Source organism: Mus caroli, unplaced genomic scaffold, assembly GCF_978045245.1.
Source record: "Mus caroli unplaced genomic scaffold, Mus_caroli_1 scaffold_6, whole genome shotgun sequence".
NCBI classification, from domain to species: Eukaryota; Metazoa; Chordata; class Mammalia; order Rodentia; family Muridae; genus Mus; species Mus caroli.
In genome coordinates, this window is record NW_028227261.1 from 74,569,955 (window position 1) to 74,642,043 (window position 72,089).

Genomic DNA, 72,089 nt, shown 5'->3' on the forward strand with positions numbered 1-72,089 from the left:
GGTGAAGATGCTCAATATCTTCTTTGTACCAACAAGGGGGTGCTATCAGTAGTAGATATGTCTCACTGTCAAATGATTAAATAACATTAAATGTCACATTCTGTGGATATCTGATGGTTTTGAAGAAATGTGTATATATATACCCTTTTATAACTAAATCAGAATCTAACACAACCATGCTATCTGTCCCTTAACTTTCATTGCTCAATCATTTAAAAACAGTTTGTAATAGCAGTTCTAGAATTATAGAATGGCTGGATCTAAGCTTTGTGTTTTTAAATGAGTTGCTTAGGCACAATGCCTATCTAAGTTTAATAATATTAATCCCTACAGGCAACAGCTTGCTGTTCACTTACACAGTGCAGAGAGTTAGTAAAGAACTGGACAAACCTATATCAAAACTTGAGCAAAACCTAACCCTGAAAGCCTTTCCTGCAGCAGATGAGTTTAGACCAGGTGACTGTCAAGTGGCAGAATGCAGATACCATGATAATTGGAGAGGCCAAAGAAAGCAGGCCAAAGCTGGTTGATATGCTAAAAATATAAAGGAGATTTTAAAAATTCCACAGGAATGGTATGTCCCCAGTATAGAATAAATTTCTGCCCAAGTCCCTGAATACCTGTAATCCTGAAACTGCTGAAACACAAATTTGAAGAGAGACTGCAAATAAACACAATAGGAGAAGTGTGATATGCAGTTTGTACTAGGCAAGATAACTCTGCTGGATAAAAATATGACCCAAAAGAATACCGAGTTTCCACTCCACCTTTTATCTACCATGTCCAATTCCAATTATACATCACTGGACTTACATAGAAACAGGAAGCTTTGAGTCAACTCAAAAACTAAAAAGGAGTAAATGGAAAGTGATTCAGGGTCAACAAACTTTGTTTAGTAGAAATTTCCCAATAAAATGAAAAATGTTCATAGATATATTGAAAGAATTAAAAATGTGTACTAACAGAAGTGGCTTTTAAGGATAAACTCTACTGAAATCATTTGAGTTACATTTTGTTTTAGTTCTTTTTCTGCTAGTGTAGTTGGAAAAAGCAATTTAAGGAGGAAGGGGCTTATTTGGCTCACAATTTCAAGTTACAAAGCTGTTATTTTGAGTGAGTCAGGGTGGCAAAAATGAAGCTGCTAGTTACATATGTATAGGAGTTCTAATTCAGCAACATGGCTGCTCTGAGAAGACATCACATCCAAAGACCTTTTAGGTATGTGTTACAGCTGAACTCACACCAAGATTGTGATTGTGTGTTGAAGGATATACCTTTAACCTCTTGGCTTGAATACAGACACACCCTTAATCCCAAACAATGAAAGTAAGGTTAGTTTATAGGAGGAAACAGCCATGTTTGAAAGTGATGTCTAGTTGAGAAAGTGACATTTGAGGGGTAGAGAAAGTGACAAATCAGAGGAAGGTTTGACAAAATGAGTCAGAGATAGGATATGCCCAACTCTCAGAAGAAGAGACAAGAAAGAGAGGCTACTTAAGAGAACAGCAGAGAGAGAGAGAGAGAGAGAGAGAGAGAGACTTTTACCTGGACACTTTTACAGAGACAGGTTTCAGGTGAAGACAGAATGATCCAGAGAATTACAAGGAGCCAGAAGATTAGAACAGACTACCAGGGTTAGTTTGAGGCCAAGCAGAGCAATTCATTCAGAAGTCAAGAGAAGCCAATTTGAATCTGTCAGCATTTGTGCCAGAACAGCTGAGTTGAACCAGCAGGCCAGAGTTCAGAAAGAGCTGGAAAGGGTGAGATCATTCAGCATTAAGCATCAGAGACAACAATTTCACCTGAGGAATAAATGTTGCTTTTGTACACATCCACAGTGATCATCAGAGAGAGAATGTATGTATGCATTGAACTCAGTTCACTTTTTCCACTCTTATACAGGTCAGGATGACTTTCTTAGGGAATGGTACCATCCACAGTTGGAAGGTCTTCACACATCAATCAACTTACACGCCCACATACCAACCTGATCTGGAAAGGATCACAGCATTGAGAACCACTGTCTTAATTTGATGAAAGCCTGCATCCAATTGCTGGTAGATTTTTTTTTAAGTCATTTGGTGAATATTTAAAGAACAGAAATGATCCCCATGATAAAAAGTAAGTATGCCTATAAATATTACCAGCCCTTATTTTCCTTTGCCTGTAATTTTCTCATGGATTCACTTTATAAAACTGATAGGAAAAAGAACTCCAATCATGACATCATGTAGGAGCTCCAGCGGTGTAACTCGGCCTTCCACTGGCGCTCCGCCTCATCCAGCGTATCTGCGGCCAGGGCACCCGGCAAGAGTGGGAGAAACGGAACAGGTCGGGTAGTGGAGATCGGTTGTGAGAGCGCTGGCACACACGCATTGTCGGAGGCCGAGAGGGTTGGTGGAAAGAGAACAGTGGATGATCCGGAGAATGAAGGTAGAGGTGGAGAGGTATAGCAGGAAGGAGAGGAAGAGAAAGAAATCACCAGAAGATGGAGGGGAGGGACAGGATCAGAGTGGGAGAAGGGTAGGGAAAAGAGAGAAGATATAGAAATAGTTGGCGAATATAAGGCCCTTTGGCTGACGCCAACTAGTCTTGAATCCTTCTCCCCTCAACACCAGGCTCAAGCTCCAAAGGATAATTTTTTACATTAAAAAAAAAAATCCTGTTTTTTTGAATTTTTGTTTGACAAAAAAAAAAGGAACTCCAATCATATTGAATTGACTTTGTTTTTAATCTATATAAATCTAAAAAAAAAAATCATCATTTGTTTATTGCTATCTGTAAGAAATCTAAAAAAGTTGATACATAAATGTGTATCTATTTTTCAAACATAAGTTAATGTAAAATTTGTTACAGCAAGTAGACAATACTTCATAAAGTAGTGACTTCTAAATAATTTACTTTCTTCTTTTGTTTGCTTTTAGAAAAGAAATTCAGGGAAGTGGATTCTAAATCCAGTGCCTTCTTGCCATTCTGAAGATTGACTACTCTGAAGCATGTACAGTAAAAAAACAAAAAAACAAAAAAACCTTTGTTTTTAAGCTCAGTTATATTAGCTTCATTATGGTGATTTTGAGGACACAATAAAAACAACTACATTTGGGTCTTTTTAATTCACTACTGGCACTGTCTTCAAGAGTTTTACAACTCCCATATCAAGTTAGGATATGAAAACCACAAAATATTAAGTTCAAGAATAGTTTATATAAACAGCTCAGAGACAAGAAGAGGTTTTCCAGAGGCTTTTGTCTCATGTCTGCCCACAGCTTGCTGGCCATATCTTGGTCCCATGGTCATGACTAGCTACAAAGGAAACTACAAGTAGAATTTACTCCTGTGTTGTCTGCAGAAGATGCAGAGAACTTGGTTAAATGTGTATGTGACTGAAGCATTTATGATATATGTTGTTAAAGTGTATACACTATGATGACCCATCAGCAATGATTTCTTAGATGTAAAATCTTCCTTGACTTATTTATCATAAATGATAGTCGCATCATTCATTAATTATGCCTTTGTGTGTACCAGGAGATATAGTGAGCAGATTATTAACTGTTCAACAACTCTGAGTCAGGTTTGATTGCACTCATTTTACAGAAAAGAAAGCTGACATACAAAATTACCTTCCTTTCTCCTCAAGTTCACAGTCTAGGATACCAAAATCAGAGACAATTTTTGTTTTATACTACCCTTACTTCTAAGTTATTCTGTTAGTTAACCCTTTAAACATACTTTTTTATATTTCATTATTTGAATGGTAAGTGGATTCCATTTATTTATTTGTTAACTTTGCATTACTCTTTAAGTCATTCATACTTTGCCCTAAGTGTGGATCAGGCCACTTTCGGAGGAGTAATCTAGGAAGACTACTTAGCATGTATCCATTGCATGGTACTAGTTGCTCTTAAATGTTTCATACTTCATGGTTTTCAATGGGGTATTATTGCATGTCCTTTAGCAACCTTCTCTGACATAACACTACATAGATTCAGAATTTTTTAAAGGGTTTTGTCATTACTTCTATCTTTTTCTTTTTACAATATCAACAACTTTCAGAGACCTTTTAAAATAATATATGATAATATTTTTCATATTATATTTAATAAAAATCACAGTGAACCTCATTTGGAGGAAAACAAACAAGTGACAGCTGCCTGGACAATGACATTGTATAGGATTCATGGTGAAGGAAGAGGGTCTTCTAACTCTTTATACCCTTCTCTGTACACGAGGGAAAGTGCAGAGCTCAGCACCACAAGTCTATGTAGATTATAGGTGGATTTGGTTATTGTAAAAGTAATTATAGTAAATTACTCTGAGAACAATGTAAGAATATCGAGAATATGCGCATTTACAGAGTAGTGCAGGCCCCTCTTGAGTAAATCATGAAAGAGCAGACCTCAGACAAAGTTCCTCCTACACAGGATAAACAGAATCTGCACATACTTTTAAGGATTTAAAAGTAAGTAGGTCTCATCTTTGGACAATGTTTAGTCAAATGTGATTCCCGTGTTGGCTTTGGTTTGACCCAACTATACCTTGAGCTAACCATGTTACACAAAATAACCCATGATGATAGATGAGAATATTGAAATGTTGGTTAGAATTTAATGGAAATGATCTTCTAAACATTTAAACAGTGATAACAATGATTACATAAAGATACTGTGAGATTAGATGTACCAATCAACCAATCAATAAAACTTACACTGCAGGAAAACCAAACTGTTCTTTGTGGCACATTCTTTGATTCATGGCCACTTTTGGCCTAACAGAAAGCAGTATAAATTTTAAAAATATTTTTTAATCATTCTTTCATTTATACTCCATTTTCTTAAAATGCCATTTAGATCACTGAGAATCACCACTCATTTCAAGGTCTTTAACTTCATAGCATCTTCAAAGTTCCTTTGGCATTCAAGGTCATCCATTCAGAGATGAAGATATAAATATTTTTAGGGTTTGAGGAAGAACATTTTTCTTCAGAGAAATGTACTAGACAGGTGGTTTAATTGATGGCAAGATTATACCTTGCTCATTATTGCATTCTTCTGATTTAGCACAGCCACTGTGTGGTGTTTCTTGAACACACAAAGCATACATGTAAAAGTGCTTCCATAAAAGTATTTACTGGGTATCTACTGTGTGAAAGATACTCTTGAAGATGGTTGAAAATAATGGTGAATAAAACAATATTCCTGTTCTCTTAATTCTTAGCTTTGGTTTAGAAAAGCAAAGGATGCACACAAAAATTAGAATTGGATGACAGTAACAGCTATGAGTATAAATATAGAGTGTTCTGGACAGCTATGGGGCACATTTTATTAGATGTGTCCTGTGAATGGAAACCTCAGGTAACTGTAGAAGTAGAAGAAGATGCCCACAAAGAACTATTCTGAAAGAAGAAGTAAGAAGTGTAAAGATTCTGAGGTTGGAATATGTTTTGAAACTCAATAGAGAAGAAAAGTGATGCCCATGCAATTTGCAGTGAAAAATAAAGTCTGTGGTAGAAGATGATATCAGGGAATGGAGGAGTGACAGAGTGCACAGTGTTTTGCAGTGATTGGTAAGGATTTAGATAAGACACCAGGTATCTAGATGGAGCTGCTATATAATTTGGACCCTGTGTGAGGAAAGAGAATGACTACATTGGCTAGAGGGTTGGGACCGACAAGAAGGAAGTACCACTTACTTGAGATGATTGGAAACAATTCTAGAAATGTTCAGAATAAGCTACCTGTCAGAAAGTAAGTATAGAACCTATGCAGGGATATGGACATGGGAGAGTGGAGTTGTAGAGACCACAAAATGTGGTGTTATATTTAGAAAACTCAGCAAATGGAGGTTATGTAAAACTGTAGCATTGAAAAAACCCCCCAGAATGAACTTTTAGAATTGAACAGTCAGCACACTGGGGTTTGGAGACCAGGATAAGAGAAGAAGGGATGGATGCAACGGAGCCTGAACAAACAGGCAGCATGGAAAGAGAAGAAAATGGTATTCTAGGTCCAGATGAAGAAAGACATTCAAGAGGAGTGACCAAATATGCCAACAATCGCTGATATGGTAGTAAGGTTCATTGTTTCCAATTTGTCATCTGTTTTATCATCACCGATTTGACTGTCTTTCATGGAGTTGGGTGAAAAAGTGCTTTAATTGGAGTCATTTGTGCTTATCCAAGTGCCTTATAATCTACCCAACTGCAAGGAATCTCTGAAAATTGTAGAACTCTAAACTCTGACTCCAGGTAGTAGCGAATAGTGCCAAAAGTACATTAGCTTTGGCTTGCCTGAATTCCTTTTGTTCTGTTACTTCTTCAGTTTTATTACAAAACTAGCAAATTCATAAAATACAGTAACTTGACCCAGGCACATTCCAATTTCTATGGCAAATTCAGTATAGGCAGAGAAGTTCGGAAAACTCTCTTGCTTTAATTTCTTAGCCCACTTCCTTATGGTGCTAATAAAGGAAAAATATCAAAAGCTCAAGATCAGAGGTTGGGAACAGAAATTCCTTTTTGAAAATGAGACACTTCTATGCATTCATTCTCTTGAGATCAATGAACATTAACTAGTCTTGTTTAAATGCACACTCCCCTTAGTGAAATGGGATTGCAAATGCCATTTTATAACTGACTCTAGTATCTAAACCATAAAATATTTGTTAGTTTTTGGGGGGCAGCAGGGAAGAAGCTGAATGTGGTAGTGGTAGTGTATGACTCTAAAGAACTTGGGGGTCAGGGATAGAGGTATAAAGATTGCTGAGTTCAAGGCTATGACAGACAGGGTTGCAAAAAAGTACCATTTCTAAAAAACATGGAATAAGTCCTAACATTATAAATATTGAAACTTATTTCTCATGGAGCACAAACCAATCTAAACTGCTCCTACAGGTTTCTTATAAAATAGAATGTCTAAATAAAAACTATTCCACATATTTCTCTCACAATGTGCCCGTAGGATTTTCTCATATCCTTGGTAAAAAAGTGATATTCATGGATACTATGGGCAAATAGCTAGGGAAGTTGGTTTGAAAAGGAACATATAAGAAAAATTTGCCAGAATGAGTTCAAGTCTGAAGCTATAATCTGAGAACAGCAACTTGCTCATTGTAGACAACTCTTGGGACTTAAAAGATGTTAGACTTTGCTCTTGTTGTCTCTTCTATTACTATATGCCCACCTCATTCTTATTCATGATGGGCTCTTCATCATGTTGTAAACACATGCTTCTGTAGCACATTTCCTTCGGCTTGACATGCACCAGGCTTGTTTTGAAGGATGTACTCTATGTGTGCTCTTGAGTTTTCATATGATACACAATCCATGCTAAGAATTTCTTGGCTTGATTCCAGATTGAAACAGCCTTAACTAAATTAAAAGTAAAAGCCTACAGAAAGGGGGGGGGCATATGTGAGGTAGAGTTGGCAAATGGCCAACACCTGACTGCCTTACTCTGGATATGTGATTTAAAGAAAGAGCTTGGTAGTTCAAACAATGAAACCTGGAGACATTGTTGACCTGGAAAACTGTTGGTTGCATTTTACAATTGTGGGCTTATATTTGCTCCTTTGTCTGCACTTTATTATTTAATGCCAACAAAGAGTAGAAAGGGATAGTGAGTACAGTTTTAAGAGCAACAGAGATCTCAGTTCAATCCAAGGCCTGAGTTTGACACTGGGGAAATTTGATCCCATCACTTAGGTTCCATACTTCAATTTCCTTAAACATAAACTGGTGTCAGTTCCACTATCGTGAGACTGCTGTGATGCTACTACAAGCATTTTATGTTAAAAGGGGAGTGCAAAATATAACACCAGACAGGTTTTAATTGGAAATTGAGTGATATGTATTTTAGAAACAAACAAAAAATGACAATTATACAATGAGCAAATAAAAAATATAGAAAATATTCTTTGACTAGGGACATTTCTTGATAGCAATACAGGTTCTTGTTGACTTATCAAATTTTTTAGTGCATAGACATGTATTATTCTTTAGAATATGTTCAAATCTTAATTAATCTTTCTCACTAGAAAAAAATAATGAACAGAAATAATAACACCACATCAAAATTAAATGGTTCTGAAGATGGCCCAGCTGTTAAGAGCTTGTGCTTCTCCTTCAGCGGACCAGAGTTTGATCCCCAGCACCCATGCTGGCTGGCTTACAACTGTCCACAATCCCAGCTCCAAAGAATCTAATGCCTCTGGCCGCCACAGTCCTAGGTATCCATTACACATCTCCACCAAACACACACATATAAAATAAAACAAAAGAAATACCAAAAGAAAAACTAAGTGTTTTGACTCACTATACATATGAAAACATATTCAGGTATCAATCCAGAAAACTAAGAACTTTTCTTTTAGGATGAAAAAATAACATATTGGTATTTATAGTTATAATGGTTCTGCTCTTACCTTACTGTACACGTTTATGCCTTCTACTATGTCAAAATACATATAAGAAAATATCTGTAAATCTCAAACTATCTTTAAACTTAGTATTTCAAAATAGATTCCTGCTGAAATATTACACTTCCCAGATTCCCTGGGACCAGGAAAGACAATTCCTGAAGGGAGGCACTACGAGAGGGACCATAACATACATGTGGTCGTCATTTCTGCCATCTTCTTCCTGTGGAAAGTTTCTCATCTGCCTGCCTGGCTCAGAGATCCACGTGGCTGACATGGTGACCCTTCTCTGTGGATTCACCAATCTTCGCCGTCCTGCTTCAGATCTGACACACCATTCTTTCAATTTCTCCTTTATGCCTCCCACAGAAATCCAAGGGTCATTGCCTGTACTCACCTTGAAAACTACTGTCCATTTTCCTTTGAAATCTAGTAGTATAATACATATTGTAAAACAAATAAACTCAAGATTTGTGTTAAATGCGTTGATTCTAAAATTCTAATCTATAATGTGGACACCAGAGTAGGCTAAATCGAGCCTATGCAGTGTGGGTCTTCCAAATGTCAGTGATGTGGATACATGTATCTAAGAGTACAGCTCATTATGTATCAATGCATTCTGGGTTTGAAATAATGTCTACCTTTGTCCAAATAGCTGATTTGATTTAATGTACAAACAGTAAACTATCTTCATATCTTCTGGCACAGAGAAATCTCAAATCATTCAACACCACAAACCACAGTATGAAGGAAGTGATCAGACTTTGGTTTATTGTAAAATTTAGCAAAGTGTTCATATAATCCCTGACCCCTTACTCTGAAATCAAAAGCAGAAACAATTATTGCTTATTTTTCCCCTCTACTTTGTCTGTGCTACTTTAAGAGAAGGGAGAGAGATTATCACAATAAATAAAAATAGAGATGTAACAGAGAAAAATAAATCAGTCTAGATGAGAAATATTAGGAGCAACAGAAATATCATTAAGCAGTTTAAAAATAAGCTTCTTTAAAAAGGTTGCCTTATTAAAATAAATCACACCAAAAATATAGCAGCAGAGAAGAAGGATACATACAAGTTTAATTGCACACCAGTCCCATGCAAAAATGTGGATCATTAGCCAAAGCAGTAGTACTCAGAATCCAACTTGGGATGCTTGTGCAGAGCCTGTGAGTCCTCTATGATGGAGCTGTCACTGAACTGATCCAAGTCTGAAGGGGTCTGATGACCTGGTACATCATCTGCCAAAGTGTCCAGGTAGCTCCCTACTGAGATGCCATCCAGCCCATCACTGCCATCATGGAGGCTGTTGTAGCTGCCACGTAAGGAGGTACTCTGACTCTCCAGCAAACTGCACAGGCTGCCACTGAGACTGCTGCCTCGGCTGGTAATGGTGGCTTTTTCCTCGATCATCCACTTGATGGACTCGATGCTCTCATTGATGAGGAGCAATTGACGCATGAGCCTTACATCAGTGGCTCTGAGGTTAACCTAGGATGGAGAAGAAGAGAAGAAAAACATGCTAGTTATTCAATGTTCAAGAAAAATCTCAAATTTGCTCATATCACTACAGTCCACAATTTTAAATTTACTACACACACACACTTGTCTTACCCACTCTGGAAATTATTGACTCCTAGTAGAAGTCAGAATCAAGAACTCACTTCCTGACATATGCATCAGGCTCCTAAACAGCCAAAAACATCCCCATTGTATTTCTGACCCCAATGAAGCTCCTTGAACACACCCATCAAATGCCAAGTTGTCTATTAAGAAATGCATTCTTTTTCTGGATTAACTTATCAATACTAATACGGAACTGGGTGGGACAACCAAGAAAGTGAAGAAATCAGGGAGTCCTCATTAGTTTTATAGATACCTCTGCTTATTAAATGATAACATCCAACGTTGTGGAACAAAAAAAAAAAAAAAAAACAACAACATTCATTACAAAAATCTAATTACCCTGTCCTGTAGGAATTATTGCTTTCATCTTTCAAAAAGAACTGAAAACTGCAGGCAAAAAAAAAAAAAAAAAAAAAGTTAAGAAAAAGTAGAAACTGGCAACCCTTCTGACTGCATCTACATAAAGAACACTAGGATAATTCATTTGCTTTTAAGGTTAAACAAACTGGGTGGCCGGGACCTGGCTGGCCACAAGAGGGCCTACTCACATTCATTACAGTTTTGAAAATAAATCCCATCCTTCCACTTGGGATAGTAACCCCAAAGACTGGCCATGCCAACTCTCTCTTTAAGACATAGAGCGAATTCAGATATGTAGGTCTCTAGAATTATCAAAGGCATTCATTCTTGAGTGACTCAAACCACAAACAGAAACCTATTGTCATCAGAAATATGCTTTCATGCAAAAGGACTTCCTGCTGAGGAGTGAATTCATAACTGAAGGTGAACAGTGAATGTGTGAACAAACAGGGATGGATAAAATCTCCTCCACCAGAGAGCCGCTGGGAACAGTGTTAGGTGTATAGAGTGCTTGCCCATAGTGTTCTGGGTTCAGCACTAATAGATAGGCTGAGTTACAGAGAGAAGAGACAGACAGGGAGATAGACAGACGGATAGACAGACAGAGAAAAAAGAAAAACTTCCACTCTAGAGTACAATTTTCAAAAAATAACAAAAACACAAATGGAAAACTAAGAAGTACAAGGCACACTTTTAAAATTCTCTAAGACTGAGTAGGACCACAGGCCTCATCCGGCTGGATCAGCGCCGGGGTAGCGGGAGCGCAGGGTTGCCTGACACCCGCCAGCTACCCACGACCCCCGCCGCAGGATTTTGGGACTGCTGGTGAGTGGAACACAGCTTCTGCTCCAATCCAATTGCGCGGGACCTGAGACTGCATTAGTTAGGGAAGCAGAAAACCGGCCTGAGTAGGACCACAGGCCTCATCCGGCCGGATCAGCTCCAGGGTAGCGGGAGCGCAGGGTTGCCTGACACCCGCCAGCTACCCACGACCCCCGCCGCAGGATTTTGGGACTGCTGGTGAGTGGAACACAGCTTCTGCTCCAGTCCAATCACGCGGGACCTGAGACTGCTCGGGTTGGGGAGAGAGAAATCCGGCCTACATAGGGCCACAACCCTCTTCCGGTCAGAAAAGCACCAGGGCAGCTGGGGCGCAGGGTCTGCTGACACTCGCCAGCTACCCACAACACCCGCCACAGGATCTTAAGACTTCTGGTGAGTGGAGCACAGCTTCTGCTCCAATCCAATTGCGCGGGACCTGAGACTGCATTAGTTAGGGAAGCAGAAACCGGCCTGAGTAGGACCACAGGCCTCATCCGGCTGGATCAGCGCCGGGGTAGCAGGAGCGCAGGGTTGCCTGACACCCGCCAGCTACCCACGACCCCCGCCGCAGGATTTTGGGACTGCTGGTGAGTGGAACACAGCTTCTGCTCCAATCCAATTGCGCGGGACCTGAGACTGCATTAGTTAGGGAAGCAGAAACCGGCCTGAGTAGGGCCACAGGCCTCACCCGGCCGGATCAGCGCCAGGGTAGCGGGAGCGCAGGGTTGCCTGACACCCGCCAGCTACCCAAGACCCCCCGCCGCAGGATTTTGGGACTGCTGGTGAGTGGAACACAGCTTCTGTTCCAGTCCAATCACGCGGGACCTGAGACTGCTCTGGTTGGGGAGAGAGAAATCCGGCCTACATAGGGCCACAACCCTCTTCCGGTCAGAAAAGCACCTGGGCAGCTGGGGCGCAGGGTCAGCTGACACTCATCAGCTACCCACAACACCCACCACAGGATCTTAAGACTTCTGGAGAGTGGAACACAGCTTCTGCTCCAATCCAATTGCACGCGGGACCAGAGACTGCATTAGTTAGGGAAGCAGAAAAACGGCCTGAGTAGGACCACAGGCCTCTTCCGGCTGGACCAGCACCGGGGTACCGTCAGCTACCCACGACCCCCTCCGCAGGATTTAGAGACTGCTGGTGAGTGGAACACAGCTTCTGCTCCAATCTTTAAATAGTGACAATGATAACAACTAACCCCAGAGATTACCAGATGGCGAAAGGTAAACATAATAATCTTACTAACAGGAACCAAGACAACTCACCATCATCAGAACCCAGCACCCCCACTTCGCCCAGTCCAGGGCACCCCAACACACCGGAAAAGCTAGACACGGATTTAAAAGCATATCTCCTGATGATGATAGAGGACTTCAAGAAGGACTTTAATAACACACTTAAAGAAATGCAGGAGAACACTGATAAAAAGGCAGAAGACAATAAAGAGGAAGCACAAAAATCCCTTAAAGAATTGCAGGAGAACACTGCTAAAGAGTTACAAATCCTTAAAGAAAAACATGATAACATAATCAAACAGGTAGAAGTCCTTACAGAAAAACAGGAAAACACATCCAAACAGATGATGGAAATGAACAAAACCATACTAGACCTAAAAAGGGAAGTAGACGCAATAAAGAAAACCCAAAATGAGGCAACACTGGAGATAGAAACCCTAGGAAAGAAATCTGGAACCATAGATACGAGCATCAGCAACAGAATACAAGAGATGGAAGAGAGAATCTCAGGTGCAGAAGATTCCATAGAGAACATCGGCACAACAATCAAGGAAAATGTAAAATGCAAAAAGATCCTAACTCAAAACATCCAAGAAATACAGGACATAATGAGAAGACCAAACCTACGGATAATAGGAGTGGATGAGAATGAAGATTTTCAACTCAAAGGACCAGCAAACATCTTCAACAAAATTATAGAAGAAAACTTCCCAAATCTAAAGAAAGAGATGCCCATGAACATACAAGAAGCCTACAGAACTCCAAATAGACTGGACCAGAAAAGAAATACCTCCCGACACATAATAATCAGAGCAACAAATGCTCTAAATAAAGATAGAATACTAAAAGCAGTAAGAGAAAAAGGCCAAGTAACATATAAAGGCAAGCCTATCAGAATTACACCAGACTTTTCACCAGAGACTATGAAAGCCAGAAGATCCTGGACGGATGTTATACAGACACTAAAAGAACACAAATTCCAGCCCAGGCTACTATACCCAGCCAAACTCTCAATTAACATAGATGGAGAAACCAAAGTATTCCACGACAAAACCAAATTCACACATTATCTCTCCACGAATCCAGCCCTTCAAAGGATAATAACAGAAAAAAACCAATACAAGGACAGGAACCACGCCCTAGAAACAACAAGAAGGTAATCCCTCAACAAACCTAAAAGAAGACAGCCACAAGAACAGAATGCCAACTTTAACATCAAAAATAACAGGAAACAACAATAACTTTTCCTTAATATCTCTTAATATCAATGGACTCAACTCCCCGATAAAAAGACATAGACTAACAAACTGGCTACACAAACAAGACCCAACATTTTGCTGCTTACAGGAAACTCATCTCAGAGAAAAGGATAGACACTACCTCAGAATGAAAGGCTGGAAAACAATTTTCCAAGCAAATGGCATGAAGAAACAAGCTGGAGTAGCCATTCTAATATCTGATAAGATTGACTTCCAACCCAAAGTCATTAAAAAAGACAGGGAGGGACACTTCATACTCATCAAAGGTAAAATCCTCCAAGAGGAACTATCAATCCTGAATATCTATGCTCCAAATACAAAGGCAGCCACATTCATTAAAGAAACTTTAGTAAAGCTCAAAGCACACATTGCACCTCATACAATAATAGTGGGAGACTTCAACACACCACTTTCACCAATGGACAGATCATGGAAACAGAAACTAAACAGGGACACAGTGAAACTAACAGAAATTATGAATCAAATGGATCTGGCCGATATCTACAGAACATTCTATCCTAAAACAAAAGGATATACCTTCTTCTCAGCACCTCATGGTACCTTCTCCAAAATTGACCACATAATTGGTCACAAAACAGGCCTCAACAGATATAAAAATATTGAAATTGTCCCATGCATCCTATCAGATCACCATGGACTAAGGCTGATCTTCAATAACAAAATAAATAATAGAAAGCCAACCTTCACGTGGAAACTGAACAACACTCTTCTCAATGATACCTTGGTCAAGGAAGGAATAAAGAAAGAAATTAAGGACTTTTTAGAGTTCAATGAAAATGAAGCCACAACATACCCAAACTTATGGGACGCAATGAAAGCATTTTTAAGAGGAAAACTCATAGCTCTGAGTGCCTCCAAAAGGAAACTAGAGAGAGCACACATTAGCAGCTTGACAACACACCTAAAAGCACTAGAACAAAAGGAAGCAAATTCACCCAAGAGGAGTAGAAGGCAGGAAATAATCAAACTCAGGGGTGAAATCAACCAAGTGGAAACAAGAAAAACTATTCAAAGAATCAACCAATCAAGGAGCTGGTTCTTTGAGAAAATCAACAAGATAGATAAACCCTTAGCCAGACTCACTAGAGGGCACAGGGAAAGCATCCTAATTAACAAAATCAGAAATGAAAAAGGAGACATAACAACAGATCCTGAAGACATCCAAAACACCATCAGATCCTTCTACCAAAGGCTATACTCAAGAAAACTGGAGAACCTGGATGAAATGGACAAGTTCCTAGACAGATACCAGGTACCAAAGCTGAATCAAGATCAGGTTAATGATCTAAACAGCCCTATATCCCCCAAAGAAATAGAAGCAGTCATTAATAGTCTCCCAACTAAAAAAAGCCCAGGACCAGATGGGTTTAGTGCAGAGTTCTATCAGACCTTCAAAGAAGATCTAATCCCAGTTCTTCACAAACTATTCCACAAAATAGAAACAGAAGGTACTCTACCCAACTCATTCTATGAAGCCACAATTACTCTGATACCTAAACCACAAAAAGACCCAACAAAGATAGAAAACTTCAGACCAATATCCCTTATGAATATTGATGCAAAAATCCTCAATAAAGTTCTTGCTAACCGAATCCAAGAACACATCAAAACAATCATCCATCCTGACCAAGTAGGTTTCATCCCAGGGATGCAGGGATGGTTCAATATACGGAAATCCATCAACGTAATCCAGTATATAAACAAACTCAAAGACAAAAACCACATGGTCATCTCGTTAGATGCAGAAAAAGCATTTGACAAGATCCAACACCCATTCATGATAAAAGTCTTGGAAAGATCAGGAATTCAAGGCCCATACCTAAACATGATAAAAGCAATCTACAGCAAACCAGTAGCCAACATCAAAGTAAATGGTGAGAAGCTTGAAGCAATCCCTCTAAAATCAGGGACTAGACAAGGCTGTCCACTTTCTCCATACCTATTCAACATTGTACTTGAAGTCCTAGCCAGAGCAATTCGACAACAAAAGGAGATCAAAGGGATACAAATTGGAAAAGATGAAGTCAAAATATCACTTTTTGCAGATGATATGATAGTATATATAAGTGACCCTAAAAATTCCACCAGAGAACTCCCAAGCCTGATAAACAGCTTCGGTGAAGTAGCTGGATATAAAATTAACTCAAACAAATCAATGGCCTTTCTCTACACAAAGAATAAACAGGCTGAGAAAGAAATTAGGGAAACAACACCCTTCTCAATAGTCACAAATAATATAAAATATCTTGGCGTGACTCTAACTAAGGAAGTGAAAGATCTGTATAATAAAAACTTCAAGTCTCTGAAGAAAGAAATTATAGAAGATCTCAGAAGATGGAAAGATCTCCCATGCTCATGGATTGGCAGGATCAACATTGTAAAAATGGCTATCTTGCCAAAAGCAATCTACAGATTCAATGCAATCCCCATCAAAATTCCAAATCAATTCTTCAACGAATTAGAAAGTGCAATCTGCAAATTCATCTGGAATAACAAAAAACCTAGGATAGCAAAAACCCTCCTCAAGGATAAAAGAACCTCTGGTGGAATCACCATGCCGGACCTAAAGCTCTACTACAGAGCAATTGTGATAAAAACTGCATGGTACTGGTATAGTGACAGACAAATAGACCAATGGAATAGAATTGAAGACCCAGAAATGAATCCACACACCTATGGTCACTTGATCTTCGACAAGGGAGCTAAAAACATCCAGTGGAAGAAAGACAGCATTTTCAACAAATGGTGCTGGCACAACTGGTTGTTAACATGTAGAAGAATGCGAATCGATCCATTCCTATCTCCTTGTACTAAGGTCAAGTCTAAGTGGATCAAGGAACTTCACATAAAACCAGAGACACTGAAACTTATAGAGGAGAAAGTGGGGAAAAGCCTTGAAGATATGGGCACAGGGGAAAAATTCCTGAATAGAACAGTAATGGCTTGTGCTGTAAGATCGAGAATTGACAAGTGGGACCTCATGAAACTACAAAGCTTCTGCAAGGCTAAAGACACCATCAATAAGACAAAAAAACCACCAACAGATTGGGAAAGGATCTTCACCTATCCTAAATCAGATAAGGGACTAATATCCAATATATATAAAGAACTCAAGAAGGTGGACTCCAGAAAGTCAAATAACCCCATTAAAAAATGGGGCTCAGAACTGAACAAAGAATTCTCACCTGAGGAATACCGAATGGCAGAGAAGCACCTGAAAAAATGTTCAACATCCTTAATCATCAGGGAAATGCAAATCAAAACAACCCTGAGATTCCACCTCACACCAGTCAGAATGGCTAAGATCAAAAATTCAGGTGACAGCAGATGCTGGCGAGGATGTGGAGAATGTGGAACACTCCTCCATTGTTGGTGGGATTGCAAGCTAGTACAACCACTCTGGAAATCAGTCTGGCGGTTCCTCAGAAAATTGGATATAGTACTACCGGAGGATCCAGCAATACCTCTCCTGGGCATATATCCAGAAGATGTCCCAACCGGTAAAAAGGACACATGCTCCACTATGTTCATAGCAGCCCTATTTATAATAGCCAGAAGCTGGAAAGAACCCAGATGTCCCTCAACAGAGGAATGGATACAGAAATTATGGTACATTTACACAATGGAGTACTACTCAGCTATTAAAAAGAATGAATTTATTAAATTCCTAGCCAAATGGATGGACCTGGAGGGCATCATCTTGAGTGAAGTAACACAATCACAAAAGAACTCACACAATATGTATTCATTGATAAGTGGATATTAGCCCAAAACTTAGGATACCCAAGATATAAGATACAATTTGATAAACGCATGAAACTCAAGAAGAATGAAGACCAAAGTGTGGACATTGTGCACCTTCTTAGAATTGGGAACAAAACACCCAGGGAAGGAGTTACAGAGACAAAGTTCGTAGCTGTGATGAAAGGATGGACCATTTAGAGACTGCTGTATCCAGGGATCCGTCCCATAATCAGCTTCTAAACGCTGACACCATTGCATACACTAGTAAGATCTTGCTGAAAGGACCCAAATATAGCTGTCTCTTGTGAGACGATGCCGGGGCCTAGCAAACACAGGAGTGGAGGATGTTCACAGTCAGCTATTGGATGTATCACAGGGCTCCCAATGGAGAAGCTAGAGAAAGTACCCAAGGAGCTAAAGGGATCTGCAACCCTATTGTTGGAACAACATGATGTACTAACCAGAACCCTGGAGCTCTTGTCTCTAGCTGCATATGTATCGAAAGATGGCCTAGTCGGCCATCAATGGAAAGAGAGGCCCATTGGACTTGCAAACTTTATATGCCCCAATATAGGGGAATGCCAGGGCCAAAAGAATGGGAATGGGTGGGTAGGGAAGTGGGGGGCGCTATGGGGGACTTTTGGGATAGTATTGGAAATGTAATTGAGGAAAATATGTAATAAAAATATTAAAAAAAAAATAAAATTCTCTAAGATATTAAAGCAACTTCTACATCTTCTTAGTAATAAGCATAATTATACAGGCAGTAACAGGTTAAAATTATTACTTTTTATGGTGTTCCAAACAGAAGGGTATGAACTCAGCAAGTCTCAAACTTTATTTTTTAATTATTATTATGCTGCTTCAATAACCTTGCAATGACTATGACCAAGACAGAGACTTTCTGAAAGTCTTTGTGTTCAAATTTACCCACAGACCTTATAGGTCATCAAGACAGAGTTCAAATCACAAATACCAGTATCTACAAATATCAACAATGTCCATGGATCCACTGATCAGCAACGAAAACCATTGGGTCACACTCGTATTCTTCAGTCAGCCTCTGAAGCTGAAGGACCTTCCCATGCCATTACACGCATGGAGCAAGATCAGCAGGATCTTTTCCCAGCAACTTTCCAAATGGAAAACAGATGCCTGCTCTCAAATGCCTGCTTCACCCATAAAAACATCCCACCTGGGTTGAGCTCTGAGCATGCATTTATCATCATTTACCATTTCTCCCAAGCCTACTCGTTTTTCTTGGTGGACTTTTCCCAGCTTACTGACTCTAGTCCCCCATGTTGATCCATGAAGCTTCTGTAACATTTATGTTTCTATCTTACGACATTGCTGAATTTTGTGCCATTGCATAGTAGACTGATTTGTGATATATATTACAAATATGTGTGTGTGTGTGTATATATATATATATATATATATATATATATATGTGTGTGTGTGTGTGTGTGTGTGTGTGTGTGTGTGTGTGTGTGTATGTATGTCTCAGTTAGGCAAATAAGCCCCTTAGGAAAGCCATTCTTTTTTTTTTATTTTTCCAATTTTTTATTAGGTATTTTCTTCATTTACATTTCAAATGATATCCAGAAAGTCCCCCATACCCTCCCCCACCCTGCTCCCCTACCCACTTCTTGGCCCTGGTGTTCCCCTGTACTGGGGCATATAAAGTTTACAAGACCAAGGGGCCTCTCTTCTTAATGATGGGCGACTAGGCCATCTTCTGCTACATATGCAGCTAGAGACACGAGCTCTGGGGGTATTGGTTAGTTCATATTGTTATTAGGAAAGCCATTCTTACTGCTCTACTAAATTGCAAAGTCTTTCCTAAACACTTTTGAAATTTTTAGTCATATTTTAAGATCTTTGACATATCAGCTCTTAATAAATTAATAAACTCAGGCTTTCAGAAATAACATGAGTCAAGGGTTAATTTTCTGTCAGCAATTTTGGGCTTGTATAGTGGTAGCATCTAATATATATATATATCTTTTTTCAATTTAATTGATCAATAAGGAGAAAAAGAAAGCAGACTATGAGGGAACAAAAGCTTCCTTTGACCATGAAATGATTCAAGTAAGGAAATCTTTTGCTGCTAAAAGCAAAACATTCATAGTCTATTGAGTCACTGTTGGGGAGGGCGGGGGGAAGTATCATGGTTAAAAACCTGTTCACATAAATAATGATTATAGATGTGTGTCTATCCCTTTGTCCCCCAGGACAGTAAACAGTCTCTTCCAGATTGCTGGGTGTGCTGATTTCTGTGGTTGGCTGCTGGTTTGTTCCAGGAGTTCTTGTCTGTTACTCGTGGCTTTCTTCCAGAACTAAGGTATTGTTACAGTATTGATGAACCTTGGGAGAATTAGTAATCCACCAAAAACTGAATCACAGTGCTACTCCAATGACTGCCTGACCCTTTTCATGCGATGATTCATCTCAGTCCTTGCCATAACTGCACCAAAAACAGAGTAGCTTTACATAGTGGCAGGAGCCTGTGCTTCTCTCATCTAGGCTGTTCGAGTCCTGTGACTTTATTCTGAGCATATTGCCAGTTGGGGCCCTCCTCAAGCTCAGAGCTTCCATGTTATCAGCATGTCAAACACATTCCTGATTAATCATGCCCAGTCATCAAGCCCAGTTAAACCGAATTTCATGACTATTGTTTCCTGCCTAATATTTATGACTTGTTGAAATCAATTTATTACTTGTGTGTAAAGGAGTTTCTGAGTACTAGGAACTTGGTCTGCCTAATTACCACTGCTTGCTAAGTCCTAGAGGAGTACTTGGCACATAGTATCTACTTGGTCAAAATATGTCCAATAATTGGACACCAGCTATGCACCAGATTGGACCCCTTCACAACACTGGGGCTTTGTGTGGGCTGGTGGTATAGGACTTGAAAAGAAAAAAGTCATCAGGAATAAACAACCATAGGGTTGAAGCATTCCCCAGCAGATAATCCTGTGTCTATTCACTCACATGACTCTGGCACTGAGTAACTGGTATAGACTCTCCCTACCTTAAATTTACAGAGTATAAGATAGCATTAAGGGGAAGTGGACTTCAAGCTCTGAGTCACAGTGCACACATGATTCTGTTTGCTCAGGGGTGATAACTTGTCCTAGCACAGCACAGGTGTTCTGCAAACACTCAGTGAAAGGAATTGAACAAAGAGACCAAACAAACCTCAAACAAACCTCATCTTTCCTTCCCCAGTACAAGTGTCTGGACCAACTGATTCAAAGTGATGTCAGTATCTTCTTTCTCTTCTCATTCCCCACACCCTATTCTGATCTTTATAATTCCTGCTGTGAATTTTGCCTTTAGGCTGAGTCTTCCAACCCTCAGGGTTATGCCAAACACACCTTTGGCCTCTGGGGAAAGTGCTGAAACTTTCCTGTCATTTCTGACAAGTGATGGACTGGGTTTATAGAAAATTTGAAATGAAGGACCTAGAAAGAGCAACAATTCCCAACAATACAGTTTCCAAGGTATGTTTTCTTCCAAACAATCCTTTTCAAAACCACTTTCAAAATACATTTATTTACTAATGTATTTATCTGTGTAGAGGGTGGGGGTTATAGGTGTCCTAGACATAAGTAAAAGGCATTCGAGCGTCAGCCCCACCATGTGAGTCTCACAGATCAAAGTCAGGTCATTGAGATTGGCAGAAAGCTTATTTACTGACATTTACCAGAGCCATCTCGCTGGCCCCGAAGGGTCCTTTTCCTCTGACAGAATGCAAAAGTTATGGATTAGCATGACAAAGTTCAAGGAAGAATACAATCAAAATTTCAGTAAACCAAAGAACTGAGAGGACTGGAGAGATGGTTCAGTGATAGTTAGGACTGGCCATTCTTCCAAAGGACTAGAGTTAAGTTTCCAGCATCCATAGGGTAACTTAAAAATCATCTTTAACTCCAGTTCCAGGAGATTTTAGGGCACTGGGCCTATGAGTGGTGCACAGACATACATGCAGGCAAAACACCCATACACATAAACAACAATAAATAATTTGTTTTAAATCAGAGAATTAAAACTCAAGGTGGAATATGGTCCCAGGTCTAAGTCTGCCCTTGACATAATCTACCTATGGTCTGTAGGTAAACAAGTTGGTGTGTAGGACTTCTAATTCCCCAATACAAAGAAAAATCATAAGATTGCATTCGTTTCTCTATGAGCTATGTGGCTTGATAGAAATGTCAAAGCAAGTTCTGAAATCCCATTCACTGAGACTGAATTTGGCCCAAGCCTCGTGTGCTTGTCTCCTCTGTTTCCCAGTGAGGTTCAACTTCAGATATCACAGTATGAGAAGACATTAGTGCACTCCTGTAAATTCCCAGGGTTTCCTTCCATCCTAACATATTCTTTTTCTTCCTTGCGATTGTGTGTTTAATAAATCATTTCTGCTATGAGGAAATCATATGGGCCATAACAAGACAGGCAATTGCTGCTCAATAGCTTCAGAATGAAGTGTAGCTAGCAAAAAGCTTGCAATTAAACACTGAAGTTCAAAGTCAACATGAATTTTACTTGGCTTACCAGAAATGGTGTGATAATAAAAATTTAGACTCTCACCATGTAATAAAAATTAAAATTATGTTCTAGGTTATAAGGTAAAAATATTTGCTGTGCAAACCTTTTAACCTGAGTTATGCCCTTGATCTCTTTGTAGAAGGAAATAATTGACTCCTGAAAGTTGCCCTCTTATCCCCCGATGCATGCTGTGACACACACATGCCTATACATGCATATATAGTAATATTTATCTCTTGCTTTCTTACCATACTTATTTTTACATATATTTAAATTTATGTATGAACTGAAGGGCATTGGAAAGGTACTTGGAATATTGCCTTTTCTGGAGCTTATCTTAGCTTATTCATTGTCTTACCTAGGATTCCTATTCCTGGGGTAAAATGCCACAGCCAAAATAACTTGGGGGAAAAAAGGGTTAATTTCATCTTATAAGCTCACATCACAGTCCATTAACAATAGAAGTCAGGACAGGAATCTAGAACTGACTGCCGGAACTGAAGCAGAGGCCATGGGAGAGTGTTTCTTACAGGTTTGTTCCTAATGGATTGTTTCTCCTTATATACCCCAGGACCCATACTCCAGGAGTGGCAGCATCCACAATGGGCTGGGCCCACATACATTACTCTGTTGTAGGCATTTTTTTTATTGTGGTTGGTTTCCTTGTCCCAAATGACTCCAGCTTATGTCAGGTTCATATAAAATTATCCATTGCCTGCGCATCCCCTTTGTGTAATCTCCTAGTGTTCACTTCTGTTCCTTGTCCAAACTCATCACATTTATTTGATGACCACAGGAGATTCTCTGCCTACTCATGCTTGGATTCTCCAGAAGTTTTATTGACAGCTGCATTATACAGCATGTCTCCCTATCTGCCTTTCTTAGCAGATCCACAAGGACACTGCTCTCTCCCCTTTGTATGAGAAGACACTACATGACAACAGTTCTATTAACTGACTTTTGTTTAGAACCTTCAGGAGAAATGCCTGTGACCACATACATCTTTCTCATTTGGTTCAAAATTCAAAGCAAAAATTGTTTTTAACTGAAAAATGGAGGAGGGGTTATTTTTATATCAGTCAGCTTTGCCGTCCTTCATTTATGTTGCTCATTGGTAGAACTGAAGAGTTTGCTCTTCTGCCAGTCCCTTGCAGCTGAGTAACTTTCCCGATGGCCATATTACTGACAAAAAGCACTGCCACTGAACAGCTGGCCAATGATACTTTCAATGACACAGAAAGCCGAGTTTGGTCATTTAATTGAGGCTAATGCAGAAGACTGAAAATTATCCAAGCCAAGATTTTTTTTAGAGTGAATTAGCAAACATGCCCACATTCGCCACATAGACGCTGGTCCACACACAACATAGATCAGAAGTGTGTCCACTAACATAAATATTCTGCATAGCCATCTTAAAGATAGACCTTAAAGCAGTATTTCCAGACGAGGTTCAGGTCATAGCACTGTGTTTCTACGTCATCTGTAGTTTATGTTCTAAGAGAAAGATGCAGGGTGGTATAATGTCAAGTGTTCAACAGCCAACTCACTAGTCAATACATGCACACATATACACCTATTTACTGGGTTATCCAATGTCTTATGTGCTACCTAGTTTTATGTCAACTTGTCACAAGCTAGAGTTATCTGAAAGTACAGAAACTCAACTGAGAAAATTCGTCCATTAGATCCTGCTATAAGGCATTTTCGTAATTAGTATTGATGGGGGGGGTGTCCTTCCCATTGTGGGTGATACCATGCTTAGACTGGTGGTCCTTGATTCTATAAGAAAGGTTGAATGCACTTCTCCATGATCTGTGCAATGTGGAATATAGAGAGATCATCTTGTGTATTGTATGGATATATCACCTATCAATTAAAAGCCTATGGCCTATGGTATAACCAGAAAGTGGAAGCTGGAACATCCAGGAGGAAAAAGAATTCTGGGATATAACCAGGTATAGGAGAGTCACCAGGAAGATGTGAAAAGAATGCATGGTGCTTGAGCACAGGTAATGGCTATGTGGCAAAATACAGGCTAGAATAAATGGGATATTTTGTGTTATATCTAGTCAAAGAAGAGCACAGCTATATGACCAAGGTATTTGTAAATACATTTTGAGTTGGAGTTTTATTTCTGAGAGCATGGGGTTCGGAGGAAGAACCAGAGTCTAACTTCTACATGGAATTGTAAGCTAAATAAATCTTCCCCCGCCCCACCAGGCCCCCAGAAGTTGCTTTTGGTCATGGTGCTTCATCACAGCAATAAAGCTGTGACTTAGACATCCTTCCACTATGCTGAGATAAGTGACATAATCAATTTATAAGGTGTCAAGTTTTATATGGGCTCATGTTTTCACATAGCACACTTATGGGATGTGGCAGAATAATACTTCACAGGGGGAGTGCATATGAAGGAGGCCTATTTAAGTGGCAATGGTTGAGAAACAGAGACTGTAATCCCAGTAGCAAGACCTACTGCCCAACTACATCTTTCTAAAAGGCTGTACATCTTAAATGTTTCTACTTCCCAGTTCTATCACAAAATTTAAAATCAAGCCCTGCACACATGGGCCTTTGGAAGGCATTTATGATCCAAACTCAAACTCTACCATGTGGATTTCTGAGTTTGAGGCCAGCCTGGTCTACAAAATGAGTTCCAGGACAGCCAGAGCTATACAGAAAAACCCTGTCTCGAAAAACAAAAATCTAAATTGGGCAACATGAAACATGCGTGATACCCCTGAAGTATAAAGTAGCTTTTTCTATAAACTTCTGATAACCAACTGATTCTCAAGGAATGCATTATTCATTCTTTCTGAAGTCTTGGATGTGTGGCAACCTACACAGATAGAAGTACTCACACTTCACTGACTCTTTTCTCAATAATTATTCATCTTTAAATATGGCAGTTATCTGTGGCTATACTTTCTCAAGTACAAATTATATTCATTAAAAGTGAAGTCTTACACTAGTTATGTTACTGGTCTATCAATATCACCAAATTATTTGGTTTCAAATACACAGATTTTATTTCCCTTTTCACTGTTAGTAAAGTAACAGGAACATTTAAAATGCAGTTACTTTGAATTTTATGTGTATAGATTTTTTTTTTTTGTCTGCATGTACTCCTGTGCACCACTTGCATGCTGTGTGCTTTCAGCATTACAGATGGTTGAGAGCTTCTGTGTGGGTTCTGGGAATTGAACAATGTGCTCTAGAAGAGCAGCCAGTGTTCTTCGTCATCAAGCCATCTCTCCAACCAACTGGGACATTATAAAGTTTAGTCTTCAGTGTTAAAATAGTCTCTTGCCTTTTAAAGTCAAGAACCAATTAAGTTAAACCAAAGGATTTTCTACTTTTTGTGCATGAATTCATCAGCCATTTTCAGGTTAGCAATGTGACATCAGCAAACACTGTTGACCAAGTATTCCGAAAGTCTCCTGTACAGTGTTTTCATCTCTTAGATATAAACAGAAAAAGAATTATGGAAACTTCATGTGAGTACTATATTTACATCGTTTCCACTCTCCTTCCATTCCTCTAGTATCCCTGTGCCATACCTTCTCAAAATCATGTTTTCATATTCTTTAATTATTAGTGTTATACACACACACACACACACAAACATACAACCTCCTGAGTCCATTTAGTGTTAGTGTTGTCGCCTGCACATCTGTTAAGGGCTGACCACTTGGGCTTGGATAACATATCAGGGGCCTCATCTCAGGGAAGGTTTATTCTTCCCCTCAACAGCCACTAATGGCCTAGAGCTCTTTATTTACTGTATAGAGCCTGATGAGTTTCCCCTATGCATCTTTTCACTTTTTAGGTCTTACTTAGGTAATCATATTATTGAGACTCATGAGTGCAGCTTCCCTCTCATGTATAGAAGACACTTGCTTCAATATCATAACTGAAAGTCAAAAGCAGTAAAATCATGAAGATGTAGTCAAGTACTTGCTATCTTTGCATACACACTGATTTATAGGCTTACATATATACCTACGGTTTTAATAGTGATTCTGATGAGAAGTTCCCAAAGCTTCTGAAAGTTTAATAAGCATATCATGCATTGTAATAGGCTTTGGTTTTTAGAATCACTGGGATGATACAGAGAAAGGCTTTACCTAATCTACTATATTTTGTGATAAGTACATTTAGGGACTTTCACTTTATACCTTAGGGCTGGCATCTCCCTCTCTCTCTCTCTCTCTCTCTCTCTCTCTCTCTATATATATATATATATATATATATATATATATATATATATGCTAGTTTTGTGTCAAGTTGACGCAGCTGGAGTTATCACAGAGAAAGGAGCTTCAGTTGGGGAGATGCCTCCAACTGAAGAGACCCAGCTCTAAGGCATTTTCTCAATTAGTGATCAAGGGGAAAAGGCCCCTTGTGGGTGGGACCATCCCTGGGCTGGTAGTCTTGGTTCTATAAGAGAGCAGGCTGAGGAAGCCAGGGGAAGCAAGCCAATAAAGAACATCCCTCCATGGCCTCTGCATCAGCTCCTGCTTTATGACCTGCTTGAGTTCCAGTCCTGACTTCCTTTGGTGATGAACAGCAGTATGGAACTGTAAGCCGAATAAACCCTTTCCTCCCCAACTTCATGATGTTTGTGCAGGAATAGAAACCCTGACTAAGACAATATATACATATGTATATGTGTGTATATGTATCTGTATATATATGTATATATATGAATGAGTGATTTAAAAGTGGAATGTACCTTTATCTTTCCCACTAGATAGAACGTGAGATAAATGTAAAACATAGTGAGATTATTGTCAAGGAAGACATGGTACTACAGGCCTATAATCCAGACATTTGGGAGGCTGAGGCAGTATGATGGTGCCACCTGGATTACATAGAAAGACACTGACTAAAATAAGATGCTTTTTATGGAAATAGTCAAGTTTTATGTGTAGACTGTTGGATCTGTTGAGACATGAATAAATGGGACAGGATAATTAAAGTGCTGAAATTCAGTTATGCATTTACATTTTTGTACTGAAGTGATCTAGTGGCTATATTTCTAAAATTTGTTCAACACTTCTGGGTTTTGGTAGGTAGAATCAAATAATTCCAGGCAACAAAGGGTGGTTATCATTATAATTAATATGTAATGTAATAAATATTATATAATATATAATTAATATGCTAGATGGAATACAGTTGTTCAAGAAAAGGGTTGTCAAAGAAACAGAACTATAATCTTCTGTTTTATAGTTAACCGCTTTACCATTGATTTTGCCCTTTTTCATTTTATAATTGTATGTATATGTATGTATCATGTGCATGGCTGGTGCTCACTGAGATCAGAAGAAGGTGTCAGATCCCCTGAGAATGGAGTTAAAAACAGCTGTGAGCCAGCCACCATTTGAACACTGGAGATTAAATCCAGGTCCTCTACAAGAGCAGCATGTCCTCATAAGCACTGAGCTAGCTCTCCAGCCACCTCTTTCATTTCATGTCATCCATCATTATATCTTTTGGTCTTCTTATCTCCTCTGTATCTTCCTTATTCCACCAACTCTATTCTCAATCTAATAACTGCATCCAAGTCATGTGTGCTCTAGTAACTTTTGATTTTCACATATTTGTTGAATAATGGAAAACGGGTGCCCAGAAAACTGATCTTTGAGATTAGTAAAAAATAACCAGTACTTAAGTAAAATTGAGAAAGCAGCTCCTGCAACAGAATAAACTGAATGGACCCTGCTCATAGGGAAGGGCTCTCCAACTATGATGGTATTAACTTGTCACAATCTCCACCCAACTGGTCGATAGACCTCTGGCATTGGGAAGGTTATCTTGATTAAAATAGCTGAGGTGGGAAGACCTGCCCATTGTGATGACATTACACAGCCCTGGGCTATGGATCTTGGACTGTATAAAGTCAAGAATGTGAACTGAGCCATAACAGGCATTTGTTGCTCTGTGCTTCGTGACAGCAGTGAGCCAGCTCTGGTATGCTCCTGTTCTGGGACTTCCTGGATATGGTGGACTATAATGTGGAACTATATACGAGCAAAATAAACCTTTTCTGCTTTAAGGTGCTTTTTTCAGTGTATTTTATCACAGCAGCAGAAAAAGGAAGACAGAAAGCTTGGATACATACATGGGCCTCCTGAGAATCTTGCTAAAATACCAGTTAGGCCTACTAGTTCCATGATAATGCATTTCAAACAAGGTCTCAGTTCATACTAACTCATAGGAAGCCTAGAGAGTAGACCTCCAGTATTCCCTCTCCTGATTGGTAGCCTTAGTAGTCCTTGCCATCCTCTATAGATCTGGACTATGGCCTGGTTTCTAGAGTAGTATGACAGCCCATCTGTTGATATCAGGACCTCTCAAACCTGTGACATCACATAGGTGGGACCCAAACACCTGTTGCAAAGGCAACAGCCACCATATTCCCAGAATCCACTTGGCTCACCTCCCACCTTTACCTGTAATTACATCATCACACATATATAAAGAAAGCCCCGCCCCCAGTCTTTATCTCTCTTTCCCCCTTCTCTTCCCACCGTCACCTTGCCCTCCTCTCTCCCAATAAACCTCACGTGGAACTGTTTGGCCTGGTGTTGTCCTTGGGAAGCCTCGCCACGTTCAAGATCATAATACCACCTGAGAAAGGTTACTGAGAACTTGGCTTCTGTATGAAGAGAGCTCTCTTTCCAGCTGTAAACAGCCCTATTCTGAGATCCACATAGTCAGTAATTGAGCTTCAGGGGAAAGACCTGCCCACCCCCCCCACCCCCAGGGAACCTCCGATTCATCCAAAATTCAGCCTTGAAATGACTGCAGCTCATATTCTAACCCCATCTGACACCGTGATGGATGACTGTGAAAATCTCTGAGTCACAGGCCCTCAATTAAAATATACCCAGACCCATGACTCACAGAAACTCAGTGTGCTTTTCTGATGCTACTGAGTCTAGGAGCACACGAATTATTAATAAAGAGACGCTGTGATAGTCTGGCCACACTTTGATCAGCAAGGCCTGGAAGTCTTTCAACTTGTGGATAATTTAAGAGAATGGCAGACCTCTGTGTCTATGGGATGCCACTGTTCTAATAGCTAACAGTTTGGTGTGCAACAAACAAGTATGTAGTGAAGTACTTCTTGATGGACAAAGAATAGTCCAGGTGGGTCAAGGTCAGTATTTAAATAGCTATCCAGATTTCCTCCAGGGCAAACGTTCTTCACCAGAGAATGCTGTTTATTACACTGAGGAGTGATAGTGGCAGAAAGGCTTGATAATTAGTGGCATAGTGGAGACACCAGATCACTCCCATCGTTGTCCTGAGGGTGAATGAAAAATAAACAGTCACACTGCTCAGCAGCTCACATCGGAGTAAGTCAGATACAGAGTGACCAAGAGTTTGGAGTGAACTGAAAGATGAATATGGTAATGTTATGGGCGATTCAACATTTCCAGTTTTCTTCTGTCACAGTTTTTCTTCGCAAAATTGCACATTTAAACAGAAAGTAAATTTTGAGTTGGCTGCAAAAGAGAAAATGGAAGCTACATAGGATAGGAATAAGAGTTTCTTGTTGAGTAGCCCACTATAAACCAGATTTTTGATATGTTAATTCATTTTCTTTATAATGGGTCCCCATAGAATGATCCTTTGGCATAGGGAATGTAATTGAACTGACATCTCACCATCATACTCTTTTTCAACTTCTGTTAGTGATTTGGCCCCATCTAACAACCTTTATGATGTGAGAGCCTCAGGCTTGCCTGATTTTCCATACAGTGCCCAACGCTGACCAAGTATTTTCACTTGGGGATTTTAAGTGGGACCCTCTAGATTAGAGCAGTGATCTAAGTCTCACTGGATGGAGGCAATAAATGGAATAGCAGTCAATAAAGAACTCCTACAAGATCCCAACACTCACTGCCATACCTTGTCTAACTGTTCTAGTGATTTAGTCAGTCTCAGCTTTGAAAAATGGTTTTAGGAATACTAAATAAAAGTATATACATTTCCTATAAGCTTCTTATGCCATATACTTAGGTGCTGCCTTAAATATCAATTTGTCCATATGTCATTATCTCACACACACACACACATTGCTGAAGCTGATTGTTCTCATCATGGTTCCAATCTGACAAGTAACTCACTGGTCTTCACAATAGTAAATAAACTGAACAAACTGTAAGTCAACAATTAGAATAACCAGAGAACTGAGGTCACAAGGAAAACTGTGGCTTAGGACACAGGTTGATAAAATCATTGTGTACAGAAACAGAATCCCAGAAGCAGAAGGCCCCAAGCTAGGACCAATGTCAGTAGCAATGTTGAAAGGACAACTTGTGAGTTACTGGAGGTTCAGGGGCCCTGTCTGTGAGTTAGGAATGGTCTCAACACCTCTAGACTTTACAATTTCACCTCTGGGAGTCCTGCTGCCTGATGAATCACTCTGAAGTCCATGCTGCAGACCTGCCTGGTCTCCTGAAGCAGGATGCACCGTAAAGGAGATTGTTTTACAGCGACTAAGAAAATTCGGTTTTTCCGAAAGCATAACCTAGTTGGGAGAAGGAAACTATTCAAGTCAGGCTCAGTACAGAACACTCTGCCATCATCCAGCATCCCAGCAAGCCAGCTACTAGTGCATAACCTGGGGGTTAAGACGGAAAGTGCTTCAGGCTTCTGATGCTAGTGAAGATTGTCTTAGAAAAGTGAACACTAACAGAGTAGTCAGAACAGGAGGCCTGGAGGAAGCTTTAGTCACGGACATCCACAGCTAGAAACAACAGTAACCAACCTAAGTCTGACTCGGGCTAACACTTGAAGGTCTCCAAGCTCAGCTCTGGTTTCATTCCCAACAGCCACAGAAAGCCAGAGAAAAGTCTAGAAACAGCCCAGAACAGCATAAAAAACCCAAATGACCAAGGATAAGGAACTATTTTTGTTGTTGTTGTTGCAAACTATTAAAACAAGAGAAATCCGAACTGAAATACTTAAATCCTGAAGGGAAGAGGGAAATCAATAAAACAGAGGACATTGCATAATGACAGCATTACCCTTAAAAAGTGAAGGAGAGTCAGGTTGAAGCCCAGTAAAGTATGGAGTGTTTCTCCTTCCCTCAAGCTGCACTGCCTGGAGAGGTCTTCACAGTCCAGGTTGAGACAGCTGCTCTCTGCTGCAACCCACAAGCACTACACCACGTAGCAGACTTTGTTGTTGATTCAAATGGCATAGCATGGTTGAATAGCAGCCAAAGGGGCAAGGGTTTGTTGTTGTTGTTGTTGGTTTGCTTGTTTTTTGTTTTTTTCTTTTTTGGAAGAGCTATTAAGAAGCTTAACCTTAACATCATGGAGAGACTGGGTGTGTGACACTCTCTTAATATCCATAGAGATTGCTGAGAGACTATCACTCAAATTGAACTTCACCATAAAGAAATAAACTCCATTACTTTATTTTTGTTCTCTGGGGCTATTAGACAAGATTAAAAATAATTTTCTATGATCACGTTTACCATAAATGTCTAAACTTCCTTGAAAATCACTTCTTATCTAAACATAATATTTTGTAATGTTATCTATCACTTGAAAATGATTAAAATTTCAACATATCCTCAATGTATGCTAAAATAGCTTAAGACCTGATTGTCTATGGGGCTATTTCTTCAGGTAATTAGCTATTTACTACGAATTTTTCTCAGATTTAGGAAGTTACATGTGAATCTAGAAATTTGTGTCTCAAAGATGTGCAAATAAATGACTTCTACAGTGTAGAAAAAAATGAAAATCTCAAAAACTTTGATTTTTGTTTCAATGGACATTTGACAGTTTTATCTCTAAATGAGGAATTTGCTCTTATGATTTTTTCCTGAGAAAATAGACAGCACATTTATCTAATTCTGGCTTTGAAAACTAAATGCCCCATCAGTTTTTTGCCATGTTCCTCCTGAGTTTCTTGTGACAGTCAAGTTTGGGACTTGCAGCCTGCCCCAGGAAGCATGGTGGGCTCAATGCTAGAGCTGCTCATTGGGAATGGTCTTAGATGCTCAGAGAAAGCAATAGGAGGGCACCCTCACCTTCTTAGCGCACTGTTTCTTCTGGACAGTTGTCTTGTTGTAGTTCTTGTTCTGGTTTGTTTGCCTTGTTGTTTACAGTGCTGACTATGTAGCCCCATGTTTTATTTAACTCTGTGATCACATGATATCCATTTCACAACTAGATAATGGTAGGGTTAATTACATAGCCGGGTATGCCTCAAAAACAAAACGTGTGTAAACAGCCACTTCAGTAGCTACTGAACATCAAGGCCAGGAAAAGTCTCACACTCTCTCTATAACTCTGGGGCACCCTGGCAATCTGGTTTCATGATGGCATGTCTTGATGGTCCCTGTGGGAGACAGAAATCTGTCTGGGAGCTCTGGGAGGTAATAGAAGATAGGGCCAATTGCTCTCTATTGTCTGCTTGTCGATTTGCTAATGTCTACAAAGAAAACATTCCTTTTCCACTAAGGAAGGAAATAACTCTTTGAAACTGGTAGCCCGTGTTTTCTAGTGTCCTATGCCCAAGACCATGGAACTGAGGTTTCAAGTCCTGGTAGGTGACTGTGGACCTAACTAAGAGATCTCTTACCACTCACTAATAAAATCATGATATGCAGGACCAGCAAGATGGATCAGTGGGTGAAGTCTCTTGCTACACAAGACCTGTCCTAGTTCAATCCCCAAAAGCCACATAAAGCATATATGTATGTGTCCGAATACATATATACATACATACACACACATACAGTAATTAATAATAATAATAATAATAATAATAATAATAATAATAATAAAGTACTTTTAAAAGACTATGAGGGAGCTGGAGAGATGGCTCAGTGGTTAAGAACACAGGTTGCTCTTCCAGAGGGCCTGAGTTATATTCCCAGCACCCACATTGCAGCTCACAACCACCTCTTAACTCCAGACCCAGGGGACCCAAGGCTATCTTCTTTTGACCTTCATGATCATTAGGCATACCTGCCCTGCATTTACACATATACAGGCAGAATTTTCATACACATCAAATTTAAAAAATGGATATATCTTTACTTTTAAAGTGTCCTAACTTCAAACTGTAGCTGTTTATTGTTCTTAAGTGCACACTGTGGTGTTTTAATCAAATAACTAAATCTACTCCAAGAAACCTTCAAACTTTCCCTTCTAAATAGAAGTCCAAGTTCAGGGGGTAGCATTTAAAAATGTCTTTTGCAGCTTAGCATGTCTTGCAAGGGCTCTGGGTGAATGGCCTCCATGAACAAAGCTAGACAGAAGCCACAGAACAATCATGCTGGAACCCAACGAAAATATTTACAAATCACAAGAGACTTGATGGGGGAACTGGGTTTTCTAAATCCCAGCTGCAAGGAATTAAAAGGGGGCAGGGAAGAAAGAGGAAGAGGGCAAGATGACTCCTGGAGAATTTTTTCAAGCGCTTTTCTTCTAGTTCACTGGAACTCTGGCCCTTGGAGTCTTCCTTCATCCACCCTTTCCATTCTAATGGCTACAATCACTGAGCCTTATAAGTCCTCAATAAAGCTTGTTTCGGGTCTGTCTTTACTATTCTTTGCCTGTTTGGAAGAAGTAAGTTCTTTGATGGTATCAGCTGATAGCGGCTGAGAAGACTCTTCTGAGAACTCACTCACACACAGGTAGTTTAGGTACAGTGCAGATAATGCAGAAGAAGCAGGCAGGTAGAAAGCATAGCAGTGGCTTAGCATGTGACCATTAAGTTTGTGTCCCTTGCCTTCAGCCCATCGTTCATCTTAGTTTATTTATTCTTCACCTTTTGTTCATATAACAATACAACAATTGCCCAGCACAGACACACACTGAACTTTTATTTTTTTATTTTATTTTTTCACACACTGAACTTAATACTTCAAGAATAACTAAATAAACACATCTTTGGAGTAGGAACAAGGAGAATTCCATAAGGAAAAAGTAGATTGCTTTTATTTCTTTTGTACTTATGTCTGATTATCTGTCTCTAAGAATACAGAAAATGAATGCCAGCACAGATCAGAAGGTATGAAGGAAAAATGTTTCCACTGAGTCCAAGCAGGCAGGTCAGTCTGTAATACACACAGCTGTGTAGCCTCCGTTCAGTATAGATCAGTCCAGGTGCTGTGTCTGCTCTGTCACCAGGTCCCACAGGTTAAAGGTCTCCCTCCTAATGTGACCTCCAGGTTGTTTTCCCATGCATTTGACCAACCACCTATGTATAAACCAGGTTCCTGAGATTCTCCAACTCTGGATAAACAGGCTGCTAATGCTTCCCTCAGAACTCAATGCAATGTCTTCCATAGATTTGCCAGTATATTTTAAAAGATACAACAAGGTAAGGAAGAAGGTCCATCCAGCGTCCATACCCTTTCTAGTGCTCTGCTTTCCAGGAAGCACCTCAGGCTAAATGAAACTTCCCCAACCCTGTCCTTTTGAGTTTACGTGGAGGCTTCAATAAATAAGCTGGGTCAGTTAACATCACTGATCAACTTAACCTCCATCCCTTTATTGGTCCCAGAGTTAGGTATCTATCAATCGCGTAACCATGCTTTGGTGTTGCTGTGGTGACCAGTTCCAATGCTGAGACCACCAGTGGACTGAGAGTCTTCAGTACCTCACTGCCATACAGAAGATATTTGTTACTTTGGAAATTGCAAGAACTTTAGGGGTTTTATGCCAGAATGCATAAAGGGAGAACAGATATTAGTTTCTACATCTTACTGGTTGAGCATCTACCCTGTATAAAGTGTTGTGATGACTCTCCAATAATCTCCCTTAGCAGCTTATAGTATATTTCTACAAATAGCTTAATGACACCTGAAGTGCCACCGTGGAGGAATATCAGTGACCCAAGTCATATACTTCTACCTCATCCTTTAGAAGTATTTCAATAATCCTTTTGCTGGGCACCATTTTGAACAGTTTTATGCTAATGAATTCTATGTGAATTTGGAGTCACTGAAATAGTTTTACATATAGTCTTTCTAACTTAGTTCACTTCAAGAATTTCACTTTCACTCATTAAAACAAGTTTACTGGGAAATATAAGAGTTGCTCACTTCTGAATGTGTTATGACGTGTGTGTTATGTTATTGGGGTTAGTCCTGTGCGCTGTGTACTCAAATGCTGAGTTCTCTGCCCCAAGGTCAGATTGCAGTCTGGACATGGACATTGTATTGACCAATGTGCTATTAAGACTTCTTGTCAATAATGTCTAATTGGCGAGTGTGCCTGTGACTGGGCAGGGGAGAGAGGAAGGCAGAATTTAGGAGAGAGTGAGGAAATGTCATGTAGGGACCACAAGTTAAGGGAAGGGAAGGGAAGGGAAGGGAAGGGAAGGGAAGGGAAGGGAAGGGAAGGGAAGGGAAGGGAAGGGAAGGGAAGAAGGAGTTTGCTATGGGACATAATGGATCATGAGGATGGATCATGAGCAGGAGACTAAGAGAAGCTCACACTGAGGATACACATGGCACATTTATCTGCTTATTAATAGACTAGTCAGGTTAAAATGTTTAGAACCTGCCCAGAGTAGTTTTAGCATCTTGTTAATAAAATCTGATATCTTTGTGCTATTTACTCAAGAGGTAAAATGGATAGAGTGGGGCATAAACTCCCCATAAAATCACTACTATAATGTGGATGTCTAGACAGATCCAGTTACAGCATAAATAGTGTGGAAGTAGATTTAAAATAGAGCAGATAGGTGTTTTGCTCTTTGTTTACTGCTATGATTCATTGTAATGCAAAAATCTATTGATAATGCAGCTGAGTGCCTTGCAGAGAGAACATAACCCTGATGTTAGCTGTGCAACCACTAGTAGCATAACCTCCACTGATTACCTAGTTTTCTCATGTGCTCTGGTTGGTCCACTTGATAGATGAGAATAATGAAGATCATTCACAAAATTCCCCCCCTCAAATGACATGGCTCTCAAAAACAAACAAACAAACACAAAAACACAAAAACACAAAAACAAAACAACCTTGTTAGAAGTACATGGCCACTCTAGTTTTTAAAGAAAATGGAAGGATTCTCCACTTGCTCTATAATGATCAGAACAATCTGCCATTCTGCCATTGATTCTTGAAGAAACTGCATTGGGAGTAAGTTTATATAGAGATAACAATTTTCCGTATTGAACTCTTTATATAGGAGAAGCAGAGACACAAATGACAGTCACTAATAGAAAGGTGACAAAGTGGACCTACACTTCTCAGCATGTGTTCATCCTATCAACGCATCCCAGTGTAGGTCACTGATGGAAACCTACATCAAAGAAATAGGTGAGAGAGGGAGAGCAGAGGACACAGCATATAATGATATGCAGCGAGTAGTAGACTCTCTGTTGTTGGGGAAAGAAGCCATGAGTTTGAGTTGAGAATGAGAAAAATAACGACTTGCCTAGAGAGGAAAAGATCTATTTGTGCTTAATGCTGATAATGAAGCTGGAAGAGCTAGGATGTAGAATGTAGTTAAAGGGAAGTGGAAAAGTAAGGCAGTGGTGTGTCATGATGGTGGTGTGCCATGGAGGTGATGTGTCATGGCGGTGGTGTGTCATGAAGGTGATGTGTCATGGCGGTAGTGTGCCATGGTGGTGGGGATGGTGAGGACAGCAGATTACAGGGAGAAACTCAGTGCATTTTTCTACTTATTTCTTAATCAGGGCTGCAAGCTACTAAGGGAACTTCCTTGGAAATCACGTTTCACTGTGCAGGGTTGCATGGGCATGTCAACCCCATAATGTACCAATAACGGTAGCAAAGGATATTAGAGAAAACTGGTCATGTAAGAAACAGCTCTAAGAATTTCCAGCCCGATTGGTTTAATCGTGTCTTTACAGAATGAGTGCTGGATCCTCAAGTGCAGTTCTCTAAACTGCATGTAATTACCTCATCCTCTGAGTTCATCCTCATCCTCTCTTGAGTAATTGTGGCAGGAATAAAAGGAGGCTTACTGTGCACTTGAGAAGCACAAACAGGCACTTTCCCCTTTCTCAGTCACTTTTGAAACCAGGGACAAGAGCATTTTGAGGATGACACTGAAAGACCCAGAGCCCTGACACTAAATTCTTATTCTGATCTCCATTTCCTCCCCCAAAACTCAGTCTAGCTGGTCCTCAGTTCCCACAGAAAATGGGATCTTCCTCTTGTGTTTTGAGTTGTTTATCCTTTGAGGGGCATGTTCTTAACTGTCTCTAGCTTATGTCTTTAAAAAAAAAAAAGACACAAAGGAAATAGTCATATGACTTAAACACAGTGAAACTCATTGCTCCCTATTTTAATTTCCAAATACAATTTATGTTTTAAGTTTTTGCTGAGCACAGTTGTGCATGCCAATAACCCCCAGGTACTTAGTAGGCTGAGGCTAGAGATGTTAGTTTGAGGACTGTCTGAGCACTACTAGCAAGACCTAGTTTCTGACAAAAAAAAAGGTAAAAATAAGATTTCCTCTTAAAGTAGTACTGTTGGCTTACACACAAGTCTGCTAGCCTGTGCCCAACAGCTACCTAGCAACAGCCCAAGAAGCCACCTGCCTGGTGGGAGCCAGGGGTTTAACAAGGATTGCTTGGCTGCTTCAACTCTGTCTCTGTCTCTCTTTCTCCCCACTCCCTTCCCCTCTCCCTACTCTCCCTCTCCTATTCTCTTTCTCTCTCCTCCTTCTCTGCTCTCCCTCCTTTCCCTGGCCAGCCTCTTCACTTCTTCCTCTCTTCTCTCTCTTTCTGTCCTTCTCTAACCCCCTCCTTTCTCTGCCTCTATACCTTTCCAGGTCCCCTTCTTTTCCCCCAATAAACTTCCTTTTCACTAAGCCTATTGTTGCAAGGATGGTGATTCCTCAAGGCAATACCTTGGCCGGCCCACTTGAGGTGCTCCTCCTGTTGTATTACACTGCCATTTTATGAAACACAGCAAGCACCCTTAAATAGTCAAATGAAACAGATACAGAAAATCTTCAAAAAAAAAGAAAAAAAAAAGGATCAGCAGTCACTTTAGGAGCACATTTTCTTTTCTGGGGAAGGGAGGAGGAATATCTATGCTGGTGCTCTTTTAGAGGCCATGGAGGCAGAGAGTGCTTGAGAAGCTTCATCAATTCCCACCAATAAGGTTTCTCAATATTCTCAAATGCATTTAAAGTCATAGACTAGAGTGAGGCTTCTCCAAGAAGCACAGCCGTTACAGCTCGTGGGGTGGTTCAAAGTTTTTGGATGAATGGGCCTACGGGGATGGCTAAGTAATAAGTATAATTAAGAGACTACATTTTCGACTTAAGCAAGTCACTAGAAAAATATTATGGTACTACAGATAAGAATTATGATCTTTATCAAGATGTAAAAGCTCTAAAATGTTCTGTTGCTTTATGCCTTGGGAATCACAATTAATTTTATGCCTAGAAATTAACTAAAATAAGAGGTTTTATTTTCTGTTTGGACTTGACAGGACAGAGACTCTTGCAGACATTACTTAACTGTGGAAATTACTAATGAATTAAATAGTCCAATAACTTTACTATGGCATGGTTTCCACATTTTGTAGGAGTTTACATAAACACTTCCTTGAAATCTAAACTCTCTAAGGGGCAATAGATGATTATTTTTTTAATTTTAGATTCCCTGATTTGCTATTATTATTATTATTACTATTATTATTTCTAAACCTGTATGAGTTTCCAAATGTAGGCAGGGTAAAACTGAACTTGAGACAGCTTGATAGCTTATGAAAACAAACAAGCCTAGTTTTGACGTCAAAGGACAGGTTAAAATGCTATTCTTCCATGAAGTAGTTCTTTCCTTTCTGTCTTTTGGACAGGCTAACTAAGACTTTCTTCACACCGCCTGTTTCACCAAATGTCGGTACCAGAGTGGAACTGTATGATCTAGTGTGCACAGCCTGCATGCAACAGAATTTAGCTGCATCCTTTGATTTTGAGATAGGTCAAATTATGCCAGGCAGTGGTGGCACACACCTTTAATCCCAGCACTTGGAAGGCAGAGGCAGGCAGATTTCTGAGTTCAAGGCCAGCCTAGTATACAGAGTGAGTTCCAGGACAGCCAGGGCTATACAGAGAAACCCTGTCTCGAAAAAAACCAAAAATAAATAAATAAATGAATAAATAAATAAAATCTTTTTAAAAAAAATCTTAAAAGGTAGCCAATGAGCATGTTAATTTGCATAACTATGAAGTCACTTAACTATAAAGGCAGAGTATCCTGTTCATCTTAAATGTAAACAATAAAAATTACTATGCATAAGTTTTTAAATGCTTGTCATATTCAAGGAAGCTAGAATTGTTTATTTGTTTGTTCACTTAGTTATTCAGTTATTTACAGACTGGCTGGCCTGAAACTATGAAGACCAAGCTGGTCTTCTCTAACTAAAGGTATGCACCATCACACATGGCATGAAAATAATTGTGCTGAATTTTATTTCTGATAAAAAAAATTTGGTTGTTTATTTGATTCAAAGGGTTATTTAAAAGTTGACTTTAGTATAGCAAATGTGACCGATCATCTGGCTGTCAGCACACCTTTAATCCCAGCTCTTGGCAGGCAGAGGCAGGAGGATTTCTTAGGAGTTTGAGGCAGCCTGGACACATAGAGATGCATGCCAGCAAGGCTACAATGTGGGACCCTACCTTCAAAATAAGAAAGAGGAAACAAAAAAGAAGGAAAGGGGGAAGGGAAGGAAGGAGAGAGGAAGGGGGAAAGAAGAAAAAGACAAAAATATGTAGCCAATCCATATAACTTAAGGGACTGTAGTTTTCATTTATGACATTTAAAGCTAAACATCTGCTAGTGACACTATACTGCCCTGAAGGTTTGTGTGTTTAAAGTGGTTGATAAATTCGTAAGTGACTCTTTCAATCCACCAATGAAAAGATGGCATACAGGTCAGCATAAAAATTGTAGACAGTAATAAAAGAACATAGTTAATGGTAGGGGTATAATGCTGTATTTTATGAAATGTACAAACTCAGGATTGATGATATACTGACAAAGTTGTTTAAATTCCTCCACTATATTCTAATAATAACTTAATATTAGATAAAGACAATGTCTTCCCCAAAAGAAAAAAACTCTACAACTTGGACATAGAACATTCCTGCATGATTCTATCCTGTTATATACGATATCATGCTTGTTTTAAAGGGAAATTCAAGTAGGGTTCAATAAATAAATAAATAAATAAACAAACAAACAAACAAATAAATAAAAGAAACAAGTAGGGCTCACTCCTCACAATTTACTGATACAAACGGGGATGACAAAGGCTTTACAATTACTGACTCAAAAAAGGTGGTTGAGAATACAAATATACTTGTGCTTTCTATTCTTAGCCTCTAATATTGCTAATTCTGAAAATTGCTACTGCCAGATTCAATGTCTCACAAATAGCTGCTCTAGCACTACAAATTAGCATATATCCAATGTTAATTCATTGCCTCTAGTTCTGCAGGACCACAGATGAGGATGATAAAAGCAGATGCCTGACATATGGCAACAGATGGGTCAACACATTTAAAGAGCTGCTGGGAATAGAATGATTTGATTTCCTCAATTTATATCAAAAAAGGTGAAAGGAGTGAAGCAGACGGCATCCATGCGAGGCAGGCTTACTAGGCTACTAATTTTCCCAGTTCTTATGGGTCCTTCAAAACTATGGGACTTGCACTTTGCTAGTGTGTTTCATGACACAACGTCAGTCTTATCCAGGTAGACAAATTCATAAACAAACATCAGAGACTGTAGATAAGAACTTGCTACATGGCAGAATATGGCAGTTGGTGGCAAGAATTATTAGAGCAGATGGTACATGATGAATTCATCAGGACATGTCCAGACATCAGCTCCCAAGGCCAAGTATATGATTCTTGCTCATGTGATTGCCTAACCTAATATGACCTGAAATTTTTCATTTGCAATGCTATACTTCTTCATGCCTTTCATTATAGTGCAGACATAGGAAAGAGTAACATATAAAACTTTGACTTAAGTATGACAGCACTGAGACACCCTGAGGTAGATGTCTGCCTAGAGAAGTAACATTACATTATTGTGCAGGAATAAGGGAAATTCCACCATTACTTGGAGATGGTTCCAGAGTTGATGACAAGGGAGCAAACGGTGTCCACACAGTGAAAACGGATGCCTGGGTTTTGTTGGGTAGCATTTTTAAAAACACATTCTTAGCCATGAATGATATCAAATTATATACTTTCTCTTGGTTATAAAATTTTTAAATGAAATTCTGTTTTGTTGATTTGATTTCTCCCTGCTAGGTCAAATTAAAACAAAATAAAACTCTTAAACAAAACCCTTATAGAATTTCCTAAATTAAAACAAAACCTCCATACTTCCCCTACATTTGAACACATGAACAACAAAAGCTCATCTTTCCACACAACCACTCAGGAGAATATGAGATGCTTTTATGGCAATTAAAATCTTGGCAGACACAGCTTCAAAATCTAATCTGTATTGCATTGAGACTTCTCTGACATCAGTAAAACCACCTGGCTTCTGTGGTCTGTGTCTTTCCCCTGGTTCTGGATCATGATTGCAAACCAAATGCAGAACTTGTCTCTTAATGAGTTGCCTGCACTGCTTCTGTTCAGAAATCAGGCTGTTAAATTCTCAGTGCCACTTTTTTTTCCTTCCAGTAACAGCAGGATCAGCTTCCTGGGCTGATTTTTGCAATTATCAGAGTTCACTGCTCTGGAGTCAGGCTAAGGAAGGACCTGCAGTGAGGTGCTGAGTTCTGCAATGAGGTGAAGTTCTCTTCAGTACAGCTCCAGCTGATGGCAGAGAATGTTCTGTTCTGCCAGCCATGCACTGTGCAGTCAGAGGAGCGCTGTGTTCTTTTCCTATCAGTTTTTGTTTATCATTTTATAGAGAGATTTTTAATTTTTAAGGTAGCTTTCGTACTGACAGGGATATATCCCAATAACAATAACAGTACAGACAAAAGGAAGTCATCTTTAAACAGCTTTAGTGTCTAGTGTCGTACACTATAACTAATTCAAAATGTATGTCCTTTTACCTACACTTAATAACATCCCTAAATGCTGTACTCTTTTACAGAAAAAAATTCAGAGACAAGAGAAACCTCCATGAGGAATTTGTCATGTAAAAACAATGACATTTATCCCTTGGGCTAGGAATTATTTGGACATAACACGAATGTATAAAATATTCATGAAAATTAAAGTCTTAGAAATGAGTTAACCATATAATACTATAGGGCTGCACACATAAAAGACAAATTTTCAGGTAATACAAATGATGTTTGAGACAGTCACATAGAGAAAGCATAGATGGCTCATAACTTCAGAGTCTTGGCTGCTCTTCCAGAGGACTCAAATTCAATTCCCAGCACCCTTAGGGCGGCTCACAATCACCTTTAACTCCAGCTCCAGATCATGCCAACGCCCTCTTGACCTCTCTGTCCACCAAGCATGCAAGACAAACATGCAAGCAAAACACACACACATACAAATAAATGAATCATTTTTTATGACAGTTACATGGGGAAAACCTAAAAAACAATATCAAGCAAAAGCCTGGGTTCCCACAAAGGATAGAAATGGTGAAGCATATCTTCTACAATGAAAAGAACTGCAGAAGAAAACACCCAAATGAAATGAACGTGCCCTCAATAAACTCTGCCATCTGCACAGTGTGCTCAGACTCGTGTGCCTCCCAGGAGTGGAGACTTATGAAGCTGGTTCTTTAGGATGATTGAAATATTTAATTTTTTTCTTTACTAAAGTTCAATACGGTAACCCGGGCAACTTGAATTTATGGAGTTTGTATTAGGAAGCCACAAAACGATTATAAAAGTGGAATTTGAGTCAATAGGAAGAAACAAATATTTTTGAAGTATTTATATCATATACAAGTTTAATAGTCTTGTTTCTACTCTCTTTCCAAAAACCACGCCGTCATGGTTTACTTGACCCCACATTTCATTCCGCAGTAATCAACAGTGTTTTCATGTTTACGGCTGAGTCAAAAGTATGCCTATTAAAGATACTAGATGTAAAACACATGGAAACAGTTTATCGCCAATGAAAAGAAATACGAGAAAACGAGCAAGCATGCAAAAGCATCCCTACCTCCATTCAATAACTTCCCTAAAAGAGCAACTGGAATTGGTCCTTACTGACCAATTTGAACATTCAGCCATATTCAAACTTCTTAGTTTGGCATTCTCTTATTTAGGCATATTCAACCTTTTTTCTTAATCTCATTTCCACTAATTCTGAACACACGGTCATCCATTTGTCTCAATCATTCTTGTTATGGTTTCAAAATTAATCAACACTGCTCACTATGTCTGATTTGTTGAAGCTATTTAAACAATCACATGTCTCCTCAAAGGGGCACTCTTACAAATTAAGTACCTTATATTCATCTGTTCCTCCAAATCTGAATTCCTGTACTCTCTTAAATTCTAAAGCTGTGTAAATTGGATATGGTTCTATCTACTGAAAGATCCACAAAGGAACAAAATCAAAGCCAACATTAAGCAAAATATAACTAATTGTTTGACCCGCAGGATATGTCAAAATTAACTATATGTAATATGGGAGCTAAGGTTGGATGGGAGGGAAGAGATAGACAAAGGCGAGTGAGCCTTCTGAAGGGTCTGGGGACTAGAAATGGGGTTCCAGTTGGGAATTAAGGTACTAATGTGTAGCTCCTGAGCCCAGCATCAAATAAACAGTTATGAAATAGTAGTTTTCTTTACAAAAACAATAAAAACATGTGCTTTATTAAAAATATCTTGGAGATTTTACAACAATTTTAATACCCCAGAAGTTAAATTATTTAATAATAACCCATGCCTTGTTACCTGATTCATTGTAAGTAACCTGAAATCCATGTCTCCAGTGTTATCTGTACCCTGTGTGGGGTTCATCACAGGAATCAATATTCCTGATAACTAAAAATGTGTGCTATGTTTATGTCATGCCTTCTGCTGAAATATTTCCTGATGCAGAGATGCAGAGCCCCATCTAGGGAACATCCTTACATTGTTAAATGGTGTGCACACATGAGTTTTCATCTGTGTCTGGTCCAACCAGAAGTGAGGATTTGGAAACATGTATATTAACTATGGCTTTTATGAATAGTACTTAGGTGAAACACACAGATACCTAGCTGTGACAAAATTAATTCCTGTAGAAGGGCACAGAGCAGGCAAGTAGATTTCTGTTGGACTAATTTTCAAGAATATGAATCAATCTGATTTCCTAACTTTAATTCCTTTCTTTGCTCTCGGAAGAGTTGATACATTTGAGCAGCACCAAATACTCTACACCTAAGAGTAACGAAGAGGCATAGGATTTTCAGGTTGCTTCTTCTTACTGCATCAAAACCAAGTCAATGATTAAAAAAAAAAAATCGTAACAGCACATTCCTCTGTAAGACCTGGGTGGAATCCAAATGGAGTCCATTTGTCTCAAGAGTGAATGCAAACAAACATGACCCAGCAGTTCATGTGGTGAAGCTCCAGAAAATTCCCAGTAGAGATGCTGGACTTTTGGAATTAAAGTGTAAATGGAAATGAATTTCCTCTATTTATATTGGCCAAGCCCTGACACCTGGAACAAACAGTTTTGGAAGTGGGAAAGCTGACCTGTCTTTATCAGTGTGAATTCCCTCCACTTCTGTATCTTCATTTCCAAATCAGCAGTGTGAGAATTAGATATTGCTCCTTGGAGAGTCAACTAATGATAAATGGTTATGAGTAAGAGTTACAGCGTAGCTGATAATCCCTTTGGTTCACTTGATTTCTGGTGCCAATGAAGATGATGGTGTAATCTAACTACCATATCCAGACTCACAACATGACCCTGAATCACTGCAGACATCGTAGAAAATGTTTTCATCTTGTTCCATGCACAGCAGTGGAGAGTAGAGATTCCATTCCCCTTTGGTATGCGATTACTGTGACACGTATAGGTTGCTATGTGGTGGCTTATGATTTCCCAGGCTTCTAAAGGATGACCACTAAAAGTCAGGGGATGAAGCAGAGCTCTGGAATTTGAAGATCCACTAGTAAATTCTTTTTCCCCTAGTTTGAGTTCTAGTAATAAGACATGAATCTGGGTTGATATTAAGTCCAGTGTCTACTAAAATAAGACTCCCTGTATTCTTGTCCATTTTCTCTACTGGCAAATCCACATGCATACAGACAATAAATGGGTGAATTATACAGACTATCCCTCACATATATACTCCAGGTATTTCTAAGCTAAGTTTTAGAAATTTCCAAATAAGGGATAATTGATACAAGAACATTTACTACTAGGCACACACAAAAGGCAAATCTTAAAATTGCCTTTTAAGATGCAGTTATGAAGAGGATCTATAAAGGATAAAATTCTATTTGATTGCCTGGAATTTCAGGACAACAGTCTTTGGTAAACACTGGTTATAGCCAAATTAAAGAAAATTAAGTAGAGCGTTTTCAAGTTCTCTCTCTCTCTCTCTCTCTCTCTCTCTCTCTCTCTCTCTCCATACATATGTATATATATTTGTATATATGTGTGTGTATAGTTATTATTATTAAATATAATCCTCCAAGCAAGGCTGCATTTTACAAGCCACATGAAATGCAGTGCATGCAGAGAGTGCAGTCCTACTTGTTTCACTTCCTCCTTAACCAGTAACTAGAGTATTAGGCAAAAAGTCATTGACAGACACAATTCTAAGGCACATACTACATGCCAGATATAGACTATAACCACTGTACTGAGATAGAGGCCACACATGTTACACTCATCGTCTAACTGTAATTTTATAACCTGAAGAGTGATGGAGACACAGGGTAAAGTACTTTGAGAACGATGGAAATGACTCATGAGATATATGCATCTCAAAAGAGACATCATTTGGCTACTGTTGTGAATCATAATGTAAATACCTGATATGCAGGATTTCTGATATTTGACCCCCTTTGGAGAAGAGCTTATTGATATTTGGTCTCTAGAGGCTTAGTGTTCCATCACTAAAACTTCTAAGGACAAATCTGTATTCAATGGGGAAGAGTGAGATATGTTAGTGATTATTTCATTATTGTGTAACAGCATACCTAGGAGAGGCAAAAAGACACTGCCCATGCAGAATGTCTGCCTTGGGTAAATCCTCATTAAGTTCCTGAGAAGTACAGCCGTACAGCAATATTATACTTGCTGTCTTTAGAGATTTAAGAATCATTTGTGGGGAGTGTGTGTGTGTGTGTGTGTGTGTGTGTGTGTGTTTTAGAAAGAGGGAGAAGAAAGAGAGTGAGTTGGACAGATATAAAGTTTATAAGGCCCTGGGTAAGCACAATACATTTATTTGGTCCCTGGTTTTTTGGTTTTTTGGTTTTTTTTTTCAACCTTTAATAAAAGTCTAAAATATTTCAAATCAAATGAGTTTTAAATGTCTGCCACATATTTAGAATTTTCCCTGTAGAGGATTTGAATTAGAAAGGCTGATTATAGGCGGGAAAATTCCATGCAGTGGTACTTCTCAGAAGGCAAAGCCTGATGATTTTGGGACAGGCAGTATTCACACAGCTGTGTACAGACAAAAATATCCAGACAGAAATATACAGTTACTGGTTTCGTTGCAACACTAGATTATGTGATGGCCATTTTAAATCTTTCTAATTAATATAGTTTCAAATGAACATACACAAATAGATTGATTCATCGAAACTCCTACCAATATTATGATCCTAGAGAGAACATTGGAGAAACCTAGAATTTCTCTTTCTACCCACTCTTCTTCCCCGTGTGAACCTTGTTTATGTGATGGTCACTTTAAGTTTTCTGTTTCGAATACCTCAATATAATGTGTCCAAGCCACACTGCCCTCATAATGTCCTGGTTCCAGACTAAACAGTAAGCCAAGGACAATTCATACTCTAAAACTATCTAGCTCTCATGTGCCATTGTCAAATTATTACTCCTCTTCAGCTAAAAGTGTGCAAACTGCACCAGGCATTTTTCTTTCCCTATGCGTATGAAAGAACATGAATTCTTACCTTTTCTGTGTCTCTGTTAAATTGTTTCTTTACCCACAAACCTCAAAATCTCATTACAGAGCAGGAGAGAATGGCAGAAGTAGATGGGAGTGCTCTTTGTATAGGGGCAAAGAGGAGCATTTCCTTCAGGGCTGTGCTCTGTCAACATACCTAGCCCCGTGGTTACCCAAATAGGCTTTATCCAAAGACAGTGGGACCTACAGCCAGGAACAAGTCTCCCCACACTCTTTCAAAGGAGATAGAAAATAGTTTTCTTATTTCTTTTTTATGTCTACTGCCACAATCACAGACAGCAAGAGGATGTTGCAGACTCTGATCAAGAGCCTAGTTCCAAATGCCTGGGTTTGGCCTGTGTTCTTTGTTCTACTCTGGAAAAGTGCTGCTGGCACACTCCAAACATGAAAGCTGGAAATAGACTGAGGTATACTTTAGTTCACAGTTAGCTCTAAGGAAATGGCTAAGTCGTTGGGAGACACAGGCATAGAATCAATTAGTTACAGTGATGTCCTAGAATCAACTGTATTGTAGAAGAAAAAAGAGTGAGCCAATAACCAATTGGGATACAGGATCTAATGCTGCCACATCAGGAGTGGCAAATGATGAGACATCTGCATAATTTTGTCAGACTTTCACTCCATGAAAACCTTTTACTAGAGGCTCATGAATGTCTTTTAAACGGTAACAGTATTTCACTATAGAGAGGTTTCTGTCAGTTCAGTCTCTATCTATCTATAACTCATTAAGTTTTACAGTGTGACTAACACCACAGATCTAAATGATAAAACCAAGTTATATCTGAGGGGCCCCATGTGCATTATCTCTGCGATGCAATTTATAGTCTCATTGTAGAGTCAGAAAACTAAAGTGGAGGTTCTGGTTGTAGCCTATGAGTCATGCACAATTCTAAAAAGAAGAGTTTCTGTACCCTTAATTATTTCTAATCTTCTGGTCATCTTGGCAAGGATTATTTTTTCTGTCTAAAAACCTTTAAATTGCTTTCCGGGAGCTGAATGCTTTTTTTTTTTGTTTTTGTTTTTGTTTTTTTCTCACCTACTCTTGCTGGCAGTATTCAGGTTATCCTGAACTGCTGAGTGGAAGACTTTGCCACCACCTCAGAGCATTTATCAACTCCATTGTTGCCTTCTTTGCATGGACCAGATATGGCACAGTTATTTTATTTATACTTTTGGACTTTGGCTTTGCTTTCATTTGTTTATGACTGTCTCTGGTTCTTCCCTCTTGGAGAAAGAAAGTATTTAGTTTTATTATTATTACTAGTAGTAGTCGTCGTAGTAGCAGCAGTAGCAGCAGTAGTAGTAGTAGTAGTAGTATATAGGAGCCCACAGTACAGAGAGACTTTAGACATTTTAAGGAAACTGAATTTCTTTTGTGTGTGGGGGGGAGGGGGAGGGGTAGTTCAAAACAGGGTTTCTCTGTGTAGTCCTGCCTGTCCTGGAACTCACTCTGTAGACTAGGCTGGCCTCGAACTCAGAAATCCGCCTGCCTCTGCCTCTCAAGTGCTGGGATTAAAGGAGTGTGCCACCACGACCCAGTGAAACTGAATTTTTAAAGTGTTGAAGTTTTGTTTTTAAGATTTGTGGGACTTTTAAAGTTATACTAAGGTTTGTTTATACTGCGATGTTAATATCATATCTTGAGGATAAACAAGAAAGAAAACATTAAGAGTCAATGCTAATATGTTTGTCAGGTTGACAAGGGTTCAATTTGCTAGGTTTGTCTGTCTGTTGTCCATATGACACAAGCTGTGGTCATCTAGGAAGAAGGGATTTCAACTGAGGAGTTGCTTCCATCAGAACAGCCTATAATCCCAGGGACCCTTTCTTGATTAAGGATTGATGTGGTAGTTCCAGCCCTCGGTAGGTGGTTCTGAGTTATATAAAAAAGAAAGCTAAGCAAGCCATGGAGAGGAAGCCAAAAGCAACACTTCTCTGTAGCCTCTGCTTCAGTTCCTGCCTTGAGTTCCTTCTGTAAGGAACTCTCTTCATGATGGAGTATGAGCTATGAGAAGCAACAACTCCTTCCCTCACTAAGTTGCTTTTGATCATTGTATCATTTTACAGCAAGAGAAAGCAAACTCATATAGCGTATATTTACTCTAGTGGTTCTGTTCCTCTAGAAAACACTGACTAATATAACATGTATCTATAATTAGTTTCTCTAGTAGATAAATAAATGGATCATATAAATAACATTAATATTAAACAACATCAACAATACTATATTAATAATGACGGCTCAAAATTTGATGAGGTTATACATGATGTATATGTTTGTGTGTAGGTAGGTGCATTAGTATGTGCATGAGGGTGGAGGCTAGAGGACAACTTCTGGTGTCATTCTTGAGAATGCTACATGCTTCTTGTTGTCCAAGAGATGGTGAAGTAAGCTAGACTGGTTAGTGAAGAAGCCCAAGGGAGCCCCCTGTGTCTTTCCTCCCAGGTCTGAGGTTTCACTCATGCACCACATGCCAGGCATTTTTACATGGGTTCTTAGGATTGAACTCAGGTCATGATCATGAGGTAAGCACGTTACTGACTGAGCTATTTCCCAGTTTTGTTGAACTTTTAGTAATGACACACAGTGATAAATGTACAGAAAAGGTAGACTTTTATACAAATCTATGGTGATTTCTTTTGGATATACTTCTGCAGCACTGGCAAGGTCAGAATGGATAGATCATATAGGGAGTACCTTTTATCTCTTTAGAGCAATAGCATCAAGCTTATCAAGGTACTTTTTGCACATCCCACCCACAGCAAAGCATCAGGGGTCATTTCTTCCAGTGTACAATGTAGCACATTGCCACTATCTTCTCTTTGCAAACATGCCTGAAAGCTTATCGCTATTAGTCTCTAATGCCAAAACAAAACATAATTACAACACCCTAGCTACTGATGCAACAAGTATCTATGACAGATGATAGGTAGATAGATGGTTAACATAAATAAAGGAGTCATAGAAGACTACTTATTGGTTGAACCTAGAAAATTACCTGCATCATGAGCTTCTAAGAGTTATGAATATATCTGAGCATGATGACACATACCTTTAACCCCAGCTCTCTGGAGGCAAAGTTTGGTGAATCTCTGTGAGTTCAAGCCTAGTCTGGTCTGCATAGACAGTTACATACCAGTTAGAGCTGCATAGGAAGATTCTGTTGGGCTAAAAAATCTCTATATACTGGTATCAAAATTTGTTATGGATCCATCTGTAGCTCCAGTTCATGTTCACTCATTCATATTCATTTATTCATTCATTCTCATTCTCTCTCTCTCTCTCTCTCTCTCACTCTCTCTCTCTGTCTCTCTCTCTCTGTCTCTCTCTGTCTCTGTCTGTCTCTGTCTCTGTCTCTGTCTCTGTCTCTGTCTCTGTCTCTCTCTCTCCTTCCCCTATCCCTATCCCTCCCTTCCCCCTCTTTCTCTCTCTCTTTGTGGTGTGTGTGAGTGTGCATGTATGTAGGACAGATATCAATGTTGTGTGAATTTTTTCTATTGGTCTTCACCTTATTTGGGAGACAGGGTTCTGCACAGAACTTGGAGCTCACCAACCCAGCTAGACTATGGGGTTATGGGGCCAGCAAGATATATGGATCCTCCTCTCTCTCTTCCCTACCCCATGCTGGGTTACAAGCTTTACTGCTGAGGCTTTAAATTCAGGTTCATAGGGTTGCTCTGAAAACAGTAAGCATTGTGCCACCTTCCCAGACCCTGCCTAAGTTAAGAGCCCCTTCCAAAGTCTACCAAGGCCCTGGCAAAGCAAAGAACTACCATTTGAATAGTAAAAGTATGGCATTGAAAGAAACAAACAAACAAACAAGGGGCTGGTATACAGCTCAGCTGTTAAGAGTACTTATTGTTCTTGTAGAGTTTTCTTTCCCATAACCTACAGGATGGATCACAAATCTGTAACTCCAGTTCCAGTGGATCTGGAGGACCCAATGATTCTGTCTCATACTAACAGATGGTCATGGATTCCAAAGACTTTCATATGAACCTGAATTGCATAGTTGTGCCTTAACAACTAAAGTCTCAATGCAGGAAAACATCTTTTCAATATGGCTCACGTCAAAGGAGGATAGAAGGTATATTTTTATGTCAGCACAAGATGAACATTCTGAGTTTAAAATTCCCACACAATTTGTGGTCTTTTTTTAAACAATGCAGCATGCTCCTGTTATGCAACCTGCATGGAAGGAAATTCTTTTCTTCCAGAAAAACGTTCCTCGGATAGGTGTGGTGGTGCATTCCTTCACCTTGAGCACTTGAGGGGCACAGATAACTAACTACCTGTGAGTTTGAGGCCAGCCAGGTTTGTACAGTGAGACCCTGTTTCAAAAAGAAAGAAAAAAATAGAAGGAAGAAGGATGGAAGGAAGGAAAAAAGGAAGGAAGGAAGGAAGGAAGGAAGGAAGGAAGGAAGGAAGGAAGGAAGGAAGGAAGAAAGGAAGGTAGGTAGGTTGGTAGGTAGGTAGGTTATTGAACCAGCATCACGGATTAGCAGGTTTGATAACCTGCGTTAAAGCCCAGGACTTACACAGTAGGAAACTGATTCCTGAGTTGTCCTCAGTCTCTCTCACACATGCAAGCTCGGACATTAGTTTGTGGAAGGTTTTCAAGTTATATGTTTACCTTCTATGAGCTTCTAGCAAAGTGACATTAGAGCTGCTGTCAATGCAAGAGCCACTCATTATGCAAGTATGTCTCAGAAGATTTAATTATTATGAGCAGAGACTAAAGGAAAGACCATCGAGGGACTGCCCCACCTGGGGATACATCCCACATGCAGACACCAAACCCAAACACTATTAATGATGCCAAGAAGTGCTTGCTGACAGGAGCCTGATACAGCTGTCTCCTGAGAAGCTCTGCCAGATCCTGACCAATACAGATGCAGATGCTTACAGCCAACCATTGGACTGAGCACAGGAAACCCAGTGGAGGAGTTAGGGGAAGAAATGAAGGAGCTGAAGGGGCCTTATCTGGCATCAGTGGGAGTGATGCCCCAGTGTAGAGGAATACGAGGGTGGTGAGGTGGGAGTGGGTGGGTGGGTGGGGGAGCACCCTCATAGAAGCAGGGGGAGGAGGATGGGTTAGGGAGTTTGCAGTGGGGAAACCAGAAAAGGGGAAAACATTTGAAATGTAAACAAATAAAGTATCCAATTTTTAAAAAGGAAGATTTACTTATTACGTTCAAAATACTAACATTAAATGCCCATAAAGACAGAAGCAGCTACTGCTGGGTACTAGCTGTCCTCCATGTCTTTATCCCTAGGTTAAGCCCTTAATTTACATGGTTGCCAGGGTCACCTTATGAGTCAGGAGGGCTTATCCTTATGAGTCACACCCACAGCCAGGCTCCCCTGTCTCAAATGTAGCATCTGGCGCCCGCTGACATGTTGGCTTGTAATCATTCTCTGGCCAAATTATATTCCTATTTTATCTTTTTAACCATCTTGAGAACTCATTAAGGAAAATGTCTCCACTTCCCAGCTTCTAACTAGAGGCAACCAAGTCATAAAAATCTCCGTGCCTACACTGAAGTGTACCCAAAGCCAAGTGTGAAGCTAGTAAAATTAAAACTTGCTTTTAAGGGAATTTTAATTTTTTTTTAATTACAAAAATAAAGACACCATTTAAAATAGGGAGGGGGCATAGTAAAAAAAAAATTATTAAGACCAGTAAGTATTATGGATACTTCCTTAATGAGTATCCATAAAAGTCAAGCAGAAATCTATTTTCAAGATTTTTTCAAACATTTTAATTTGTGTTCTGCTATCATTTATGATTTTTTTCTTTCAAAAAATATAGATTTACTTATTGTGTGTTTGAGTGTTTTGCCTGCATGTATGTATGTGGGTGTAGGGAACTGAACCAGGGCTCTCTGCAGAAGTAGCAAGTGCTTGAACTGATGAGTCACCTCTTGAACCCCCTTTTTCTCCCATATGTATATTTGTGTCTAGTCCAAGGCACAGGTTGACAACGAGTGTGTGATATGAGTGTGTGATATGTTGTAGTAACAAAGTCTAAGTCACTAGCTTCAGATTTCTATTCTCACACATATAGAAGTCTGTAAACTATGGCTCCAGATATAGAAGTCAGGACCCAGGGTTTTCATGTCACCTTTCACAATGGCTCCAGCCTACCTGAAGATGTCAAGGGTCTGCATCTGCGAGAGCCCTCACTGGGATCCACGTGGGTCACTTCCTCTCCTACTCCACAGCAAGACATTGATTTTGTAACTAATACTGGTCTAGGAAGGTAAGCTCAGGACCGTGCATTAGATCCCTTGTAACTTCAATCTCCTATAGTCTGCTGATTGCCCCTATTATCTTCTTCATGTCAAATTTGCCACATAGTAAATCTATGAAAATGGTTTTCATTCTCAAGCTGCAAGTATAATACAGACATTTTGAAGTAGTTTAACAACATTTTGAATAACTCATAAAGAAAGAGTATGTTTCAAGCTAGATTACTGAATATTTAAACAAATTTTGACAGAACTGATCTATACTTACCGGAAGAAGATTTCTGATATTTTTAGATTATAAAATATAGTCATATATAATGAAATCCTCGTCTTAAGAAAATTGTTTAAAATGAATCTTTGTATACAATGTGGGAAGAAAACACCAAGGAAGTCTCTTAAAAATAATACTTATTGTTGTATGTGTGTATGATATGTTTGAGGTCAATGGCATGTACCATTGTGTGCGTGTGTGTAGACCAGAGGACTACTGTTAGGGATAGTCACATACTTTTCACATGTAGGATCCAAACTCGAATTCAGGTTGCCAGGCCTGGCATCAAGTGCCTTTACACACAGAGCCATTACAAAAACCCCAATATTGACATTTTTAAAGGAAGATATTTTGTTCTTGTTCCCTAAGGTCAAAGGCAGGACTCACACACACACACACACACACACACACACACACACACACACACACATGATTACTGACTGATAAATGAATACACATTCACAACAATCCCTGCCACATATCCCAAGGGCTTGTTCTGTGAGTTTCTTATCATTTTATGAGGTAAAATGCTAAGCTATCCCAGATTTACAAGGGCTAAACTATATTTTTAAAAGGAAATTCTGGAATACAGACCAGTGTGGGTAAAAAGCACAGTACATAAAGTCAGGTGCCATAAGTCCAAATGATAATTTTATTCACTAACTGTGTGGCCTTATCCTGTATTCTCAACCCATCTCTATGCTAAGGCAAAAGGTTTCTTTCCAAGTATGAATGAAAATATCTCCTTGCTGTAGTCTAATCTGAGGTGCAAATGATACAACACACATTACAATGAGCTGAGAAGTAATGACCAAATACTATTGGGCAGATTTTGTTTTATCATCTATATATTTTGTTGTGTTGTGGTTTTGTTTTTTTATGACAGGGTCTCACTGGACAGGCCTGGCTGTCCTGGAACTCTCAGAAGTCTGCTTGTATCTGCCTCCCAGGAGCTGCCAACCTTCACAGGCTTCTTGGGTAAATTTTGTATCAAAGGCCCAGTAGCTACCTCCAGTTTCAAAGTAAATCTCACATGCAATTCTACATTTCTCTCTTGTAATTTCCTAATCACTAAATTCAAAATCAGAACTGTTTGTATTAACATTTTTGTTCCTTCCCCAAAACATTCTAAACTTACTTAGATTTCTACCTTTTGTATCAAATTATGCTTACAAATGTCTTTATTAATATTTTCCTTACCCGTGACACTATTTGAATTGTTAAGTAGGGTTTCAACATTAAGGAGTTTGGCCAGAAACAGCTTCTTACACCACTTCAGTGTCTTTACCCACCTTTCTGCCTTACAAACCACCTTCTAGATTTGGAAAAGCAATGACTACAACATTTACAGACAAGGATAAAAGATGTTATCCATGGAAGCATAAACAGGGATGACAGAGGGCTCAAGGGATGCTTCGGAGGTGTTCCGTGGGAAATGTGTTTGCCTCATAAGCATGAGGACCAGAGCTAGGGTTCCTAGCATTCTCATAAACACCAAATGCATTCCTGAAATCCAGTGAACAAGCTGGCTAGCTAGACTAGACAAGTGGATGACAGATGCCTCAATACATAAGATGGAGACGGATGGAGGAAGACACGGGATGTCAACCTGCACATGTGCCTGCAGGTGTGCATGCAGATGTAGATAGCTAAAATGAATATGCCTCCTCTGCCTCCTATATGAAGCCAGTGTTGGAAAGATTTACTCAATGGAGACTTTTATTAGAACACAGAGTTTACCCCAAAGCATGGATCATGACATGCATTTTTCTTAGTCTACAGACATTGAGATGACACAGAGAAGAAATCCAGTGAGGATTCACTAGTTTGTTGTGATTGTCCACTTGTGCTTTTAAAAATTAATACCAGAGTGCTGGAGAGATGGCTAGGCATAGGCAGTTATGAGCACTTGTTGCTCTTTCATAGGACCTGTGTTCACTTCCAGCACCCGTATGGTAGCTCACACCTGTCTGTAATTCCAGTTCTGGAGCATACAACACTGTTTTCTGGCCTTTGAGGACACCAGGTATGAATGCAGGGTACATACATTCATTCAGAGAAACCATTCATACATGTAAAATAAAAATAATTTTAAAAAAACCTGATGCATCATGATCATTATAAATAGCAAGATATACCTGAAAGAATTTTTTATCAACTTGGATATTTTCATTAAGAAAACTAGATGTATGGCAGATAGTCTTACTTGAAAGTGACCAATTTTCCTTATCCTACAGAATTCAATGCTACAAATAAAAGTCAAATAAGCATAACAGATTTGAAAGCTCTTAATGGACAAATTCATTGATTGAAAAGGTTTGTTGTTGCTGTGGTTGTTGTTTGTTTGTTTACATTCCTGTATTTAGTTTGTGAGGTGTACATACATGTGCACGTAACACTACGGTGCTTATGTGGAGGTCAGAGAGCAACTTGTGGGCGCTGATTCTCCATATGAATCCTGGGTATCAAACTCAGGTCATCCGACTTAGGAGCTAGCATCTTTACATCCTCTGAGGCCAGCGGTTCTCAACCTTTCTGATGCATCCAACCTCATGTTGTGGTGATCCTGAACTATAAAATTATTTCATTCCTATTTAATAACTGTAACTTTGTTTCAATGAAATCTATCTGATATATGATGGGGTCTGGACCCACCTCTTTCTAGACCAGTAGTAACTTTGAACTTGGTAGATGTTTCAGATGCTTAGAGTCTAAGAAATCTCACCTCCTTTATTTTTTTATTGCATATTTCAGAGCTCAATGCTTACTAAGACATGGTAACTATGTAATAAATATTTGTAGTGATTAATATGTATTTAGGCAGTGAAATAGGAATAATAATAAAAATAATTTGCAATGCACAAAGTATATTACCCATATATACATATTCAGTTACATGTAGAAATATACATATATTTCAATATCTGGAACCTTTCCAAGTGGTAAGCTACTACGGAAGACATGACGGCTTCAAGTAGACCAGGTTTAGAGATCTAGCGAGAGTCTTTAAAGTGATACTCTACAGTCTTTTAATAGGTCATAATCTCTGAAGACTGTCGTTTTGCTTGGAATTTATCACTGAGGTCTCCCTATCACAGAAAATAAAAATGGAAGGAATCTTAGATGTGAATCCCCAGCAGACTACTTTTGTAGGAAGCCCTTCAACAATCCCCCTCCCCCTGTTGAAATTTTCCTCCTCTCCAAGTTGGTAGAAAATCTAATTGGTTTGTGGCCATTTGCTTCAAAAGGCTTAGAAAGAGATAATTTCTTCCAATCAGCTCATCATTGTAAAGATCACAAACTGAGATCTGTAGAGGCCAAGACTCGCCCAAGAGCTCAAGGCAAATGAATGAATGCTTCAGTGTAAGCACATCCGGAATAACGAGTCTTAGACCTACTTGACCCATTGTCCTAATCCGAGGTTCACAGAAATGGGAGAGAAAACAAGTGCTGATTGAGAACTAGAGGAAAGGGTAGGAGGCAAATCCCTGGGCTCGGGGTCACCTGCTCTCCAGGATCAAAACAGTGAAACAAGCCATTCACAGGCACATCAAGGGTGAGGAGCCATTGTTTTCAGAACCAGCTGTGGCAAATCTACTCAACAGTGGCCTTGGGACAGCTGCAGCTGCTGCAACAAGGAGAGGGTGGAGGAGAGCAAACTACAGTAGGCTGCAAGGACCCCGCCGCGCCACCTCCCGGCCAGCTGGGAGGCATTTCTGCGCTAAGTGCATTGGACTAAACCACCCTTTGAACCAAGGCAAAACATAAACGGCTCACAGCAGGCCCAGATCCGCGCAGTAACTGCGGGCCTTCAGCTGGCTAGTGCCGGAGAATCTGCGGCTGGCAGCTGCAGAGTGGTGCGCAGGGAGTAGATCTATCAGAAAGTAGAGCCGAAAGAGCTGCCAGGGTACCCCGTGACCGAGCAAAGTCCTCAGGGTTCAAGCTTAGCTGTAGCCGAGTCCAGAGGCGCGCTCCCGCTCACCTCCTCCCAGCTTCTCCCCTGCTCCTGTGCCACCCTCTCGGGCCCCAGGCCCCGGGTCCCCAAGTCGCCTCTGACGCATCACACTCACCATCTCTTGTCTGAGGATGTGCAGCTTGGTCTCTAACCTCTCCAGGGCGCTGGGGTGGCTACGTCGTGGAGAGCCAGAGGCAGGGGAGGATGAAGACGAGGAGGACACGGAGGGCGCGAAGCTGCTGCAGCTACTGCTGCTGCTGCAGCTCCCACCAACCCCGCTGGGGTCCGCAGCCCCTTCCCGAGGCGCCGGCTCCTCCCCGCGCAGCGAGCGCGCTAGGCTCTCGGGCACTTTGCGCCCCAGCTTCAGCTCGATGTCTCTGAGGTCTGGCAGCGGGCTGTCTTCCATGACTCTTTGCGAGGGGCGACACTGACAGTAAAGGCAGAGGGCGCGAGGAGGCGGCGGCGGCGGCGGCCTGGCGGGCTGCGGAGCTCAGTACTGGGCTCCCCTGGCCGGGCCTGAGTCCCCGCGGTCGCCCGTGCGCTCCATGCCCGGGGCGCAGTCGGCAGATCTGCACCCGGCTGCAGTTTCAGACTCTGCCGCTCCGCAGCCAGCAAGATTAGCCAGATCGCTTCATTCCTTTCCTCGCTGGCCACTCCACCGCCAAGTTGAGTTAATTGATACTGCAGAGAAGAAGGGCAAAAGCTAGTACGTTATACCGAAAGACCCAAGAGAGAAATGGAACCTGCTCGATGCGGGGAAATTCCCATTTCAAACTGTCCATTCACATCCCAGCGTCGTTCACGGTGCCCATCTGCTATTACACCACACAGGATAACGATGTGGCCACACTCCCGGGTCGTTTCATTTTCCAGCCATATGTCGCCAAGGATCAGACTATCTTGGACGGTCAGAAAAAAAAAAAAAAAAATCTCTGGTCAATGAAAGAAGTGGGTTCGTCCTGTGTGTATGCGGTGTAGACGCATTTTTTTAAAAAAAAAAAAAGAAGAAAGAAAAAAGAAAAAGACACGATTAGCTTAGCTGGGGTTCAAGGGCTTCCTGGTTGCTGCAGCAGTGTCCTTTCCTTTTAGTCTGTCTCATCCAAGTCATTGTGTTCCTCCGAGCCTCGGAAACTTTAAACTCGACTGGCAGGTGGACCAAAGCAGAGCCAACCCCTGTACCGTATGTCACAGACAAGAAGGGCAGCAAAATCTTCCCAACCCTGATGCTAAGAAACTGACATGCAAGTCCTGCCTCAGCTGAGCATACCCATATTAGGTTACTAAGTTAAAAGTTGCCCTGCACAAGTCCCCTGACAGCTACAACCTGTAGAACACATTTTTAACATTAGAGGCAGAAGAATGACTAAATTTTATGTCGTTTTCCACCTCCCCAACTTTCTTAAAAGCCAATACACACAGCATTAGAATTCTTGCCCAATAACTCCACAAAGAACGGAGAAATTCAATCGATAAATAGTTCAGTGAAGTTGAACATATTTTTATGTATTATTTGATTCTCAAAATATTCAATATTGTTAATATGTTTGATGTTAAAAAATGCATTTAAGCAGGACAGTGGTGGCACACGTCTTTAATCCCAGCACTTGGGAGGCAGAGGCAGAGGCAGAGGCAGAGGCAGAGGCAGAGGCAGAGGCAGAGGCAGAGGCAGAGGCAGAGGCAGAGGCAGAGGCAGAGGCAGAGGCAGAGGCAGAGGCAGAGGCAGAGGCAGAGGCAGAGGCAGAGGCAGAGGCAGAGGCAGAGGCAGAGGCAGAGGCAGAGGCAGAGGCAGAGGCAGAGGCAGGGGGATTTCTGACTTTGAGACCAGCCTGGTCTACAGAGTGAGTTCGAAGACAGCTAGAGCTATACAGAGAAACCCTGTCTCAAAAAAAAAAATGCATTTAAACAATAAAAATTTTAAGAAAAAAAATGGTTCAGTGAAAATGTACGAGAAGATATATATAATTGTGTTGCCAATATTCCAGCATACTATCCCAAGCAGAAATGAAGAACAGAATAACCAGAGCATGTGTGTTTGTGTATATATATGTGTGTGTGTGTGTGTGTGTGTGTGTATAATGAATACTGAGGGGGCAGGAGAATTTTAAATGGAAGAAATTGCTGAAACCTTCCTCTTTAATTATGGAAGAAAAACTCTGAGAGTAACTAGTGAAATCATACTTGTTTTCTTTGATAATTTATATATAATTTGCTGCTATTTAGGAAGAACCACAACTTTGTAAACCATTAATCTAGAATACGTCTACCAAGTAAATCAGCACCAAGTACATAGATTATAAGATTGCTTGAACATTGTATTTGTGTCAGTGAGAGCTGAGAGTTGTACTTTCAACCCACCAGACTATAATTTTAGGTTTCTATTGAAGTATTTCCAAGTTGATCCTTTTTTTCTGGGACCTACTCATTTGTGTCCTCGGTTCCTCTGGCCTCCTTTCCCATTCAGCTTTTCCATTCCAAACAACATAGATAAGTGGAGTTTGGAGTTTGTTCATGTCATTTTCACATCTAAGAAACCTTAAAAGGAGAAGCAGCAGAGACCTTCTGAAGGAAATATCTCACGGCAGGGAAAACGTTGTTGAAATTGCCTTGTCAATAAGCCAGACCTTTGCATGTGTTAACTGTTTTTAAAATGAAAAAAGGAAAAAAAATTAAATGTTGTAAATTATATTGCTCATTTCAAAATCAGAACTACCATTTATGGAATCAAAGAGGGACCATCTTAAATCGCAACTCTCCCATAAAACTGCATGCATTGTTTGAAAGCTGGCAAACCACAAGTTCATTGCATGAGGATTGCACTGTGGCATGTAATTATGGACGCTTCTCATTTGAGTCACGGACAGCTTTTTATTATAAACTGTACGAAGTCCACCTCAGAGCTGAATGCAAAGTAAACTTCGTGGGTTCAATATCTAGTTAGATCTTCGTTCGACAAGTCATTTTCCAGTTATCATCAGTGAAGTGCCTATCTGTAACTAAGACAGAAGTTGACCTTATAATAAAAAGTGTATGATGATCGGGTGGTGGTGGAACATGCCTTAAATCCCAGCACTCAGGAGGGAGAGGCAGGAAGATCTTGGAGTTGGAGGCCAGCCTGGTCTCCAGAGCAAGTTCCAGGACAGCTGGGTCTACACTAAGAAATCCTGTTTGGAAACAAACAAACAAGTAGATTGCATAGTTAACATTTTGTTCTTGTGAAATGTAAAACACATTTAAGCGTTTAAAGAAAAGCTTCGGTATGTTAAGTTTTTAAAGTGTTCTTTGTGACGTCTTATGATATATTTGCTTAAAATGGAAATGTTTTGAATGCCAGTTTGGGGAACAATTTAGAATTATAATCCTTACTAGGCCTATAATAGAATATGGTAGACTTTTCTTCTCTGTGGTTTGATATGATGGTATTTTTCATTCCAAATTTCTGAAAATTGGATTTTTTTTAAGTTTTAGTCTTGAGTACATTTTCTGTTCATCTTCAAGATGTATATATGTATCTCTGAGGAAATGTATGAGAGGGTTGGCCAGTAGCCTGTGCCTTGATGTGGGAAGTAAGACATAAGCTGCCACAGTGAGATCTAGATGGGCAGTGGGCAGGATATAGCATCCCCAGCAGTGCAAGAGGGAAACCAGGGAGAAGAAAGCAGACAAGGACAGACACACCCTGACCACACTCTTTTAACAACTCCCTGCCCATTCCTACTTATCCAGTGCAGTGCTTGCCAGTGCACTGTGTTTACCCAGGCCTAATGTACTGAAACAGAACTGTAAAAACATTGGGTTTGTGTGTGGGTGGCAGTTTTTACGCTTTAGTAGGTGATAGGTCTGGGGACTGCATTGGTTCTGACTTACATTAGTCTTTCTTCTGTATTAAGATGCATACTCGAATAAAACCGGATGTTAAAGTATGGAAAACAGAGAGACTGAACTTCCTCTCCTGTCGGGTTGTGTTCACAGAGAAGAACAGAGGCCTCTTATTTATTATAGGAAATCCCTGTTGGTTGATTAAATAGGAACATTTTTGGACTCAGATGACACAATCTCAAAGAATGCGCTGGTCACATCAAACTGAGGTGAGACCTACTTCTCCCATTCCTCCTTAAGAACTCTTCGTGGTCAGAGGAGGTGGGGAGGGGTTTGGGGAGGGTGGAGAACCTCAGAGCAATAGCAGACTCAGCAGGACTCGACTGTGTGGGTAGCACCACTCCTTTCTTAGCTGGCATTTTGGTTAAACAAGAACGCCCTACCACCTTTGCTCTGGCAGTGACTGGAAGTCTGCCCGTTCCCAGCTCCTGCTGGCACAGAGTTCAAGGACTTAGGCAGTCTCTACCTGAGACTCCACTCCCCACAGTGCAACAGAAAATCAAGCTGCCAGCAGGGTCAAATTACCCTTAAGAGTTTTAGGAAGTAACTATTTAATAGGTATCATGTTCTTTGGATCTTTTATTTAAAAGCATAGAGCTGCTGTGGCTATAAATATTTGTGTCCAGCTTATAGGCGGAACGAGGAAGGTATCATGGCAGAGCTGAAGAATGTTGACCTTACTCAACATATAGGAGTTTACTAGACATGTAGGAGAATTATATGTCTAGTAAAGCCATGGAAGTTTTATCTGGCCCATTTATAACACCATTAAATGGCCTAATGATTTTGTTGCTGGTTTAGATCTGTTTATCCTGTAATATCATTGAGTTTACTACCAACTTGAGGAAGTTGTGCATGTGACAGCTAGAACTATTGCCATCTATCTATCTATCTCTATTGTTGTCTATATATCTACTTACTTTCCTGTTTATGTTTTACCTTCTGTGTATCTGAAATATTTCTCTCTAAAGAGTACAGTGCTTTGAAAGAATGCTCTTTGAAAGCTAATTAATATTTATAATCAGAGCTAGCCATGTCCTGAAGAGATTTAGCACATAATACTAAAGTAGGTCACTAGCATCTAAGTCTCCCTTATCCCCACTCAATAATCCCTGTCAAATCTCACTCTGCCTGTACTCATGCCTGGTTTTTCTCTTTCATGCTTTGTTGAGGTTTTGTTTTTTTTTTTTTTTTTCCAGACTGGACTCAGATAGAGAAATCTTGGTACTTTCCTCTGTAGCCATCCCAGTGTGATTTAGAGAATGACAGTTTTGATTCTGTTTTGGTAAATGTTTACAACAAGCTCCGTGCAAATATGCAAGCGACTGATTTGTTATGTTCTACAGTGGTATAGACACTTCTGTTGTATCAGGATAGCAGTGTGAGTCTGAGTGAGCAACCTGACTCAGCTGGGGAAGGGTGTGCGGTAATATAGGTCAATATAGCATTTCCACTGCATGTGTCAGATAGTCGTAAATGACTGTACTGTTTCTGTAAATTACAATAGGAAATTACTCACATTAATAAATATATTCAAGAACATAGAACAATCAAGTGTCAAAAAATTAGGAAATGATAATCACATTTGGGGATTTATTGTATTTGTTTTCATTTACCTAACCAAAAGTTTATACAATAATGATTTTTAAACAGTAGGAATGTTCAGCAGAGGGTTTGCAGAAATTCCTGGAAATTTAACAATAATCTCTTGCAAACTGGTATGGGCTGGCTCCTGGAAACTTCTGTTTCTTATAATTGCTGAAGGGAAATCACTGACATGGTGTGAAATCCAGGAGTTAGCAATACTGTGACAGGAGAAGCGTGTGACACTTCAGAAAGCTCAGGAAATCAATTGCTTGTGTTGGTTTCCTTGGACTGCCATAAAATCACGCAGAGAGGCTAGCTTAAAACAGTAACAATTTATTATTTCAAAGGTTTATAAGCTAAAAGTCCCAAGCAACAGCCAGCATGTCCCCAGGCTTATGCCAGCACAGCTATGACCACAGCCTTTATATCTGTTGCTTCTTTCCCCCGTGTACGTATCCCAAATCATTACTTCTTTAAAGGACACCATATTGGATCACAGCCCCATTCACCATATCCCAGTGTATCTTACATTAGTGAGTTATAACTGAAATCACCCCATTTCTCCCTAACCTTTCACTCTGAACACTAGCTGAAAATTAGCCTTCATTGGCTACGGATGAGCCTTGCTGTGGGGATGCGTATGCATGTGTGTGATTTTTAAAGCAGTTTGTGATTCAGTGAGAAAAAAATTTATGACCATAGGAAAGCATGCAGAATATTTGTATCTTATATAAAAGATAAGTACTATAATTATGTTCTCAGAATAATAAATCAATGGCTACTAGTCATTATGCCTACCATATTTGTAATTTTATTTAAAATTTATCATTATGTCATATCCCATTTGAGGGGGTGTATTGTAGTGAGACTTTAATCTATATGAATCAGTAACAACCTTTTTTTTGTACCAGGAAAATATTTTAATCAAGAAAAGCAGAAATTGTGGTGATAAATTGGGAGAAAGTATAAAATATTAGACAGAAATAGGTACATTCTGAGCATAGAAATTATGCCCAACCCCTACAGGTGTTTAATGCCACAAACAATCTAGAATACAAGCGCCATTAACCCTCCTCTGTAAAGAAACATTTTAAACTACAAAGGCTGAGAAACTCAGTGTTCTATTCCTAACAACAAAAGCAGATTTACTCAGTGGTCCACCTTCTGCCCTACATATTTGCGGGGAGCATATTGTGATAAGGCTTTAACTCAGGGCCTCATATAATTGAGGTCAGTACTTTTACCACTGAACATATATTTTTAAATTTTATTCATGTCTTTTTCTTTATCTTCCTTCCTTCCTTTGCTCCGACCGCCACCACCCAAGACTATCTCACTATATACCCTTGCCTGGCCTGTATCTTTCTATGAATACCAGGCTAGCCTTGAACTCATAAGAGATCCACCTGCCTCTTCCTCTGAAGTGCTAGGATTACAGGTGTGTAGCATCATGTCATGAACATATACGTCTAAGAAATCAAAATATAAAAACAACTTAAATTATTTTTTTTCTGATGAAGTTCATACACTGGCTGAGACAGAGTTAAAAAATATAAGAGACAGAAGAAATAAAAGAGGAGAAACTAGCTGGGGCTGTTGTATAAGAGTCATGATCAATAAAAGGAAAGGGATGTGGGAAGGCAGCTCCCATTTCCTATTAACTCTCACACCCCTGGGAAGGACAAGGCCAACACCAGACGCCAGATCTGCATTTGCGAGAAGTCTGGATAGACATGACAGTTAGTGATTTGGCTCACAAGTGATGGCCCCAAGGGAAGTATAGAGGTGTGAAACAAAGTGCTTGTGAAAGGGTGTCCCAGTAAAAATGTGTGCACTTAGTCCTTCCTGGGTCATGAGATCCTGACCTTATGGCCACAGAGACTGCACCTGTCTGTCTAATGAAGCAAATGCCAGGAGTGTGGCAATTTCTCAAGGAGAAAATGTCAAGGCACCCTGACATTCCAGAAGATGAAAGGCAGCTGCCAAGGTGGTGCCTCAACCCTTTGTTGGCTCAGCCCCCCCCCCCCCCCCCGCCACCCCCGCCCCTGTTACTATGATCATCTTATACCCAGGCCACTTATGGCAGCTGACTTTGTGGTGGTTGACCCATAATTCCATAATAACATTTGTCTGTGGTAGTTCAAACACTTCAAAGTTTAGTGTTAAAACATGCTTAATTCTGTTTAAATTACATCATGCAGTACCAGAAAGCATTTCATCTTTGGTTTAAATTTGTGACTCACTGTTGCCTCATATGGGGCCAATGGAGAAGATATGATCAGAAATATCTACAGAGTCATGACCTAGATATGATCTCGAAACTGGACCAGGGTCAGGGATGTGTATGAGCATCTTAAATGGAATGACTGTGTTCTACTGTGAGACCTCTGGTTAAGAAAAGCAGAAGGTAGAATCATTCACTTCTTTTGCCTGCTATCAACTCAAGGCTGATTCCATAAGTATTTGGATCCTAGATTCTATTATCCTATTATAATAGATGATAGAAATGATTTAGTTGATATATAACCTGACATTACATCACTCAGAATTGAGTGTGAATAGGAATTAGGGAAAACAGTTTCTCGTTTGCTGGAATGTAGACTCTGTTTTACAGAACTTGGGATTCTGGGTGTAATGAGAAACTTAGCTTTGTGTTATAGCACCTTTCCGGCTTATGTAAGTTCACATTGGTTAAAAGACTGCATAAAGGCCAAATCATATTTGTCCGAGAAGGCTTGTATTTCACATATCTTTTTTCTTCTACTGAAAAATAGGGTTTTTTTTTTTCATACAGCATATTCTGATTATGGCTTCCCCTATCTCTATTCCTCTTTGTTTCTCCCACCTCCGATCCCGGTCAGATCCAGCCCCTTATGTCTCTCCCTAGAATCAGGCATCTAAGGGAAAATAAAAATATACAATTTTTAAAAAGAAAAAAATTAACACATCTAAATAGGACAAACAGAAGAGAAACAGCCCAAGAAAAAGCCTGAGAGACAGAGATGCAGAGACCCATTTATTTGCACATTCAGGAATTCCATAAAAACATAAAACTGGAAAGCCATGTTATAGTCAAAGGACATGTAGGATAAAAATAAATACGAGATGTAAAATTAAAAGAAGAAGAAGAAAGTCTGGACATGGCATTATGAGACAAGGAACTTCAGTGCCACTGAGTACCTTTCCCGTCTTCTGGTGGGCAAGCAGCCTGCTCTTAAGAGTAATTTGTTTCCTTGATGGGACTCCCTTGGAGAAACATAAATTTTCACTTGCAAGTAGTTACCAATTAGAAATAGCTTCTGGATTGAGGATATGATGGGTGATGGGGAGTGACCACTCCTCCTTGGAGCTCTAGGACCTCATGTGGAACAAGCCATACAGGCCCTGTGCATGCTGCCTCAATCTCTGCTGTGTTTAGAAGGCTTTATGTTCCCCATCCTCCCTGGCTCTTACAGTCTTTTATTCCCCTCCTTCCCCTCCTCCTCTCCTTCCTCCCCTTCTCCCTCCTCCCCCTCCTCCCCTCCCCTTCTCCTTCCTCCCCCACCTTCCCCCTCCTTCCCCCCCTCCTCCACATGGTTCCCTAAACCCTGAGGGAGGAGTTTGATGTAAAGGATTTGTGTTTAGAAATGAGTATTCTAAGGTCTCTCACTCTCTGTGTAACATCTCTATATTTGTTCCCATCTGCTGCAGGAGGATGAGCAATAGATTGATGATGGCTGAGCAATAGATTGATCCATGAGTTAATGAAGAATGTTATTAGGAGTCATTTTATTGCTATGATTCTTTAATAGAAGAGTTGTCTTTGGTTTTCCTGTAGGTCCCTGGATTATGTAGTCTGAGGTTCTTGGTCATGTCAGGCATGGATTACTCCTGACTGGGCCTGAAGTCAAATCAGATCTTGGCTACTACTCCCATAACCACTGCCCTAGCATAACTTGTAAGCAAGACACTATTATAGATTGAAGGATTTGTAGCTGGGTTGGTATTTACTGTTCTGATTTGGTAGGGGCATTTCACAATGTTTAAACAAGCATTTTAATCAATGGTTAGACATATAAGGAAAGGAAAAAAGAAACAGAGGTTAGCATCCAGAGGCTGGGACAGGAGAATAGCAAAGTTTGAGGCCTGCATAGGTTACAGAATAAAAACCTGTTTCAAAAACAAGCAGGCAGAAACAAACAAACAATAAAAACAAAACACAATAAAAACAGAACAAAAAACAAACCAATTAATAAAGAATGGAAAATTTTAAGTCACGGGCCACACTGTCAATCGTTTGGCTGTGTTCAGTACCAAGGCCCTTTCCCCCTTTTCCTTTGCTCTCAGTGGGTGTTCCCTTACACATGCCTGTCTGCTTCCATCACAGTAATGCTTCAGTGTGCTCCTCAGCTGTCTGGAGGAGGACTGAGCAACTGGGAAGAGCTTGCAGGCTTAAGCAATGCACTGCTCTCCCTTATCAAGCCTCTTCCTGTTTCTCTTGCTATTTTCCCCCAGTGCAATCTCCTCTCTCCAGTGCTGTGAATTGAGCCCAGGGTCCCGTGCATGCTGTTTTCTACACCTGAACTTCCTGTTAATTCCTCTCCCTTCAGTTTATCCTCTTTCCTTCCTTATTTCTTTCTTTCCTCCTTTCTTTCTCTCTCTCTTTCCTTCTTTCCTTCCTCCTTTCTTTCTTCTTTCCTTCCTTTCTCTCTTTCTCTTTCTTTTTTCTTAATTATACCCAATCTTGCTTCCTTTGTTCTGTCTTCCCCTTTCTCTGTCTGCCAGTCTATCTGTCTGCCTACCTGCCTGCCTGTCTGTCTGTTTTTATAGTTCAAGGTTTTTACTACAAATGTGATGTATTCTTACTGGTTGAAGTAGATTTAACAGTTTCTGTTTAACACTGTCCACTGGTGTTTATTATTCTGCATCTCATCATGCCTTCACAACTACCATAGAGCATGTCCTCTAAAATAAAATTATAAATTAAGTAGGGGCTGGAGAGATGACCCAGCATTTGAAAGCCCTTGTTGCCGTTCCAGAGGACCTGAGTTCCCTTCCGAGCACCTACTCAGAGACTTAAAACCATCTGTAACTCCTGTCCCAGGGTAAACCAGTGTCATTTTCTGGCATCTATATGCACGTGGTGCACAGACATACATGCAGACAAAATAAGGAGAAAAACAAAAGCAATGAGCATACACATAAAATAAGTAATAAATAAAAGTTAAGAAGAAAGTTTTTCTCTTACTATGTCACACTCAACACAATCAGTGCTCAGTTAAGTTCGACAAAGTTCACACAGCTGCACAGTTAGGAGACATTTTATCTAAAGGTAAACACCTTTCTCTGAATCCACAGATTGTGTGCTTAATCAGTAGTAACTGCTTTCTCTTTGTGGGTCATAATCTCCAGGGATCAGCTCCTTTCTTCCACCTGATTGCAACTCCTTACAGACATGGGGTGACTGAGAATCCCCAACATTCTGTCACCCAGAACCTCTCCTTCCTTCCTCATCAACTTAGAGCCTCTGTTCTCATGTTTACTAAACCTTGTAGAACACATCTGCTCAATGGAAAAAGAGACTATCTTATCATTTTAGAGTAGTAAATATGAGAGCCAGGAGACAGAGGCAGGCAGAGTTCTATGAGTTCTGGGCCAGTGTGGTCTACATACCAAGTTCTAGGACATCTTGAGTTACATGGTGAGACACTCACTGAGCCTGTTTCTCTACTCCCATGCCACACCTCACATGAAACAACCCAAACAAAAAGAATCACTGAACTTTGGGCTGGAGAGCTAGAGGCCTCTGTGATTGAGAGCACTTGCTGCCTTTGAAGAGGCCCTGACTTTAGTTCTTGCAACCTTGTCATGTAGCTCACAACTGCCTATTACTACAATGTTGGAGCACCCCATATGCTCCTCTGGCCTCAGTAGGTGCCTGCACATATATGGGATACACATAAAAAATAACATTTGAAGAGAGAAATTGGAAGTGCTTAGTTAACAAACAGAAGCAAGCAGAAAACCTCCACCAATCCTAGAATTCGTTTCGTTTCCATTGTTTGTCTGTTTTCGGAGAATACATCCTGTACACTGTGCCTCCTTTGCTCTTCTGGTTTCCCAACTTTTTTATGTCACATTAGGGGTCCAACTCAGTGTCCATGCTCTGCCACCAAGCTGTACCTCCAGCCTGCCTGGAAAGTAGGTATGAGTAAGTAACATTCCCCTGTAAGCTCTGCTAAAAGGCATATACCATCTCTACTTGGGGAAGCAAATGATTGAAGATCTTTCCGAATTCAACTTGGATAAGAATTGACAGTTTCCCCAAATTCTATCATTTTGTTTTATCCTTACATCACTATAATTATAGCAGAAATGAATGTGTCTCGTTAATATTTTAAGAAAGGAAACCACCCAGAGATGTAAGTGACTTAATGAAAGTGATCATTCAGCATCCTTACCTCTTTGCTGTCTTGGGCTGGCTGTGCTGATACATTTGTCCCTAGTAGGAGCTTGTCTCCATGCTGATCTCAGGTGCCTGGCTTTGGTTCTTCTCTTTGTCTCCATAATCCGTAATATCTTCTTCATGATCTATTACTTTATTAAATTATCTTGTGGAAAATTAAAAGCCACACCATTCTCAGATGATTCTTGCTTGTTTTGTCTGCTGACCCTGAGATTTCTGAGGTCAGAGTCTCACTGGACTCACTTTGCCTCCCATCCTTACCACTGCATTCAGAACTTACTTGGCTGCACTGACGTTTTCTATTCTGCAGACTCTTCTGTAGCTTCGGCTCATCAGCCTGTGATTCCATCTAGATTCTAACTGCTTTTTCTTTGAGAAGAGCTCTCTTCTCATCTAACTCACAAGATAAGTACTTTAAGTACTTTTTAAAAAAGTTATTTTTAGGACATAAGTGACTCCATTGCCTCTAGCCTTACTCCAAAATGACCCCTATTCCCATTACCATGATGGATACAGCTTGGCTTCCAAAGCATGAAACATACTTTAGTTATTTAACATAATGACCAAAGGCATCCTGAGCTAGTGTCTTGTTCCAGCAGAATAGCTTAGGGCCTTGCTGATAATGTCCTTCTACCAGAAGTCCTCACTTCTTGCTCAGATCTGCTCCTCAACATCCTAGGCCCGTTCTTCTCCCTTTCTAGTGTCTCTTTCTCTTCCCTATTTTCTCCTTTCTTCCTACTTTCTTCTTTCCTTTCCTCCCTTCCTCATGTCTTGTATTTATTGTGGATTATGTTTGAACAAGAACAGTAAAGGAAAAGAAAACATTTAAAACAAACAAACAAGCAAGCAAACAAACCAACCTGTTTCTTGTGCTTCAGGAGCTCATTGTCAAGTGAATTCAACCTGCAATGTAACAATGTCAATGAAGTGTTTACTTCACTGTGAGTCCACACCCTGCTCACAGTTATCAGGATTCACCTATAACTGAGATGGAGGGGTCAGTAGGACAAAGAACGCATTTGGCTTGGAAAATGGAAAATGGAAAAAGGATTCATCTGGGGTGGTGGTGGTGGTGGTGGTGGTAGTGGTGGTGGTGGTGGTGTGAACAACTTTGATCCCACACTCTGGAGGCAGAGGCAGGAAGATCTCTCTGAATTGGAGGCCAACCTATAGAATTCAATTCTATATCTTAGTATAATTTCTTTCTGTCAATAAATTTTGTCTGACCAACTTCCCAGCAGTCTTGTCCGTTAAGATACATATGTCATTTGTCTGTTTTTATTTCCATCCATAAGTACTGATCTAAGCAGTAGGACTGCTTACTTGCTCAACATTCATACTAAACTTAGTGCAGATCCCCATGGAGTAAACTTGAATACTAATGAGTCACTTATCTTTTCTACAACTCACCTTTAAGATTTCCAGTTTTGATTTTTACTGTAGGGAAAGCACATATAGCGATTAAGTAATCCATGAAGATTTTATTTTATTTTATTTTATTTTCAATAGTGCTAGGAGTTTCTTCAATGTGACCTGATAGCATAACATTTTACCTTCCACTTTCTATTAGAATTCCTTGGGGCTACCTATGCGAGACATTATTTGCTTCTCAAATAAGACTATCAGCTTTCAGAAGCGATCAGAGATTCCATTTATGTTCACATTCTGTACATACAGGTGGAGGCTACTAACAATAGCTCTATTCTTCATGTTATTGTTTGCCCTCATAAAATATTTCTTAGACATTGGTGTTTTCTAAATATCATTTTCCTAAACTATACTCCTGAATACAAAAGTGAAGGTCATGGAAAGAGTATAATTGGGTTTCAGAGTGTCCATATGTCAAGTTTCCCGAGGACTTTAATGTAAGTTGCTTAACCTCATTGAATCTGAGATTTGTCATTGCTAATATGAAACTATCTACATACATATCTTAGGACTAAGTGGATGCTTAAGTTAACTCTGCCTAGTATTTTGCCTTAAAAAGCTGGCCTCTCAGAAGCTGGGTAAGGTGCTAATCTGTGCCTTGTAATTACAGCATTCAGAAGGCTGTGAATTTGAGAGTGGGCTACCCAGAGAGATGTTCTCTCTAGAAAAGAATGGAATAAAGGAAATGAAGGAGGGACAGAGGGAGGGAGGAAGGGAATAAAGAAAGAAGGAAAGAAGGAAACAGGATGATCACACAAGCTTTCCATGGCTGGAAAGAGAGGAGCGAGAGAGCCTCAGACTTCCTTCTGACTTTTACGAGAGACTCAGCTCTGAGCAATATTTATGCTCTGTGGCCTGATGTTCACGTGTATGGGGCACACGGGATGAATAAACGTTTTTTTTAAAAACAATGTATTCTCTTATATATTATATCCTGACCACAGTTTCTCCTCCCTCCTCTTCTCCTGTCTCCCCACCACATCCACTCCTTCATTTCCCTTCAGAAAAGTACAGGCCTCCAATGGATATCAACCAATCAAGGCTTATCAAGTTGCAATAAGACCAGGTACAAACCCTCTTCAAAGCAGGATGAGGCAACCCAGTAGGAGGAAAAGGTCTCAGAAGCAGACAAAAGAGTTAGAGACAGCCTCTGCTCCTAC

At 40.0% G+C, this 72,089-nt stretch overlaps 1 protein-coding gene across 1 annotated transcript; it reads right to left on the minus strand.

Moving 5' to 3' along the window:
* Positions 1-9,160: 9,160 nt before the first annotated feature.
* Positions 9,161-58,735, minus strand: Lurap1l (leucine rich adaptor protein 1 like). Its single transcript, XM_021160551.2, has 2 exons — positions 57,709-58,735; positions 9,161-9,904 (listed from the first exon to the last, which is right to left on the minus strand). Exons 1-2 carry the CDS (start codon positions 57,997-57,999, stop codon positions 9,530-9,532), a joined length of 666 nt encoding a protein of 221 aa, XP_021016210.1. The 5' UTR covers positions 58,000-58,735; the 3' UTR covers positions 9,161-9,529.
* Positions 58,736-72,089: the final 13,354 nt, after the last annotated feature.

Bases quoted from the DNA above. Each gene is read 5' to 3' on its own strand.
- Lurap1l (XM_021160551.2), bottom strand. From the start codon at position 57,999: ATGGAAGACAGCCCGCTGCCAGACCTCAGAGACATCGAGCTGAAGCTG. The intron at 9,905-57,708 runs GTGAGTGTGATG...TCTCCATCCTAG, and splicing joins ACATCCTCAGACAAGAGATG to GTTAACCTCAGAGCCACTGA.